Below are 55901 nucleotides of genomic sequence, written 5' to 3'. Positions count from 1 at the left end.
GTGGTTAACCTGTTGTGATTTGTAGAAAATGACTATCATTTTGGAATTGAACTGGTGGATTTGTAAAGAGATTCTTGGTGTTTTGTGGTTATTTTCTGATGCAGAGCAAGACTTCAGATGAATAAAAGCAGACTCATTTCACCTTCCTTGCTTCAGTTACTCCAGGCTGATGTGAAATGTAAAACAGGTGATTTCTGTTATGTTTTGTGTAATGAGTGAGTGTGTATTTGTGTTTAATTCTAAAACCATTTAATCATGGGTTGTCAAAATCATTGTGAGTAATGTATAGCACTCTATTGGCCATTATTTGATTATTTTGATGCAAAATTACTTTTTAAACCACTAAAATTTTGTATAAAAAATGTTTATCATTCTGAAAGACTGATTGCAAATCAAGGTTTTAATAATCCCAGTTCTGAGTAGCTACTTATGTTGCTGTATTGTTTCCCTCAAATCCCTGAAAATAGCTGGCTGCAACAGGGTTTGTAACTCTTGGAAGTCAAGACCCTTTGTGAAGGACCTTCTAAAATAATTTATTACCTTTGCCTTAAAATGTGAGCTCCTAGTAGACAGGAGACAATCACTCATTTATAAACTTAATTGGCCAGGTGTGCAAAGCATTGCATTAATTAGGTCCCTGTATAAACCTGTGCCGTGCAATGGTTCCCAGATGCTGGTCAGTGGAAAGAGTGAGTGCACCAGAATCATTAGTATATGACTGATCTCTGGGCCCCAACCTGAGAGATTTGAATTCAGTATTTTTTTAAAAACTCACCCAGATGATTCTGCTGCACAGATTATGCTTATCTTAACCCAGCCCCATACAACTTTCCACAGTCATTTGAAACTTCCTCTCTGTGGCTAACTAGTACCTCTCAAACTCATGTTCAAGGCTACTGGTGGGAGTGGTGGAGAATTCTTAATAGTTCTTCTGTCTGTTGGGTCACCTCTGTGTCTGGGATTTAGCATTGTTTCTGTCCCAGTTCTCAGATTGGGGCCTGATTCAGCTTCCTGCCAGGCCTCCCCTCTTTCTACGGCCTTTCTCTGTAGTTTTCTGGGCCACAACCAAGATCAGGACATCCAAGAGAGACAGCTGTGAACAGGCTGGGACTTGACAGGGACTGTTCAAGACCCCACATAGACTGGAGTCTTTTCTTCCTGGCCAGGGCCCCTCACTTAGCCAATGCCCTTTCTCTTTTCTTCTGGTGGCCTTGCCAGGCTTTGGCAGACACTTTCCAGGTAGCTAAGCTGTTTTCTGTATTCACATTGTAGGGGCTCAGTTAAATGTCCTCTGGAAAGAGTTTCTGCGTTTCCCAGTTACTGCCTTTCTTCCACTTCATAATATCTCTGGTAGAAACTCATTTTACTATCCCACTGAAATGCATGCACTGTTGTGTTTTCCTGTTATGAAATCAGTGCCAGAGTAAGAGCTATTGAAACACAGAAGTGTTTCCTTCTGTTTTTAATCTCAATCTCAACACACTGGCTCACAGTAGGCACTCAGTGGGATGTTGAATGAATGAAAAATGAGCTAAGAAATCTTTGCTTAAATGAATTTCTGATGGGTTTCGGGCATATGGACTACAAACACACACACACTGTGAATAGAGAGATGAACACCACTAAGCCTTACGTAAAGCTGTCCTGGGAAAAGGGAAGATTTGTGCCTTATTGGCCTTGATATTCTTAACCCCTAGCACATACAGTTCCTGGCTTCTTATAATATTTTCTTTAGTAGTGTTTTCCAAATTCTAACATGCATCAGAATCATCTGGAAGGTTTGTTAAATCACGCCTCGCTGTGCCCCATCCCAGAGTATCTGATTCAGTAGGTTTGGGGTGGGGCACAGAGAATCTGCATTTTTAACAAGTTCATGGGTCTGTTGATGACACTGGCCCAAGGACCATACTTTGAAGACCACTGAATTTTCAATAGTAGTAGCTATACTAGTAGTTGAGTACTGACCATTTTATTCCCTACCAAGGAACTATGCTAAGTTCCTTATATGAGTGATTTTATTTACCATTCAACAACTCATGAAGTATAAATTACTGTCCCAATTTTACAGAGGAGGAATCTGAGGACTAAAGCTGTTAAATACCTTGCCCAGTGTCGTAAGTGGCAGGGCTGAGATTTGAACTAATTTCTAACTGCAGGGTCCCTGTTTATAGCCATGGTGATAGTCGAAATAGTTTATGTGTCTTAAGTAAATACCTGACAATGTGCAGGCCAGTAACTTCTCAGATGGATGAACAGTCATATCTACCCCCAGACAGCCACTAAACATAAGCTCTGAGAGCAAGGGGCCTGATCATCCTTATTTCTTGTTTTATCTCTAGAGCCTAGAAACAAGCTCTCACATAGTAAGTGCACAATAAATGGATAATTGTTAAAAAAAATAGTGCATATTTAAAGTATCTAGTTTTGGCAAAAAACCCTTTTGTGAATGAAGGAGGAACATGTTCACATGTACAGACTGAGTGTTCAGATTCTTGAGTTGAGCTGGTGGGTATTCTTTCCAGCTTAAGACCTCTGAACTAGCAGAGCTCCAGTATGTAAGAGATTATACAGGTCAGTGTTTCTCAAAGTGGTTCCTGGACCAGCAGCATCAGCATCTCTTGGCAACTTGCCTAAGGGCTGTCAGACTTAAAGTACAGGATACCAAATTAAATTTGAATTTCAGATAATAATGCAATACTTGGGACATACTTAAAACTAAAAATTATTCACCATTTAACTGAAATTCACATTTAAGATATACGGGGCATCGTGTATTTTATTTGGCAACCCTAACTTCTTAGAAATTAAAATTCTCAGCCCTACTCCAGACTTACTGAAAAACTCAGGTGACGCCCAGCCATAAGTGTTTTAACATACCCTACAGGTGATTCTGACAAAGTTTGAAAACCACTGCCTTAGGCAGTGCCTGTTTACCTAAAGCAGGGCTCAGCCAAATCTGGCCAGCTGTCTGTTCTTGTGGGTTTTTTTTTTTTTTGGCTGCGTTGGGTCTTAGTTGTGGCACATGGGATCTTCACTGCAGGATCTTTCGTTGCAGCACGCGGGCTCTTTGTTGCAGTGCGCAGGCTTCTCTCTAGTTGTGGCGCACGGGCTCCAGAGCACATGGGCTCAGTAGTTGCAGTGCACGGGGTCAGTGGTTGTGGTGTGTGGGCTCTCTAGCTGCGGCACACGGGCTCAGTAGTTGTGACACATGGGCTCTCTAGTTGTGGCTCATGGGCTCTAGAGCACGTGGGCTCAGTAATTGTGGCACGTGGGCTTACTTGCCCAGCAGCATGTGGGATCTTAGTTTCCTGACCAGGGATTGAACCCATGTCCCCTGTATTAGAAGGTGGATTCTTAACCACTGGACTACCAGGGAAGTCCCCGTCTGTTCTTGTTAATAAAGTTTTTAGGACAGAGCCACAGCCATTCCTTTTACTTATTTTACTTATTCTTTTATGTATGTACTTATTAAGTTTCCTGCCCTCTTGGAATTTTTATTCTAGTTGTGGGTGGTTAATTATATCTTCAGCTATAATTAACAATGAAGCCAGCTAAAACTGGCTTAAACAATAAAGGAATATATTATCTTGCATAACCAGAAGTACAGAAGTAGGGCAGTCTCCCAGGGTGGTTGGTTCCACAATTCTTGGTGTTATAAAGGCATGTCAGCACAGAGACCTTACGACTTAGGAAGCCCCAAACATGTACTATCTGGCCTTTTACAGAAAACATTTGCTTGACCCTGACCTAAAGAGAACTTTCTCTGTTTATAGAACATGTTCTCAGCTTTCTCTAACAGGTGCTGGAAGCTGGGACAGGACAGACACAGAGGTTCTGAATGTGGAAAAGCCCCTTCTCCTGGGCTTCCCCATAGGCATTGCTGTGGTCTTTAGCTCCTTGTGGGGAAGGTGGAGGGGAAGGTGGCAGAGGAGAGACTGATGAGCTGATAAAGGAGAGTGCCTAGCGCCCAGAACACCTAGTTGTGTGCACCCCCTGCTGGAAAGTTGGCAGAATTCAGTATCATAGAACATTTATTCAACAAACGTGTAGAGAGGATCTACTGTATGCCAGGTACTTGGGAGCAAACAGAGTCCCGTTCTTGAAGGGCTCACAATCAAGAAGAGTCAGGCTCCATAATTAGATGTTTATACTATCTAGTCAAGTGTCAACCGCAGATGTATTTAATGATTATTGATATACTTTCATTCATTCAGTAAATAACTATGAAATGCTTACTAGCGGGTAGATGCTGGGCTTGGCACTGGAGATGCAGTAGCAAACAAAACAGACATGGTCCCTGCCCTCTCGGAGCTTATATTCTAGTAAGAGTTGTGTTAATTATAACATCAGCCATAAGTAACAACAAAGTCAATTAAAATTGGCTTAAGCAATAGAAAAAAATATGTTATTTTGCATGACCGTAAGTACAGAGGTAGGACATTGGCTCCAGGGCTGGTTGGTTTAACAGCATAAGACATTAATAAAGACTCAGGTTATTTTCATCTCTTTGCTCTTCCTGAGTGTGCTTTTTTTCTTAGGTTGTTCTCAGGTTGTTTCAAGATGATTGCTACAACTCTAGGTGTCACTTTCAGATATATCAATGTAGAGGGGAGAAAGTGACCATCTTTTCGTGTGACTTTCTTAAGACCAAGAAACCTTTCTCAGAAGCCCCCAGCAGACTTCCTCCCAAGTGCCACTGACCAGAATTGGGTTATGGGACTGATCCTAAACCAATCACTACCAAGGGAATGGAAATTTGTTGATTAGATTAAGCAGGGTCTTCTTCTGGGGCTCCTGAGTCTCATGGAGGAGGGGTGACTTCCTGAACAAAATTGGGGTTAACAAGGAAGAAGGGGGGAAATGGATATTAAATAGATAACTACAGGTATTTGTTACAGGGAAGGAAAATTAATAAATAAAATGTAATCACAGACAGTGAAAGAACTACACAGAAGTTAGCTTTTGCTGCATAACAAAACATCTCAAATTTATTTATCTCATGATTCTGTTTGGGCTGAGCTCAGCTGAGTGGTTCTTCTGATCTTGACTGGGTTCATTCATGTGTCTGGTAGTCAGGTAGCTCCGCTCAGGGGGTTTGACTGGTTGTTGGCTGAGGCAATGGGGCCAGGTGTCTCTCATTATCCAGCAAGCTATCCTTGGCTTGTTCCTGTGGTAGATTGGCAAAGTTCCAAGGACTAGAGAAGCCACTTGCAAATATTTTTGAGCCCTGGGCATGGAAATGGCACAACATCACTTCTGTTGCATTCTTTTGGTCAAATCAAGTAAGAAGGCCACGAGGGTGAAGAAACAGAGTCCATCTGGAAAGTCACACGGCAAGGTCATGGACACAGGGAGAGGAAGGATTTGTGCTATTTCTGCAATCTACCACAGATGATAAGATGAGTGACAGGAGAAAGCCATTCAGATCTCCCTTCAGGACAGAACTATCATTTGGAAAGTTTCAAATCACCAATATGTCTTTTTCTGAGCTGAAATTCTTGTACCGTATGATTGTTATTGATGACTTTCTGACAGCATTGGTTAGAAGAGGATTTTAGCTATCTACACTTCCTTTTTTCCCCTCTTCCTCTTTTTAAATTTATTTTATTGAAGTAGTTGAATTGTTGATTTACAATGTTGTGTTAATTTCTGCTGTACAGCAAAGTGATTAACTTATATATACATGCATACATATATATGTATATTCTTTTTCATACTCTTTTCCATTGTTCTTCCATCTTCTTAATGTAGTTAAATAATTTCTAGTTAACCCACATTTGGAGTTTTTATTAAGATAGTGTTGGGAGGCTAAATAATGCCCTCCCCAAATAGTCAGGACCTGTGACTGTTACTTCATATGGCAAAAGAGATTTTACCAATATGATTAAGCTAAGGATCTTGAGATATGGAGATTATTTTTAATTATTTCATTAGACTTTAAATGCAATTACAAATATCCTTATAAAAGGGAAGGAGGGTGATATCTGACAGAGAAGAAGGCAAAGAGAGGACTGAAGCAAGATGCTACACTGCTGACTTTGAAGATGGAATAAGCCAAGAACTCAGCTGTAGAATCTGGAAGAGGCAAGAAAACAGATTCTCCCCTAGAGCATCTGGAAGAAGTGCAGCCCTCATGGCAACTTGTTTGCAGCCAGGTGAAACTGATTTCAGACTTCTGAATGTGTGCTGTTTTAAGCCACCAAATTTGTGGCATTTTGTTACAGCAGCCATACGGAACAAATACATTCATGTAAATATTGTTCTGTACTAAGTCATTTTATTGGCACTGGCCTAAATAATGGCCCCTTTTTCGGCTTTAGTTTGAATATCTGACTTAGGCTAAGTCTTCATCCATCCACCAGCTCCATGAAACACCTCTCTGTATAACTTTGCATGTTGTCATACATGTCAAATAATCTATTCATTTTTTTTGACGATTCCTGAATTGGGTGCTCTTTGCATTATTTCCTGGGACTTCTTTTTGCCATTACCTTTGAAATTCTATCACTCTCCTTAGTGGAATCTCTTGTGTTCTGAATCTTGTCTCATGTCGCCTCTTTATTGGTTTATTCCCTTGTTTGGAAGGAGCACATCCAGTAACTTACTGAGAAAGGACATATGGAAGGTAATTTTTTTTTCTTAGACTTTGCAGGTCTGAAAATATCTTTAGTTTGCCCTTTACTTGATTGTAATTTTGGCTGGATATTGAATTCGATATAGGAAATAATTTACACTCAGAATTTTGAAGGCACCTTTCCTTTGTCTTTCAGTGTTCAGTGTTGCTACACAGAGGTCAATTCACTTTGGCCTGCAATCATTGTACATATTTTTTTCTTTTAGCTTCATGGAATCTCTATTTAGTTCCATATTCTGAAATTGCATGAGGATGAGCCTTGGTGTGGGTTTTTTATTCATATTGCTGGGTAGTCCGCGAGCCTCTTCTTTCTGGAGACTCATGTTCTACAGTTCTGGGATTTTTTTTTTTAAAGAAAATACTATTTATTTGACAATTTATTGTCCAGTGTTTTCTTTATTCTCTCAGGAATTCCCACTAGGTCAAATATTGAATCTCTTGTATTGCTCTTCTAATTTTATCCTTTTTCTCTTCATTTCCCTTTCTTTCTTTCCCTCACTTCTCTGGGAGAGTTCCTTGACCTTATCTTACAACACTTCTAAACTCTAAAAACTGTCTTTTCAGCCCTCATATTTTCAAGTTCCATGGGTTCTTTCTTGTTCTCTGATTGTCCTTTTATAGCATTCAATTTTTTTGTTTCAATGACACACTCTATTTCTCTCTCTGGATAATACCTACAGCGTTTTATTTTTTTTGCTCCTTGTACTGTTCTGTTTCTGCTGAATTCATTCCCCTGCCCCTGCTGCCCCGATTATTTATTTGCCTTGGTCTTTCTCTTTCATGATACTGACTTTCCTCAAATGTGTGTTGATCCTTAGTAGCATGTTCCATTTACAAGCAAAAAATGTGGGGAATTCCATGATGGTCCAGTGGTTAGGACTCTGCACCCCCATTGCAGGGGACGTGGGTTCAATCCCTGGGCGGGGATCTAAGATCCCATAAGCTGCACAGCACGGCCAAAAAAAAAAAGCAAAAAACTGTGAGGAGGCTGTTACTTGTGAATAGCATGTTTCACTATTATTAGGCAGCCTGTCAGTTTTGTCACTGGAGATTTCAAGATATCTGTACCTCTAGGGTGTTCACTTTTTCCTGAGAAGGATGCTTCAGTCTCCTACCTGGCAAATATGAGCCTTGATGTCATTGTTGTGGAGGAGGCGGAAGACTTTCATGTAATCCCCCTGTTCCCACTCCAGCACTACCCACTTGCTCATAGGTATTTTTGCATGAGTTGTTTTTTTTTTTTGATACTATTGTAAATGGTACTGATTTTAATTAATTAATTAATTAATTTCTTTTAAAGTGAAAGAAGGTTTATTCAGGGAGATACATACTCCACAGACAGAGTGTGGGCCATCTCAGAAGGTGAGAGGCCAAACGGTACTGATTTTAAAAATAGTTTTCTTGAAATATAATTCACATACCATACAATTCATTCAAGATGTATAATTCAATGGTTTTTAGTATATTCACAGATATGTGCAAACATCACTAGTGTCAATTTCAGATCATTTTCATCACCTCAAAAAGTCTAGGGGAGGGGGAATAGGGCAATTGTTCAACAGGCATAGAGTTTCAATTTTACAAGAGGAGAAAATCCTAGAGATCTGCTGCACAACAAGGTGATATAGTTAATACTACTGTACTGTACACTTAAAAAATAGTTAAGATGGTTAAAAAAAAACCATACTCTTTAGCTATCTATCACCCCCATCTCCACATCCTCACCTACCCCAGCCCTAAGCAATCACTAATCTACTTTCCATCTCTATAGATTTCTCTATTCTAAATATTTCATATGGGTGGAATCATATATAATAACATATGAATAATTTTCCATTGTACGATATACCACATTTTGTTTATCCATTCATCCATTGATGGACATTTGTCTCCACCTTTCGGTGTTATGAATAATGTTGCTATAATCATTCATATACAAGTTTTTGTGTGAACATCTGTTTTCATTTCTCTTGAGTATATACCTAGGAGTAGAATCACAGGGTCATATGGTGGCTTTATGTTTATTTTATTTTATTTATTTTTTTATAATCTTTATTGGAGTATAATTGCTTCACAATGCTGTGTTAGTTTCTGTTGTTCTGGATATAAGTCCCTTATCAGATCTATGGTTTGCAAATATTTTCTCCCATTCTGTGGTTGTCTCTTCGCTTTTTTGACGGTTTCCTTGGAAGCACTAGAGTTTTTAATTTTTATGAAGTTCAGATGATCTATTTTTTTCTCTTTTTTGCTTATGTTTTTGGTGTCATATCTAAGAATCCTTTGCCAAATCCAAAGTCATGAAGATTTATCCCTATGTTTTCTTCAAAGAGTTTTATAGTTTTAGTTTTTACATTTAGACCTTTGATCAATTTTGAGTTAATTTTTATATATGGCATGAGGCTTTTCTTTTGCACGTGGCTATCCAGTTGTCTCGAAATCTTTGTTGAAAAGACTCTTCTTTCCCCCATTGAATGGTCTTGGCACCCGTGTTGAAAAATCAGCGGACCGTAGATGATATAATTTATGTCTGGACTCTCAATTCTATTCCATTGATTTACATATTTATTTCTGTCTCAATACTACACTGTCTTCATTATCATTGCTTTGCAATAACTTTTGAAATTGAGAAGTGTTAATCATCTTAGTTTGTTCTTTTCTTTTTTTCCCCAAGATTGTTTTGGCTATTCTGGGTCTCCCTTCTTATACATTTTAGAATCAAGTTGTCAATTTCTACAAAAAGTCAGCTGAGATTCTGATAGTGCTTTGAATTGATAGACCAATTTAGGGAATACTGCCATCTTAACAATGTTAAGTCTGCAGACCCATGAACATGGGATGTTTTTCCATTTACTCAGATCTTTAATTTCTTATTTTTTATAGTTTCCAGAGTATGAGTTTTATGCTTTCCTTCTTAAATTTATTCCTAAGTATTTATTTTTTGGTGCTATTATTAATGGAATTGTCTTCATATTTTTATTTTTTGATTGTTCATTCTAAGTGTTTAGAAATACAACTGAATTTTGTATATTGATCTGGTATCTTACAACCTTGCTGAATTGTTTATTACTTCTAATAGTTTTTAGTGGATTCCCTAGGATTTTCTATATGCAAGCTCATGTCACAAATAGAGATAGTTTTATTTCTTAATTTCCAATCTGGATGCCTTTTCTTTTTCTTGCCTCATTGCTTTGGCTGGAACCTCCAGTACAATGTTGAATAGAAGTGCCTGGAGAAGACATCTTTGTTTTGTTACTGATCTTAGGAGGAAAGCATACAACTTTCACCATTAAGTATGATGTTAGCTGTGGGATTTTTATAGATGCTCTTTATCAGGTTGAGGAAGTTCCCTTCTATTCTTGGTTAATTGAATATTTTTTTTAATCATGAAAGGGTTTTGTATTATTACATGAGTTTTTAAAAAGTGACCCTCATCCCTTATGGATGACTTAATAAGAGATATCCCTCTCTGCATGGATGATATAGAAAAAGGCACCCCCCATCCTCCAAGTGGATGTTTTAGAAAAGCCACCCCCACTTTGGGTGGCACAGTACTACGTTAGTGTGTTTGAGTAGGTGAGCAAAATGCTCCTCTCTCACCTGGGCACTCTTATTCAGGACCTAATCTGTACATGGTGGCCTTGCCCCACGACCATTTTTTTTTCAGTATCTGGTTTCCTAGTGCCTGGGGCCTCTCTGATTCACTTTTTTTCCAGAGATTTCATACCAATGGCTGAGGTGTTGATGAGAGTCAGACACAAAATCTTACATCAGTTTTAAGCAATCTACATGTTTCAGTCTACTGCCTTACCCCTGCCTTCTGTGGCTCCTGGTGTCTCCAATTCCTGAACTTCTCTGATACTTATTATCTTTCTCTATAGGTACTTGAGTTTGACCTTCCTCTGCTCTGCTAAGTCACTTGTCTTTCTTCTATCCACTTTCCACTGATATCTTTGTGATTTGGAGTTATAGATATCACTTAGGTCAAAGAAGATAGAGTTTGTGCTCTTATTTCTTTCTTCTTTTTCTTAATTGTATTTTTAAATTTTTTAAAATTTAATTTTATACAGCAGGTTCTTGTTAGTTATCATTTTATACACATCAGTGTATACATGTCAACCCCAATTGCCCAATTCATCACACTCCCACTCCCCCCCCCCCACGGCATTCCCCCCTTGGTGTCCATATGTTTGTCCTCTACATCTGTGTCTCAATTTCCGCCCTGCAAACCGGTTCATCTGTACCATTTTTCTAGGTTCCACATATGCGTTAATATATGACATTTGTTTTTCTCTTTCTGACTTACTTCACTCTGTATGACAGTCTCTAGATCCATCCACGTCTCAACAAATGACCCAATTTCGTTCCTTTTTATGGCTGAATAATATTCCATTGTATATATGTACCACATCTTCCTTATCCATTCGTCTGTCGATGGGCATTTAGGTTGCTTCCATGACCTGGCTATGGTAAATAGTGCTGCAATGAACATTGGGGTGCATGTGTCTTTTTGAACTATGGTTTTCTCTGGGTATATGCCCAGTAGTGGGATTGCTGGATCATATGGTAATTCTATTTTTAGTTTTTAAGGAACCTCCACACTGTTCTCCATAGTGACTGTATCAATTTAAATTCCCACCAACAGTGCAAGAGGGTTCCCTTTTCTTCACACCCTCTCCAGCATTTGTTGTTTTTCTGATGATGCCCATTCTAACTGGTGTGAGGTGATACCTCATTGTAGTTTTGATTTGCATTTCTCTAATAATTAGTGATGTTGAGCAGTCTTTCATGTACTTCTTGGCCATCTGTATGTCTTTTTTTTTTTTTTTTTTGGTACGTGGGCCTCTCACTGTTGTGGCCTCTCCCGTTGTGGAGCACAGGCTCCAGATGTGCAGGCTCAGCGGCCATGGCTCATAGGCCCAGCCACTCCACAGCATGTGGGATCTTCCCGGACAGGGGCACGAACCCATGTCCCCTGCATCAGCAGGCGGACTCTCAACCACTGCACCACTGAAGCCCCTGTATGTCTTCTTTGGAGAAACGTCTATTTAGGTCTTCTGCCCATTTTTGGAATGGGTTGTTTGTTTTTTTAATATTGAGCTGCATGAGCTGTTTTTGTATTTTGGAGATTAATTCTTTGTTGATTTGTTTGCAAATATCCTCTTCCGTTCTGAGGGCTGTCTTTTCATCTTGTTTATGGTTTCCTTTGCTGTGCAAAAGCTTTTAAGTTTCATTAGGTCCCATTTGTTTATTTTTGTTTTTACTTCCATTACTCTAGGAGGTGGATCAAAAAAGATCTTGCTGTGATTTATGTCAAAGAATGTTCTTCCTATGTTTTCCTCTAAAAGTTTTGTAGTGTCTGGTCTTACATTTAGGTCCCTAATCCATTTTGAGTTTATTTTTGTGTATGATGTTAGGGAGTGTTCTAATTTCATTCTTTTACATGTAGCTGTCCATTTTTCCCAGCACCATTTATTGAAGAGACTGTCTTTTCTCCATTGTATATCCTTGCCTCCTTTGTCATAGATTAGTTGACCATAGGTGCGTGCGTTTATCTCTGGGCTTTCTATCTTGTTCCATTGATCTATGTTTCTGTTTTTGTGCCAGTACCTTATTGTCTTGATTACTGTGGCTTTGTAGTATAGTCTGAAGTCAGGGAATCTGATTCCTCCAGCTCCGTTTTTCTCCCTCAAGACTGCTTTGGCTATTTGGGGTCTTTTGTTTCTCCATACAAATTGTAAGATTTTTTTGTTCTAGTTCTGTAAAAAATGCCATTGGTAATTTGACAGGGATTGCATGGAATCTGTAGATTGCTTTGGGTAGTATAGTCATTTTCACAATATTTATTCTTCCAATCCGAGAACTTGGTATATCTCTCCATCTGTTGGTATCATCTTTAACTTCTTTCATCAGTGTCTTATAGTTTTCTGCATACAGGTCTTTTGTCTCCCTAGGTAGATTTATTCCTAGGTATTTTATTCTTTTTGTTGCAATGGTAAATGGGAGTGTTTCCTTAATTTCTCTTTCAGATTTTTCATCATTAGTGTATAGGAATGCAAGAGATTCCTGTGCATTAATTTTGTATCCTGCAACTTTACCAAATTCATTGATTAGCTCTAGTAGTTTTCTGGTGGCATCTTTAGGATTCTCTATATATAGTATCATGTCATCTGCAAACAGTGCCAGTTTTACTTCTTCTTTTCCAATTTGTATTCATTTTATTTGTTTTTCTTCTCTGATTGCCATGGCTAGGACTTCCAAAACTATGTTGAATAATAGTGGTGAGAGTGGACATCCTTGTCTTGTTCCTGATCTTAGAGGAAATGCTTTCAGTTTTTCACTATTGAGAATGATGTTTGCTGTGCGTTTGTCATACATGGCCTTTATTATGTTGAGGTAGGTTCCCTCTATGCCCACTTTCTGGAGAGTTTTTATCATAAATGGTGTTGAATTTTGTCAAAAGCTTTTTCTGCATCTATTGAGATGCTCATATGGTTTTTATTCTTCAATTTGTTAATATGGTGTATCACATTGATTGATTTGCGTATATTGGAGAATCCTTGCATCCCTGGGATAAATCCCACTTGATCATAGGGTATGATCCTTTTAATGTGTTGTTGGATTCTGTTTGCTAGTATTTTGTTGAGGATTTTTGCATGTGTATTCATGAGTGATATTGGTCTGTAATTTTCTTTTTTATAGTATCTTTGTCTGGTTTTGGTATCTTTTTAATTGTATTTGTCTCACCTTTTAAAAAATTATGTATTTATTTATTTATTTATTTATTTATTTATTTATTGGCTGTGTTGGGTCTTTGTTGCTGTACGTGGGCTTTTCTCTAGTTTCGGAGAGTGGGGGCTACTCTTTGTCGCAGTGCACAGGCTTCTCATTGCAGTGGCTTCTCTTGTTGCTGAAAATGGGCTCTGGGTGCGCGGGCTTCAGTAGTTGTGGCGCGCAGGCTCTAGACTGCAGGCTCAGTCGTTGTGGCTCACGGGCTTAGTTACTCTGAGGCATGTGGGATCTTCCTGGACCAGGGATAGGAACTGTGTCCCCTGCATTGGCAGGTGGATTCTTAACCACTGCACCACCAGGGATGTCCCTGTGCTTTTATTTCTTGTTCTCCTTGTTTTTGGAGAGGAAACTTTCCTTAGGTGAAGAGAAAAAATATTTTTGCTCTTGAAATCAGAATTCAATGCCCTCATTCTAGAAGTGTGAAAACTAATGCCTAAAAGGATAAAATAAATTACTTCATCCCTAGGCTAGTTAATGGAAGAGTTAAAACCAGTATTCAGTTCGTGATTCCCTGGCCAAAACTGAACTATGATTTGTTCTTTCTCCACAGAAGCAAATGTAGTCTGAGAGCTGGTAGGTACCTTTGAGGTCCTAGGTAAATTTTCCCAAGTTTTCCATGAATCTCCTTAACAATATAAGTGGATTTCAGCTTTGGTTAAAATATCAATGTGAATGGGAGAATTCACTATTCTATATCTACCTATTCTTATTTCAGAGAGCTCTGATTATTGGAGACATATTTTCCTCTGAAACGCTTTTCTTCACTTCCATACATTGTATCTATTTCTGCTCTCTTTAGTTACAAAGAACTTTTGTATTTAAAAATAATATAGTTTGGTGAATAGAAGTCTGGCTTTCATAGTCTGGAGAAAGGATACTAAACTCACTGCCTCCAATTCTTTGTCCAACCTGAAGAAAATATTTGAGCCAGTTGGGAGGATGTAAAAAATTTCCAGGTGAATATTACAGGCAGATAAAACAAGTTGCATAAGCACAGAAAGGCGGAAAAATACAAGTTGCTCAGAGAATACAAATACATAGAATACATAGTTACAGTATGTAAAGGAAAAATCCCTGTCTTCTTCCCATGTTTCTCCTTTACTCTCACACTACTACTGTACTCACAATACTTCTAAAACCAGATGTGTGTGGGTTTTCCCTACACTGAGCAATTCTGTGACACCAGCTTGGTGTCCTACAATTGAACTCAATCCTGACACTGTCAACCTGGAGACAGCACCTGGAAGCTATCGCATCAGATCCCACAGGTTAAGGGCTCAGTCCCACAAGACTGCCCCTACTTCAGATGCCAACTGCAAGTAGTTAAGTGCCCAGGTTACCTACAACTTCTGTCCAACACAGCTATAATTGGAGGTTCCCATGACCTCCCCCGCTTAGATTTGATTATTGGCTAGAACAACTCACAGAACTCAGGGAAACATGTTTACCAATTTATTAAAGGATATGATAAAGGATACAGATGAACAATCAGATGAACAGATACATAGGCAAGGTCTGGGAGTGCAGGAGCTTCTCTCCTGGTGGAGTTGGGGTGCATCACCCTTCTGGTACGTGGATGTGTTCATCAAGCTGGAAGCTCTCCAGACCTCATACTCTTGGGATTTTATGGATGCTTCCTCATGTAGTCGTGATCAATTAAGTCCATCTCTAGCCCCTCTCCCCTCTCTATAGAATGTGGGGAGGGGCTGAAAATCCCAAGCTTCTAATCAGGCTTCATCTTTCTGGTGACCAGCCCCCATCTAGGAGCCACCCAGAAGCCCACCAGCATCCCCTCATTAGAACAAAAGATGCTCTTAGTGCTCTTATCACTTGGGAATGTACAGGGGTTTCAGGAGCCCTGTGTCAGGTACATGAGGCAGAGACCAATATATTTATTTACTATTTCATAGTAAGGTGGGTATGAAGACATGAAAAGTTAGTCAGGAAAAGTAATAATGCTAAATGCTAACAGTTTATTAAGCTATATTCTGGCTACTACTTAGTACTTTACATGTAATAACCTTCATTACAACCTTATTATTATCCTGTTTTACAGAGGGGGAAAAGGAGGCATGGTAGTGTTAGGGTAACTGGCCTAATATTATACAGCTAATAAATGACGGAGATGGGCTCTGAATCCAGGCAGTTTGTCTGCCCCTCATGAAATGGTCTCATAATGAGTGGCCTTTTTATTCTGAAGATTCTGGGACTTCTTAGGTAGAAAGTTGGAGACATTGGTAGGAAGATCCTCTTCTATCTATTCATCTTTGGCTTTCTCAAAGGAGTATCTGAGACAAGATAGGTGGTCCAAGTTTATGGAGCCAGAGTGGAGACCAGAGGACTGTTCCAACATTCTGATCTTCCACATATAACCTGGGGTTAGGAGGACAGACTTGCTGGTGGCTGGTGGACTAAGCTCAGATATTTCAAGTTGGGCAGAGACCTTCAGGGAGGAGATATCTTACCTTCCTATCAAGAGGAAAGGGAACTGAAGCTGTGAAAGGGAGAATGAGTACTGTTGGCAGTCAGTACTTGATGCCAGTTCTTCTTTTCTGCAAATGCATAGAGGAAAAAAAGACATTTTACAATTAAACAGCCATTAGTTAAGTACTGCCAGGTTCTAAGTGGTTGTTTATAAATTCATCTGAGCCTCACAGCAACCCTAGGGGACAGGCACAATTATTATTCTTATTTTACAAATGGCGCAATTAAAGCACGAAGATATTATATAACTTGCTTAGTGTTGTTTGTTTTCGGCAAATAAATGGAGGTGTGAGGCTGGAAAGAACTACAATAAAGTTGTCATTAAGTTCAAAACAGCTGATTAAAAAATCAGTACTTTTCAGCTACTGTGTAGCAGAAAGAACCCTGGATTTGAATCAGGATTTGGATTCAAGCCCCATCCCTGAGTGCTGTGTAAAGATTTGAGGCTGGGCAATTTTCTCGCCTACAAAATGCAGATAATAATACCTACCTCCTAGAGTTTTTGTAAGGCTCTAGCGAAATGACTGTAAAAGCGCACTGTAATCTCTAAAATGTTAGACAAACGTGAGAAACTTTTCCTACCGGCTCTGGATTCGTAAATTTGGGATACGGACTACCAATCCCAACAGGCAAATCCTCCGCGTTCCCTTCCCGGAAACCGGCGCAGGCCCTTCTGGGACTTGTAGTTTTATACGGGATCTGGCCCGCCTTTCCCGTTTAGTAAGGGCGGTGCGGTGTGAGCCCCGGAAGTACTCGTCGCCTGAGAGGCGTTGTGGTTAGGAAGGCGAGGTTAGAGGTCGCGGGTGCAGAAAGCGTTCCTGCCGCTGGCCTATTCGCTATGTAGCGGAGGGGTAGGCACCCTCCGCCACGTTCTGGAAGGTTCTTGGGCTCGACTAGGGCAGTAGACCCAGGATTTCTAGTCCCCGGCTTCGGGTCCTTGCCGGCTGAGCGGAGCCGCCGCCGCCATGTTTGGCTGCTTGGTGGCGGGGAGGCTGGTGAGGATGGGGCCGGGTGGTCTCAGGGAGGGGGCAGGACGCCGAGGGCGAGGCCCCGGGAAGGGGAGGGTGCGTCGGTGCGCGGGATGCGGGGAAGCCCCCTCACGTCTAGTTGACTGCTAAGAGTGTGAGGGTGGGCAGTGGGACGCTGGGATGTTCGCTCTCCTTTCCCCACAGCTCTTTTCAGAGTAGCAGTCACACCATTAGCTGCCATTTATCGAGTGTGCATTATCCTAGGCAATGCACGCCTTTTGTCTGTTCCTAGTCATCTCAGCCATCTATGTAGCGCTTATTTGGCACTGCAAACTTAACCGTAACTCGTGAGATGGTGGTTCTCATTCTCGTTTTGCAGTTGAGGAACTAAAGCTCAGTTGGCAGTATAAATACTCGCCTGAGCTCATGAAGTGAGTTCGAGGTAAATGTGGTGTCTGAATCTAGTCTGTAGCGTCCTGTTTGTCGAAGATGAAGGTACTCGGGCAAAGTATAACTGCTGGGTCCTTTTGGAAGGGCCCTAATAAAAATATGCTTAACGTAATTGGAAATGGGCTGATAGAAGCGCCTGAAACTTAAAGCGTGAGCGATATCTGTGATGACCCCAGAAGGAGCGTGAGCAGTGAATTTCCTTATTGGTAAAAAGAGATAACCTTCCTTGATGAATTGTTAGGTAAATGAGTTAAGTACCTGGGATTGTTCCGGAAGAATCTGGAGGGTGAATCTTGCTTGCCTCCGTAGAAGCCACTCAGAAATCCATTTCAGACCTGATTCCTTTCACCTAGAATTCTTTCTCTTTATTTTTTTCTCCCTGCTTTATTAAATGTTGCAGCCTCTTTGTTGATTTTTTTCATCAATTTTTGATAATGTAGTGTGTTCACAGTTCTAAGGAACCACAGAGATAAATTGGAGATGGCTATCCTCAGAAGATTTATTGTCTGTCCCTTGAATGACTGGGAGGCCCCTTTTGGTGATGGTGGTGATTGATAATACTGGTGGGATAAGTTTGTATTGCTTCTGCTCCGGATAGGAAGAATGAAAGGACCAGCCTGGGATTGAGTGTGGGACGAATTTCGTTAACGAATAACATTTAAAATGTGTGTGTTTTTCTAAAGAATAGAAAGACCCTATGGAATCCGTGTTGTCTACTAATTTGGAAGGAATTTAGTTATAGCAGTGCCTGTGTCTATTTACCTAACACCTAACCTACATAATGGATATACAGTAGGGGTTCCTTCATGACAAGATTTTCTTTGATGGTGTTTGACTTTTTAATTCTGGAGTATTTGAACATGTTAATCAAAATGAAGGGCAAATAGACCTAGCGATGCCTCAACGTTTAACTACATTATTCTTTGACTAGAAAAATTCACCAAATCTAAAGTTATGGACTCAGTAAAAGATGTACCCTTTTTCCTAAGGTCGAGGATTAGAGTGTCATAATACAGATTAACAGAATGTCTGGTGCCTTTGACAGAGTTGACATTTAAGAAATATTTATTTTACCTGATGATTATTTCAAGACTTGTAGATACCATGATTTTATGTGCCTTTTAAGATTATGCGTGCCAAAAACTGGTAAAATTGAATTTAATACTGATAGGCATTTTGGTTTATATTTATGTTCTTTCTTCCTTTGTTTTATTCTCTGTATTTAAACTGGAGGGTTTAATAATTTGGGGGTTACAAATAGTTTTCAGTGAGTAGGCAAAATGACAAATAATGCATCTGCAAATAATGAGGATTGACTGTAATAACTTCTGAATTGCTTACCCATTTTAATTACCCGAGGTTCTTTACCTTCAAACTAGAAGATAAAGCTTTGGTGGCATGGTGTTTTGAACAACCTTTCATTTTTATAACATTCTGAAGCTGTAGTGATTTATTTATGTAAGTAAAATCCTTTCAGGGCACTTCTGAAATAATTTAGTTATGTTTTTGAAAGATTACATTCATTAAGTCATTTTAAGGCTAAATGTATATTTTTAGATTTTTCTATTAAAATAAGCACTCTTTTTGGTGTATTTGGCAATTCCATAATTAGAGTATCAGATTGATCCAATGTTATACTTGATATAATGACTATAATTGACTATATTTGGTAACAGAGCTTACAGCAATACTAAAAGGGCTATAGAAACTTATCAAACTATTTCACTAAGGCGAGTTTCTTATATTCTAGGTGCAAACAGCTGCACAGCAAGTGGCAGAGGATAAGTTTGTTTTTGACTTGCCTGATTATGAAAATATCAACCATGTTGTGGTTTTTATGCTGGGAACAGTCCCATTTCCTGAGGGAATGGGAGGATCTGTCTACTTTTCCTATCCTGATTCAAATGGAATGCCAGTTTGGCAACTCCTAGGATTTGTCACAAATGGGAAACCAAGTGCCATCTTCAAAATTTCAGGTCTTAAATCTGGTAAGAATAATATATTAAAACAGTTTCATAATTAAACTTTTTTTCTTAAATAGCATAACACAGAATGTGGCTTTTTTTACTTTTCATTATATTTTTCTGATTGCTGAAGTAATATGTAACATTATTTAAAAAAAAAAAAAATCAGGGACTTCCCTGGCAGTCCAGTAGTTAAGACTCCATGCTTCCACTGCAGAGGGCACCGGTTCCATCCCTGGTCAGGGAACTAAGATCCTGCATGCTGTGAGCATGGCACGGCCGGAAAAAAAAAAAAATCAGATGGTACTGACACATTTGAAAAATGGTAAGTGAAGAGACCTTACACTTACACTCCCATCCATCCTCTGCCTCTGGAGAGAACCACTCACTGTGGTTTTCTTTGTGTGCTATATATCTTTGTAAAGGGATTTTTCTGAATTAGTGGGTGTTTTAATAAAAATGAGAGGAATCTTCTCATGATTTGTAATATGCACATCAGTGTTTAAATAAACAGATAAACCAAGGAGACTTGTATAGGAAATACAATGAGAGTCCTTTTTTTCTACGAAGATCTTTTGAGCTCTTAGATTTGATTACCCCTTCAGTGTTCTTCTGTTGGTTGTATTGACATTGCAGGTGTTAGATCTTACAGGGACAATCCTTGCTTTGATGCTTGAAGTATTTTGTTTACAAATTGAGAATGATACTAGGTAGCATTTACTCCCATTGAATATCTGGTTCCTTTGAAAGTCTAGATAAAAACAGACATGAAAAGTCTTAGATTATAAATATGTGTTCTCCTGGAAATAGTCTGTAAAGTCCAAGGCAAAGTTATATTTAAGTAACATGTTTATATATTTAACAGACATTTTGGTATCTACTATAATGATTAAGTTCTTGCCTGAGATCACTCATATTCTTACAAAGGAAGATAGTTCTATGGACCAATATTTAGAAGGGTGAAAAGTAATTGCGGATGTTTGTACAAAGTGCTGAGAGAGAATAGGTAAGGGACAATTAACTCTTAAGTAGGTTGGGGAAAATTTCTGGGAGGAGATGATATTGGACCTTTTGAGAAGATAAGTAGGAGTTTGTCAGGCCTGTGAGAGGCCTATTGGGCATTCTTTTCTAGGTAGAGGTAATATGGGTATAATGATGAAAGTTTGAAATCGTGGTATGCTCAGAACGGCACAAGGTATGGTGTACAGGATAGGCAGGCACGGATCATGAACAGCTGAAAAGCTTATGTATCACACTGACTCATTTGAATTTAATAGGCTAGCAATTTTTAACATGCTTAGATCACAGACCTATTTGATAGTGTCATAAAAAGTATGTGTAATATAAACATAATGTAAATACTAAAAAATTTGCATGTACTTTGAAGCCCTTGCATGTGTCCCTCCCCATAAAGAACTGTCCCTGTATGTGTAGAGGAGCCAGTGAACAATTTCAAGTAAGGGAATGATATGATCAAATTTAATTTTTATCCTGAGGACTGTGAAGAATGAACTGGAGCAGTTCTGGCCAGATGATGAACTGTTAGCTGCTGTTATTTATGTAGTTGGAATTCTACAAGAAGAAATGGGAAAGAGTAATATTTAAAGCTAAAAATTGTTGAGATTGATGATAAATACTAATCTCTAGATTTAAGAACCAGGACAGATTCTTACAGTCTTTCTCAGTGGGGGTTCACTGAGATAATTATCCCTAATCCCTAAGGCAGTGGTTCTTAAAGCATGAGTCCCTGACCAGCAGCATCAGCATTAACTGGAAACTTGTTAGAAATGCAAATTTGTGGTAGGACCCCAGACCTACTGAATCAGAAAACTTGGATGGAATCCAAGTATTTAAATGGGTTCCCTAGGTGTTTTTGTTGCCTTCTGAAGTTTGAGAATCATTGTCTTAGGGCATCCACCGTATGTAATGAATTAATACTTGTACATATAGCATGGTATTAGTTCTGAATAGTCTTTGGGAGAATTAAGAAAATAGTCATTATCAAATCACTTTTTCTCTTTTCTGTAGCTGCGCCTAAATAGAAAAAATAAGTAGAAAAAAAATGTGGACAACTCAATGCACTTTAGTGAAGTTAAATATATAGAGAAAGTAATAAAGACACCAGAGAGAGAAAACAAGTCATTAATAACTGAACAGCAATGAGTCAGTTTAGCATATTTATCAACAGCATGAATAGAGGTCAAAAGTCAATAGATGAGTATCTTCAAAGTGCCAAGGAAAAATAAAATAACCCTCAAAGCTATCATTGTAAAGTGAAGGAGAAATAAATGTGTTTTCATGTGGAGATGTAGAGTTTACTACTAATAGACCATTACTGAAAGAACTACTGAAGGTAGTTGTTCTTTAATAGGAAGGAACTGAATCCCTGAATGTAGAAGGGTATGCCAGACTCAAAGTTAGCAAAGAAATTGGTAAACATATAGACAAATCAGGACAACCTGATTACATAAAACAATACAGTAAATAAATGCACAAGAATTAAATACTGTACTGGAAAACAGTGCATATGACAGGAGGGGTAGTGATCTGAGTAAGCTTTCTGAGGTCCTGTGGTTTAGAAAAAGTAATAAAATTGATTCTACTTTCAAGTAATCCTGTTAAAATTTTAAGGAAAACTTAAAAAAAAAGAAAGAAAAAGACGGAAAAATACATGGTATGTGAAAAACAAAATGAGATGGTAGAAATAATTTCACATATATCAGTTATCAAAATAAATCTAAACCTACTAAACTTACCAGAGAAAGCATGGAGACTCCAGGATGGGATTTTTTTTTTATTTAAGGCAGCAAACTAATAATTATAGTGATGTTTATCAGTAACATGTCTAACACGAGGAACCTCCCAAAAAACTATCATAGGTGTGTTTTAGAAAAATGGGACTAAGGCAAAAGCATTATCAAGGATTAAGAGGTTCATTCCCTAGGAATGAAATAATTCACTAGGAAGACTTAAATATTTCTTGGAAAAAGTGAATGTCATGAATTTGTGTGTATATAAAACATAACTTCAAATATATAAAAAAATTGACTTTACAATGATAAGTGGACAACCTTACAATCAATATTTTTTTTTTTTTGCGATACGAGGGCCTCTCACTGTTGTGGCCTCTCCCGTTGCGGAGCACAGGCTCCGGACGCGCAGGCTCAGCAGCCATGGCTCATGGGCCTAGCCGCCCGCGGCATGTGGGATCTTCCCAGACCGGGACACGAACCCGTGTCCCCTGCATTGGCAGGTGGACTCTCAACCACTGCGCCACCAGGGAAGCCCTCTATGTATTCTTGATACAAGTTATTTATAAGATATGTGATTTGACATGTTTTTCTAGTTTTTGGATTGTCTTTTCTCTTTATGGTGTCTTTTATAGAGCATATGTTTTTGTGTGTTTTTTTGTTTTGTTTTTCTGCAGACATCTTGTTTATTGATTTGTTCCCTTGCATCTTTTTAAAAATTATTTTATTGAAGTATAGTTGATTTACTTAGAGCATGTTTTTAATTTCAGTGAAGTTCAGTTTTTCAGTTTGTTCTTCTCTGGATTGTGCTTTTAGTGTTGTGTCTAAGAAGTCTTTGCCTAACCCAAGGTTACAAAAGTGTTCTCCTAGATGGTTTTAGTTTTAGATTTTACATTTGTATCTGGGATCCAATTTGAATGAATGTTTGTATTTAGTGCGAGGTATGGATTGAAGTTCGAATTTTTTTTTTTGCAAGTGGATATCAAACTGTTCCAACACCATTTGTTGAAAAGAGAAAGTAATATATAGATGTTTATATGAATATATATTGATTTAAAAATGAAAGAGAAATGGAAATAGATACTGTTATACAGTTTTTTAATCAAATTACTAGTTGGAAAGCATGCTAGAAAATTAAATGGATACTGGTAGATATTAATAGTCATAAGCGATATGGGCAAAGGAGCAACTAACTTGGGACAAGAGAGAGAGATTTTTGGTTTGGGTGTGAGGAACCTTTGGAACATGATAGCGATGCCTTAAACATAAAGTGGTGGGTTTTGTTTGTATAGCAATAGGCTAGTAGCCAGCCAACTATTAACCTTTGCATAGTGGGACAGTGCAGGCTTATTTTGTACCCAGACTCATAGGCATTGATTAAGGTTAATATTGGCCACCATCTAGTATACCAGGACCCACTGGTTGTTTTTGGAGACATACTAATTAAATTGTCAATTTAATTGTCCTTACCTTACCTTACCTTGTCTTCTCTTTGCTCTAGCTTTGCCAACATTTTGAGTAGGGAAAGGGGTGCAACATCTCTTTTTCATTTATGATCATCACTATATTCCGTGAAGGAGATGCCTTGGAAATAGTGAAAAGTGCTTTCTTCTGTCATTTTTGCACTGCCTTTGGCTGTCTTTTCCCTTTTCTCTGTGACACCCAAAACGTTGGGGGCAGTGGGCATAACATTCTGAGATCATAAAAACCCAGACCTTTTCTTATTGTGTTATCTCATCCAATCTGGAGAAAATTCAGCAATCAAAAATGAGTTAATACAGTTGCTCTAACCAAAACTTTAACAATAATAATTACTCAGTGACATACTTTCTGTGGAGTTAGCTAAAACAGTCCAAAATCCAGTCCCAGAGTAATACTTAATCCATTATGGGAAAATGGATTTATTTCCATTATGATAAAAGTAATTCTTTTATTCTCCTGCCTTTTAAAAAATAAATTATTTCTCATCATTTCCATTATAACATGGCTTTTGATAGCTTTTATTTATGAAAACAAAATGAAATTTCAAGGCAGTATTTTTAATGAGCAAAGCACAATGCTTTATTAAAGGAAAAACAGCTTAAAATATTTAGAGACTTATTGATTATCAACATTAAACAAATGATAAAATGCTGTTAAAATGTTTTGGGTGGTTCTTTCCTAGTGTGTTTGGAAAGTGCGCTTTTCGGATGTTTAAAGTATTAGAATTCTTAATTTATACAGAGAAGATTAGACTTTTTATTCATATTAGGGAATTTTGTATTATTGAAATATAAGAATAGGTGGACTTGTAATGGATTTATAGTTTTGAACCTTTGAGATGCCCTTTATAAGTTTTATTACATTGAGCAAACCTAGCTAACTAGCATATCAGGGTGGAAGAGAGACTTGCTGAAGTAACTTTAGGCAGTTGTGATTGAACTGAGAATTTATTAAGTAAGAAATCTAGAAGAATTTTATGGGAGTAGGGAGGGTAGACGGTTAGTTGAAGTGAAGCAAATTTCATGTTAAACTTTGACAGTGTTTGGTTCTCTGCTGGTTGATGAACAGATTTCTTAATTTTGCACAGAAAGGTTTTGGTCAGAGACAGAGAATTGCTCTCTTGAGAGAATTGCAGTTGGTAGGACATCTTAAAACAAGTTACTGTGAGTTTTATTTTGTTTGAGAGAAGATTCTTTGTAGCTCTTGGGTTCTGAAAAGGAGTTATACAATGAATATACTTTTCGGCTGATGATGGAACAATCTGGGGTGATGGTTGAGAATTAGGATGGGACTAAACTTGAAAATATAGAAGGGAGGGTTTGATGTTAAGAAACAAGAAGAAACTTCCCTTCTTCCTTCCTCCCTCCATGGGATCTAGAAATCCTAAAAAAAAGTAAATAAATAAAAGGCACAAGCTTAGATACAGTTGAGTGGTTAGAGACTTGGGGAAGTTTAAATGAGTCTCTTGCAATTTTTATCTTTAGATGCTGTGCTTGGTGTTTAGTGCGGAAGAGACATTTAATCAAAAACTTAGTAAAAATCATGAAATACTGGGAGTATTATATAAAGAGATTCTTTGCTTTACAGAAATTGTATGCAAACTCAAATTAGCACATAAAAGGGAATATTAACAAAATTAAAATTTGTTTGTATGGAACTTATATTTTAAAAAGTGGGTAATTATATGTCTTTTGCTATATCATGATTTTTAAGTTGTCTGTTTACGTTGTGAATGCTTGGGAAATATACTAGAAATTACTGTAGACATTTCCATTAAACAAGTTACAGAAGAAAAAAATACTTGCTTATGTAAAGACTTTGTTGTATATCAACTTCATTCTTAGCACATACATTTCAAATTGATGACTGCTTTCATTTAGGGTCTCCGTATCTGTGTATGAATATTAAGATCACTCCAAGACAGTATTCAAAGGAAGCAGGTTACTGAGCTGAGATAATTGAAAGTGGCTGTATAGAAGATTAGACTGGAGCATGCACCTGAAGTATGAATAGGTTTGGATGGGATGGAAGTGGGAGGATGGGAATTGCATTTGGAAATCATCAGTCATGAAAGTAGTAGTATACACTGCACCTTCAAGTGACAGTGAGGAGGAGACTTTTAAAGGTAGCTTGATAGACTTCTATTTGGGACGTGTGGGGCGAGGGGTAAGGTTTAAAGGTAAAGTGGAGCTGTTGTGTGCTGGTTATGCTATGGGGGGTTTACTTTTTTTTCTGGTAGGCAAGTGTTTGAGCAAGAGAATGATACTTTAAAAAAATGATGTTTTAGTAAAATCATTGTCTAGGATGGGTTGGAGAATCTTGTTGAGATTAGAGCCAGAGCAGCCAATTAGGAAGATTTTATAATGTTTGAAGGATGAAGGAAAGGGTAACATTGAATATCTGCTCATGCAATGCATTGTACTAGGCTTTCATGTGTATTATATATTTAATCTATATTATTAGCTTCTGGTTTTCAAGAGACTGGATGTCAGAGAAATTAAATATTTTGCTAGCATTTGGTGTTGTCATACAATTGATTTTTGTATATTGACTTTGTATCCTGGAGGATGAAGGAAGAGGTAACACATTGAATATCTTGCTAAACTCCCTTATTAATAGTTCTAGTTGCATCCTAGAATTTTCTATATAGATGATCGTAACATCTATGAAAAAGACTTTCATAGATTGGAAAGACTTTCTTTCCAATTTTTTGCCAAATTTTATGTCTTTTATTTCTTTTTATTGCCTTATTGCATTACCCAGCCCTTTGAGCATCATGTTGAATAGAAGTAGTAAGGGTGCAGTGAGGCAAGAAAAAGAAAAGAAACATAACAGTTGTTCTCTCTTCCTCTGTTTTATGAGTGTCTAAGATTGAAAATGAATTGCCCCTTTCATCAATATGAAATACTGAAAAGAAGCGTAACAGTTGTTCTCTCTTCCTCTGTTTTATGAGTGTCTAAGATTGAAAATGAATTGCCCCTTTCATCAATATGAAATACCATTTATTATGGTAATGCTTCTGTCTTGAAGTCTACTTTGTCTAAAATTTATGTAGCTTCTCCAGTGTTCTTTCTCTCCAGTGACATGCTGTATTTTTCCTGTATTTTTACTTTGAGATAAATCTATGTATCTCTTGTAAACAGTATATAGTTAGGTGCTGCCTTTTTTTTTGACCTCTGTCTCTGCCTTTTAAATTAGGTGGTTAGACCATTAATATTCAATGTTACTGATATGGTTAGGTTTAAGTTTTTATCTTGGGTTTTTTTTTTTCCGCCTTCTTTTGGATCGAGTATTTTTAAAATCCATATTTCTTCTATTGGGTTTTTACTTTTACCTTTGCATTTTTTTTAGTGGTTCCTCTATGGATTATTATATGAATCGTTAACTTTTTACACTGTACCATGAATTAATATTAACAAAATAAACATCTGTATTTGACAACTATGAACCTGGATTTGGTCATTTTTATTGCGTGTCATCTCCACTTTTCCTTGCTGTGTCAGCCCACTTAGTGAAATTCTGAATATAAATGAAAACTTTAGGGCAAAAATCACATTTTGGTAATTTATTTTGAATTAAAAATATTTATCTCCATTCTCATCATCTTCATACTGAAGTTAAACATTGCATCTCTTAGTAGCATGTGGGAGAATCAAATATGTGTAATAGGAAGCCAAAAGATCTCTTATAAATACTCTACATTTTTTCCCCAAAGTTCAGAATTTTCACATCCTTCAGAGTTGAATAGCAGAGGCAAAAGGATTATTTGCTCACCTTTGCTTTGTCTTAATCTCATCCAGAGAAACATTTCATGGTTGGTACTGGGAATTTTCTCAGTGGACTGCATCTTTGATTTTCTTAATGAAGTCTTTTGGGAGATAGGCTGCTTTTTTGATGTATGTCCATTTTTGATGTATGTCCATCTCATTAACACAAAAGGTATCTGTAATTAGAATTAGAAACTCATTTTCCACATAATTTTAGTATTTCTTTCTAGTTCTATGATATTAAGTATTATCAGGTCTCACAGTACTTTTTGAATTTTTTTCACAGTAATTTTGGAAAGTTTTTCTTAAAATTTCTTACCTGAGTTCTGAAGTTGATATTTAGCCTTAGTAGCATTATTGAACTGTAAGATGCACAAAAAAACTCAGCATTCATATAGTAGGTCAGCTGCATGCTGGTGTTCACTTATAACAACTTAAACATCTGTTAAAACCTGTTATATATGAATAATGAGATGCCAGGTAATGTTAACATGAGCACATTATCTTTTAAATTAAGGTTTAAATTTTTAATTCTGAACTCGGAAGGTGGAAGCAGTTTCTTTTACCAAAAATATGTGACTGAAAGAATTTATATTATTCATATTTACACATGTTTATATGCATATGTCTGTCAAAGGTAATTATTTGTAGAGTTCATATCCTATTTGAAGAGTTTGTTTAAGCCACATCCACATATTCTTTCATACACATACTTAAGTTCAACTTAAAACCTTCCTTTTCTCTGTAGGTTAACTATTTTAAAGTGTTTCAAGATACAATGAGGAAATGGCTCAGTGCCTCAGTCAGGGAGAATTCCAGTGACATCTACAGTGGAGAATTATGTGGAGAATGGGCAACGGAAGAGGCCAAGATTGGAAGAGCAGGTGGGGGAGTAGGACATTAGGTCAGATATAATAAAAACACTTATGTGGAACTTAAATACTTTTTTGTGTGTCTTTAGCACTTTAGTATGTGATTGTACTTAATAGAAGCATAAGAAATAGTTGATTAAATTACCTGTGCTATAAAGAGGGATTATATATTTATATGAGTAAAATAGAGTAATGAATGCGGTAGAGCTTTGTAGAATACTCTTGTTATGAGAAAAGGCTGATACTTTGTGTTTTAGGCACCTGAACTATGCACCTTATATTGGGGTTTTACCTTTTTTTTGTTTTTTATTTTTTTGGCCAGGGCCCTACTGTGAGGTAGTGTTAGTTTGGAATGAAATTCTAAAAGTATCACTTTTGATACTTAAAAAAAATTTTGCATTAGGGAATTAGAGCAACTTTATTTTGAAATAATTTTAAAATTAGAGAAAAATTACAAGAATAGTGTAAAGAATTTTTTATATTCTCCCATATTCATTAATTTCGTTACTCTTTATCATTCTCCGGATATTTTTTTTTTCCTGAAACTTTTGAGAGTAAGTTGTAGTTATCATACCCCCTTACTCCTAAATACATCAGCATACATTTCCTAGAACAAGGATATTCTTTTATAATCACAGTATAATGATCAAATTCAACAAATTTAACATTAATACAATACCTTGTCTGATATACATTCTACATTAAAGTTTTGCCAGTTTTCCCAATAATGCCTTTTATAGCAGTTTCCTGCTCCCTCCATCTAGGGTCCAGTCAGTATTGTACATTGCATTTAATTGTCACACTTCTTTAGTCTTTAATCTGACACATTGCTCAGCCTTTCTTTGTCTTTCATGGCAGTGACATTAAAAATATCTATGAAAAGAAGGCTTAGCACCAAAAAGGAATTTTTAAGAAATGTTAAAATTAGAGTTTGTCATAAATCATCACTTAACTTTCTTCTTTATAGTTCTGCTCTTTTCTTTTTGGGTTTGCTGCCATATTTTAATGTCATTGCTTTGGCTTCTACACATGACATATACAGTCTCTCATTTCATCTAGCTCAGCTGCCAAGAAGAAACTTTTAAACTTATTCTAGTTTTCATTTTAAGATTGGGTTGAGCTTGTCAAGGGGATTAGAAAGGACAAAACAACACCTCAAGATACTACTATTAGTCTGTTTGCATGCGGTGGAACTAGAGCCAGAATGGGAACCTTTTACTTCCTGATGTTTCTTGATTTCCTTTCTTGAATGGCTTATTGTGAAGTAAGTAATGAATAAAAAGCAGTTAAGAGTTCATACTACAGAATTTGGTGTAAACAGGTAGGATAATGGACGGGAATGAGCATCAGCCTTGGAGTTTGCTAGACCCGTTTGAATCCCAGTGATACTCATGACTAGCTGGGTAGTCTTGACCAAGTTCTTTAAGCCTTAGAAGAGAATCCAGGTAAAACGGGGATAATAATACCTACAGTGCATGTGTTTTGCGGAGCATTAGAGATAATGCAAAATGCATAATAGTGCCTGGCACGTAGTTGGTGCTCAAGGAATGGTTATTACGTTTTTATAAAATCATAGACAGCTCTAGGAGGGATCTTAAAAATCACCCGGATAATGAAATCTATTCAGAAAGGTTAAGTAATTGTTACTGACTTATTAGAGTGTAAGCTCCTTGAGAGTAGGGACTGTTTGTGTATCTTTTACCTTGTGTTCTTTAGAGTGTATAGAGCACAGTGATGGACTTTAGATACTTGGTAAATAGTGATAGTTTAAATACATTTCAGACAAACAAATTCTAGACATATTACAATGTCAGGTAAGTTATTTTTGTCTGGTTTAAAGTACTTATTATTGATAGACCTTTGGAAGTCACATAGCTTTTAGAATATGCATGAGTAAAAAATGTAATTTCAGGCTTGTCAGGCTATCAATAGAAATAAAGCAGAGGTTTTAAGGATATATATGATTTCTAAATATTTATATTCAATACTAAGAGGATTTTCAGCAGGCATAATTAAGTTGTTTTTCTGTAGCTTTTTAGCATATGTCATGTTCAAATGCCACTTCATAGTGAATTGCTTATTTTTGGCATAACAGTTTTCTTTAGTCTTCATCCCTGCTGCTATGCACACCAAAAGTATCTTAACCAGTGGACTCACTTTTAGTTTTTTGGTTTCTTTTTGGGGGCACTTATAACTCTTAGAAAGATTGATTTCATGAGTTTTATTCTTCTGTAGAGGTCTTCCAGGGAAAACATTTACTTATATATTTTTTAAACTCATTCTATCTTGCAGTTACCATATGGGTCCACTGGACCATTTTATAAATTTAATGTGCATTTGAGGATATTAGTGATCTTATTTTGTCTATATCTTGAAACATTTTGCTGTTTCATCCAAGGAATTATTTCATCATTTCTCATGAATTCTCAACTATGGAAGAAAAGAAAGGCTGAAACAATAAGAAAAAGGAAAAATGATGGAATTACTTGAAGCAGAGGTTGGCAAACATTTTTGTAAAGCTTAAGATAGTAAATATTCTAGGCTTTGTGTACTACATATGGTCTCTGTGACATATTCTTCTTTAAACAACCTTAAAAATGTGAAAACTATTGTATGACCTATCGTAGGTCATACAAAAACAGGTTATGGGCCAGATTTAGCATGTGCACCTTAGTTTGCTATTGCCTTATCCTATGGTTTTCATATTGCATTGTCCAAAGGATTATGTCATGTTTCAAGAAGTATAAAAGGAGACTGGAGACACCATCTTCATTGTCTGCTTTTTGCTTTTATTGGACAGAATTAGGAATTAATAATTTTTCATATTTTGTTCATGATGGCAAAGAGAAGAAAATTGACAGGGGAACAAGTTTCACAATTTTGTGTGAATCAGAAAATGAATACAGGGACTTCCCTGGTGGCACAGTGGTTAAGAATCTGCCTGCCAATTCAGGGGACACGGGTTGAAGCCCTGGTCTGGGAAGATCCCACATGCTGCGGAGCAACTAAGCCCGCGAGCCACAGCTACTGAGCCCGTGTGCCACAAGTACTGAAGCCTGCGTGCCTAGAGCCCATGCTCTGCAACAAGAGAAACCACTGCAGTGAGAAACCTGCACACCACAACGAAGAGTAGTACCCACTCGCCGCAACTAGAGAAAGCCCGTGCGCAGCAACGAAGACCCAACACAGCCAAAAATAAATAAATAAATTTATTAAAGAAAATGAATACAGTGAGGCAGATAGCAGCATTCTAGACTCATGATGGTGGTGAAGTTGATCATATAAGCAAAATCTCAAGATTGAATCTTCAGATGATGGTCTCTTAGGTGAATTTTCTCAAATAAAAAAATGGATGATTGAACAGTATATTTCTAAGGGCCAAAAGAAAATATGGTATTCTTATCCATTTAGTCATTCAGCAAGGAGGAATTAATCACGTAGTATTTTGTGACAAAATCTTGGACATGTGGTAAAAGGATGTGTGCTGGTATTCTTTCATTTCTTACATTTGGTCTCCAAATTTGACTGGATACAGTTTGTAAGTGGACATTGCTGAAAGTGGGTGTGTATACAAAGGTGATGAGAAGATAATGTAGAAATGAATGAAACTAATTGGGTTGATTATTCTAAATAATGTTTATAAGTCTAAAAATGACAATGTTTTGCAAATTACAGATCAAAGAGGGTGGCCATTCTTTCTTCAATAAATTATGAGCCCTTAAAATTTTCAAAATTTCAAAGTTTCGAGTATTGCACTTTGACAATGCAACTGCCAGAAGAAAGACCAGAAGTGATGATAAGCTCGAATCTATTAGAGATCCACATTTATTAGTGACATTTGAGGAACAGTTGTATTCAGAGAACGTGGCCCATTTTGGCTATTTATAACTTAAAAACCAGGCAAATGTGGGAAATCTGGAATGGATGTTTGAGTTTGCTGTACTTTAGTACTTAAGAAAATTCTAATAAAGTTTTTTAATATCTCTTCATTCTTTTGAACATTTTTTGTGAAATGAAGTGTATATAGTTTTAAAAAGAGTCACACCCAGATAGTAAATGATGATGACTGCTTTTCCTTGTATACTGACAGTAAAGCACTAGTTTCCTATAGGATTTTCTCCTCTGAGTTGTGTTAGGCTAGTGAAGAGGGATACTTTGAGAAACAACCTTAAAAGATTTGCTGCTGCTTTTACTATTGGAATGTTACTGAGAACTTTTTGTAATGTATGTTTTTTTTTAAAGACCAGGTCAGATGTTTTACTTTCCCTGCTGTTTTTGTTTTTTAATTTTTTGGTTATAAGACTCAGTGTAACTGATCATGTTTATCTTTTTACTTTGGCTGTCAAGAATTCATATCCAAAATTAAACACTCACTGTAAGTTTGTACATTAAGTTCCAATATTTCTTTCCAGTATTTTATGGTTTGCAAACAAGAACCTTCGTACTTGGAGGGTACCAATTACTGTGTCAAGCCCGTTTTGAGAATAAGATTGACTAAAGGAATGGTTTAACTGCACAGCGGATTTCTTTGAAAATATAGATTAAAGATTACTGAAGACTGAGGGTTTTTTTGTTTTTCCCATCTTAGGTTTTCTTAGTCCCAGAGAGCTTTAAAATGAAAGAGTCAGAATATTTCCTTAGCCCCAGTTTTTACAACAGATCTTAGAGAGTTTTCCTTAGGGCTTCACTTATTTGCCAAGAGCTTGTGTGTGATAAAGGATGGAGGTTAGAGATGACAGGGCTTTCTGCTTGGGCCGATCACTCTCTGGGTAGTTACAACTAAGGCAGTAGTAGGTTGTATTGAACTACTTTCCTTGATTGAGATCATTGGAGCCTGTTATACAGGCAAATAGCAGTACATTTTCTGGACTTAGCATAATTCTAGGCTTAAAACAATTAAAAGGATGGAGTAAGGAACTCCAGAAGTTCATCCCTCCATAAAAGCAACAACAGCAAAAACTGGCAAAAACTCTCAGAATCAACTTTTTCAGGACTCTGGAAACTAACCAAAGGCTTGTCGCAACCAGAGGGACATTTAATCAAGAAAAAACACTGAATCTCTGTAAGAACGGTGAGCTTTGTGGTAGTTAATCTACCCTGCTCCCAACCCTTGTTCCTCAGCTCAGTGGTAGCCTTGAAAATAACAGACCATGTTCTTGGTACTGGTACTGATACCAGAGGGAGCAGAATGGACCTTATTCACAATTAATTGTAATTAACTTGTTTTGTTCTGTGGTTCCCTGGAAGACTGATTTAAAAGGCTCACCTTTATCTCTTTTAACTTGGAACTCTTCCACTGCTAAAATGACTTTCTGCATATGTTTGTCAAAAATGTTTACAGGTAAATGTATTAGTCACTGCTGCCTGAGGCAGTGACAACAGTTGGGGCAAATAACAGACTAACCAAAAAGCTTGGAAGGAAAGGCTGGGAATAAGATACTTTGGGGAACAAGGGTTTTGAAATTCTCCTGGGGATTCCTGGGAATCTAAAAGACCACATGGGTGTCCAGGGCTGTGCACATGCTTGGGAAAGACCTAAGAAGGTTCTAAGCTCTTCCTGCTGGCTGACCTTGAAGGCATGAGTATTTTTTAAAATAAATTTATTTATTTATTTATTTATTTATTTATTTATGGCTGCATTGGGTCTTTGTTGCTGTGCAGGGGCTTTCTCTAGTTGTGGTGAGCGGGGGCTACTCCTTGTAGTGGCGTGCGGGCTTCTCATTGCAGTGGCTTCTCTTGTTGCAGAGCACAGGCTCTAGGCGTGCAGCCTTCAGTAGTTGTGGCATGTGGGCTTCAGTAGTTGTGGCACACGGGCTTAGTTGCTCTGCGGCATGCGGGATCTTCCCGGACCAGGGCTCGAACCCGTGTCCCCTGCACTGGCAGGCAGATTCTTAACCACTGTACAACAAGGGAAGCCCAAAGGCGTGAGCATTGAAGGCATGTCTCAACACATAAAGCCTACCTGCAAACACTGGGAGAATTTTTTGGTTCCAGGCTTCTAAGGAAATCTCTTTCCATTCACTAGCTAACCACTAACCTAATAGAACAGAGACTTCAGTGGTCACAAATGACAAAAAATACAGACTTTATAGTATTAGTTCAGAAAAATCATTAAACAAGGAAACAGCCACAATAAACAGTATCAATAAACCCTAAGGAGAGGTGAAATATCTGATTGCTGGAGTTGCCACATTATTCAATATCCAGTTTTCAACAAAATGCTATGAAGCATGCAAGAAACAAGGCCCTTTCACAGAAGAAATGAATAGAAACTGTTCCTAAGAAGTATAGACATTGGACTTAATAGTCAAAGACTTTAAGGAAGCTGTCTCAAATATTCTTGAAGAGCTAAAGGAAATCAGGAGAATGATGTATCATCAAATAGAAGATACCAATAGAAAAAAATTTTTAAGGAAATAAGTTATGGAGTGGAAAAGTACAGTAACTGAAATGAAAATTTGACTAGAGGGTTTCAGAAGCAGATTTGAGTAGGTGCAAAAAAGAATCAGTGAATTTGAAGATAGGTAAAATACCTAATTTGAAGAGCAGAAAGGAAAAAGAATGAAAAATGAACAAAGCATTAGAGACCTGTGAGACACCATCAGGCATGCCAACATATGCATAATGGGAGTCCCAGAAGAAGAGGAGAGAAGGGGTAGAAAGAATATTTGAAGAAATAATTGCCCTAAAACTCTAAATTTGATGAAAAACATTAATCTACACACTTAAGTAGCTCAACAAACTCAAGTAGGATAAACTTCACTCCAAGACATGATAAACTGCCAAAGACAGAGCATCTTGAAAGTGGCAGGAGAAGCAGCTCATCACATACAAGGGTCCTTACTAGATTATGGCTGATTTCTCATCAGAAACATTTAGACCAGAGGCAGTGGGATGACATATTTAAAGTACTGAAAGAAAAAAGGTCAATCAAGAATTATCTAGCCATCAGAAATGGAGAAATGAGGACATTCCCAGATAAACAGAAATTGGAATAGTGGCTAGAGGACTTACCCTATTGGAAATGCTAAAGGGAGTCCTTCAGGCTGAAATGAGAGGACCTGGGATAGTAATTCGAATTCATGTTAAGTAAAAAAGAACACAGCTAAAGGTGACTATACAGGTAATTATGAAAGCCTTAATACATACTTTGTAACTTTGCTTTTTTTCCTATCTGATATAAAAGACAATGGCATAAAACAAAAACTCTTAAGTCTGCTTATGGGCATACTAGGTATAAAGATGTAATTAGTGACGACAATATAAGGGAGAGAAGCAGTTACATAGGAGCAAAAGTTTTTGTATACTATTGAAATTAAATTGGTATTAATCCAAACTAGAGTTGTTCTATTTTAAGATGTTAATTGTAATCACCAGTGCAACCATTTAAAGACTATAATAATGTATATATACATAATAAAGGAAATGATAAGGGAATTAAAATGGTACACTGGCAAGTATCTATTTAACATGAAATTCAGCCCTTCAATTAAAAGGTAGAGATTTTCAGAATGGATTAAAAAACATGATACAGCTATTGATTCAAAGATATAAATTGGTTGAAAGTAAAGGATGAAAAAAATTATGCAAACCGAAACCAAAGGGTCAATCTATCAAAAAGATACAATTACAAACTTTTGTGTACCTAATAGAGCCTCATGAAGCAGAAATAGAGTTGAAAGGAGAAATAATCAGTTCAACAATAATAGTTGGAAACTTCAATACCTTACTTTCAGTATGGACAGAACAACTAGACAGAGGATCATCAAGGAAACAGAAGACTTGAAAAACACTATAAACCAACTAGACCTAATAGACTTATGTAGAACATTCTATGCAACAAAAGCAGAATATACATTCTTCTCAAGTGCCTATGGAACATTTCCTTGAATAGCTGTATCTTAGGCCACAAAACAAGTCTTAGTTTATTTTAAAAGATTGAAATCATGCAAAATATCTTCTCCGACCACATTGATAGAAATTAGAAGTAACAGAAGTAAACCTGGAAAATTCACAAATATGTGGAAATTAAGTAAAACAAATAATTTCAAAATACCAAAAATATCTTAAACCAGTCATGTTTAGTGAAGTGTGTGTATTTTTAAAGCACAGAAAAATACAGCTATGTTTGTATTCATATGCTTGAAAATTTAATGAGTCTTGATACTTGCAGTAAGTGTTCTAGTTATTAGGGATGTGTGTTGTCCTAGAGTTCTGTAGTATTTGTTTAGACAAAGTCATATAAAAAGAGCAGATAAATCAAAAATCTATTCATTGTATGATTTTTTTTTCTTAGACTAACTTTTCTGATTATGTCTTATGTGTCTTATTCTGATTATGTCTTATGTCTTATAAAACTGGTCTATTTTTTCATGTATAAGTTAGCTGACACTTAGAGACTCAGATATATCAAATATACATTTGATATATTTTATATATTTATGATGTATTATGTATTTTACTTGTAAATAAATATATTGTAAAGGCGAAAATTACTATTTTCCGAATAAGCTGCAAATTTCTTTATTGCCTATTTGATAACAGATCATCAGGTGTTGAGTGGGGTGATTTATGACATTTAGTAAAATATGCCATGTCGTTATCAGTATTAATGGCAATGAAATCTCTTTCTTTAGTGGAATAATCAGAAAATATTAAAACTAATTCTAAAAATTTTTTAAAATATCCTTCCCTCAGAGTTAGCATTGAGAATCTGTTATCTAGTTAATGCTCATTTATTTATTTTTCTCTTATTCTCTTAATTTCCATTTCTAGCTGCAATAATTTTGTAAGTTTTAGAAAAGTAACAGCTATTTTTCTGGTGAGGAAAATTTTGGTTTTCTTAATTATTTGTTAATACGGTAAAAGCTAGGCATCCTTTTACATTTATCTGAGAAGAGACAAACTTTCATGTAACAGAACTTTTTAGTGCGTATAGATCAGAGGTTCTTCACATATTTATATTTTATTATTATTATTTTTAATTTATTTTTTGCGGTACACGGGCCTCTCACTGTTGTGGCCTCTCCCGTTGCGGAGCACAGGCTCCGGACGTGCAGACTCAGCGGCCATGGGTCACGGGCCCAGCCGCTCCGCGGCATGTGGGATCTTCCCGGACCGGGGCACGAACCCGTGTCCCCTGCATCGGCAGGCGGACTCTCAACCACTGCGCCACCAGGGAAGCCCCACATATTTATAAAGGAATTTGTGTGTATACAAGTTAAATTTAAAATATGTGGCACATGTTAATTTTTTTCAGGAGAAGGAAGCCAGCACCCTTTTGGAGCCATGAATATTGTCCGAACTCCATCTGTTGCTCAGATTGGAATTTCAGTGGAATTATTGGACAGTCTGGCTCAGCAGACTCCTGTAGGTAATGCTGCTGTGTCTTCAGTTGACTCATTTACTCAGGTAATGGAATGTACATTTCATTATTTTCTAAAATAATTTAAAAATTACATTCTGTACTTTAGAAATTAGCTTGGTGGTAGAATTCATGTAAAAATGAAGGTAAACACATATGATACAAGTTATTGGCTTCCATGAATATTTTCAGTTTGTCTTCCTCTCTATAGGTATTTTAAAATTTATAAATGCTTTGGTGAGACTTAAGTTTTTATAGTGATAAAATAGCTCAAAGTGATTTTTTAAAATGGGTTTAAATATTAACTTTTCTTCTTTTCCTCCCACAATTAGTATGCTAGGCTGTGAGTATACAGTTGTAAACCTGATGAGCAAGATCCTTGTCCTCGTGGAGCTTAAAGTGACACAATTCCATAAGGGTTGACTTTTAACCTGTCTGGCAGAGGCCTGAAGGGGAGAATGATCTAGGCAGAGTTATAGCTATTACAGAGGCCCTGTTATGTTTGAAGAATAAAGTGAAACTTTGTGTTTGGGGTAGAGTGAACGAGGGTGAGAGATGGGAGATGAGGTTGGAGATTATGGGAGAGGTGGCTGCAGGATAAATCATATGCGACCTCATTGGCTTTTGTAAAGACTTTGGCTTATATTCTGTTTGGAAGAGAAAACATAAGAGAGTTTTGAGCAGGAGAGTAATATGATCTAACTTACATTTTTAAAGGATCACTTTTGCATCTTTGGAGAGAAACTATAGTGAGGCAGAGAGGGAAGGAGGAAGATCAGTTAGGAGGCTCTTGTGAAAATCTAGGTGAGAGATTTTAATGACTTGAACCAGGAAGTATGGGGAAGTAGAAATGGAGGTGATGAAAAGTAGTTGATTTCTGGAGATAATTTGAAGATGGGGCCAATGGTGTTTCATGGTGTGGATCACATGTGAGGTCTGAGATAGAGACATCAACTATGGCTCCAAGTGTGTTGGATCCAGGAACAAGAACACAGGAATATTGTGAAAAGAACAAGTATGGGCTGGGAGTGGAATCAGGAGTTGAATTTTGATTGCACTATGTTTGGGATGCCTGTTAGATACCCAGCTGGAGAAGACAAGCTTAGAGTTCAAGAGAAGTAAAAATTTGGGAGTCATCAGTGTAGAGGTGGTATTTAAAGTTGGGAAGGGGATGTGATCACTGAGAAGTAACTGTAAATAGAAAAATTGGCCAGTGACAGAGCTTGGGGCCATTTCAAAGTTGAGACGCTTAAGGGATAAGGAGAAATGAAAGGAGCAGCCTGAAGTAGGAGGAGACCCCAAAAGTGCTGTTTTGGAAGCCAAGCGAAGACTGGATTTTAAGAAGGAAGAAGTGATCAGTGGTATTCACTGCTGATGGGTCAAGTAAGATGAAGGCTAAGAATTAACCATTGGATTCAGCAAGGTAAAAGTTATTAAAGATTTTGACAAGAGTTCATAGAGGTGGAAAGGGTGTTTGCAGCGAGGTTGAGTGAATTGGAGAGGAGGAAATGGAAACAGTGAATATAGATGACTCTTGACGAGTGTTGTCATAAAGGACAGCAGGTGAATGGTCTGGTTGCTTGAGGGGGCTATGGGGACAAGGAATTTTTTTTTCTTTCTGTTTTTAATCGGTGATATTATATCATGTTTGACAGGAATGAAGCATTAGTGAGAGAAAAATTGATGATGCAGGCGAGTGGGGAGGCTTGTGAAAGTGGTGTCCTTGAGTAGGAAATAAGACCGTATTGGGAGGTTTTCGATAGGATAATGGACAGTGTTTATAGTAATGGATATATGGGCACAGACAGACACAGGAGGTTGGTAAATGTGCTGATGAGAAGTTGTGCAAGTTCTCTCTCGATTCCTTCTCTTTGCTCAGTGAAATAGGAAGCGAGGTCATCAGCTAAGATTGAGGGGAAAAGAAGTATTGGAAATCTAAACCAAAAGGATTATTAAACAAGTCCTCTAGGAGAGGAGGAGGGTGAATGGACTAGGGAAACCTTCTGGGCTTGCTAGGAAGCACATTTTTGAGGATTGTGGCCATGAATTTAAGCGCCGACTTGTCATATGATCTCTTGAGAATGGGCCAAATTAAAGAATGGCAGAATCTGGGTGTTAAAAATTTTGTCAGTAATTAAAAAAAATAAACTATACTGAAAAAAGCAAGTTGTAAAACAATACTTATAGTGTCCCATATAGATTGTATTTGAAAAATGTCTGGAAAATACATGACAAAGTGATGTTATCCCTGGAGAGGGGCAAGAAGACTTTTTACTCTATAATTATAAGTTATTTGAGCTTTTTAATGAAGCATATGTATTTTATTAAATGTTTTATTATGAAATATTTTAATATATAGAAAAGTTCATTCCACAAATATTTATTGTTTACCTATTGTGTGCGAGGCATTTTTTAAGAACAAACAGATAAAAATAGGTAGACAAAATAAAATAATACCCATCCTTACAGAGCTCTCTTTATAGTGGGGTATATTTGAAGACTTCCACCTAGATTTAACTGTTACATTTTGCTATATTTGCTACTAATTAAAAAATTATATAAAGTGTTACAGATACAGCCCACTGCTCTCTGCTTCTCTTCTTCCCTTTCCTCTCCAGGTAGCTACTCTTCTAACTTTATATATCTTTCCTGTCTGTATTTTAGTACTTAAAAAATTTTTCATATTTGTTCACAAAACATGTATAGTACTATTTGTATATGTGTTTTTAAACGTGTTTCTAATTTATGCGCTTAGTTATTCTTACTTCACTTTAGTTTTTATCAGTAGTACATGGTTTAGAAAATCAAATAGTTTTACATGTGAAACAGCTGTCCTCTATTATACCTTTTATATTCTGCTTTATTCTGCCTCTCAGCAGCAGTCACTTTCAACCTCCCCCTCATTTTTTCCCCTCCTTCTTCTTGTATTTATTTCCATGTGTCAGAAGAAACTTGATTAATCTTTCTTTATTAATTTATTTATTATAGGTATTTTCCATTGACTTACCGATACATAACATGATTTAGCTCTCTTAATCCGCTGTTCTCCAAAATACACAGATATCTTTTCTCCCCACCTTTCCAATATAGATTTTCATTAAGTTAGTATTCAAAGTTTTCAGTATTATGACCTGGTAAATGTTTTTCAAAACTGAGCCATGTGTAGTGCTATGATTATATTTCTTGTTCTGTATAACTTTTCATTTATCCTGGTTAATAAATTTCTCATTTTTTTCCTTTGCATGGATTTCTGTATTTCCATTTCTAATAATTTATGCCCAAACTCTGCCAATTGTAAATTCCCATTCAATATATTTAAATATAGCAATTTAAAATTTGTCTTGGAAACATTTCTCTTGGAACTCTCTTTTTTGTTCCACTGTGGACTGATTATTCTCTTGGTCTGTTGCATAGCTGTTGTTAAGGTATTGTTTTCTTTCACCGTTACTCCAGAAATTCCTTTTATTTCTCTTCTGTGTTGAATCCCTTTTTTTCTGGTTCTTCTATTTTTACTTCTTGTTATTTACCCTTTCGTATGTTTTTAAAATGGATATAAATGTTTGTATCATACTGCACAAACTTCTACAACTTACTGTTGTTCACTCAGCATTATTTTTAAAGATTTATCTGTGTTGATACATGGAATCGATTTAGTTTGTTTTAATTGTCATATGTCATATGTACGAATGAGCCGCAGTTTGTTTTTCCATTTCCAATGGTAGATGTTTTTATACGTTCTTAGTAATATTTATAAGACCTTAAATTTTTGCCAAACTTGATAGGTGAAATTAGAATATTACTATTGTTTTGGGGTTTTTTTTTGGACTGTTGGTGAAGTTGAGCATCTTTTCAGATTTTTGGCCTGCATTTGTATTTTCTTTTATAGGAATTGACTGTTTATATAATTTTCCCCAATTTTCTGTTGTATTATTTTTGGCACTTTTTAATTTTAGCTTTTTGGGAAAAGGCCTTTATGTGTTATGCATAATAATCCTTTGTTGTATATGTTGTAAATTTTTTCTCCTACCTTGTCTTTTAGTATTGTTTATGGTGTCTTTTACATACAGACATATTTTTCTGTAGACAAATTTTATCAGTTGTTTCCTTTATGATTTGTGGGTTTTTTGTATTTGAGAAATTCTTCCCTATGCTGATATGTAAAGATGTTATGTTCTCTTATAGTTCTTAAGGCTTTTAATGTTTTACTTTTTGAATTGTGTTTGTGTGTGGTATGGGAAGGGATCTAAACTCATTTTCCCCCCTATGGAAAACTAGTTGTTCTAGTCCCATTAAATGAATAGTTAGTCCACATTTTTTTTTATTCTGAATAATAGCATCTTTGTCATATATCATGTGTCACATATGCTTAGGTTTGTTCCTGGGCTCTCTCTTTTATTCCAGTTAGTTTATTTGCCTGTCCCTTTGCCAGGAAAAATCTTAATATCTGGAAGGCCAAGTCGCTCCTCCTAGTCATCAAAATAGGCTTAGGTATTTTTCATAATAATTTTAGTATCAGCTTGTCAAGTGCCATGAAAAATCTTGTTGGAATTTAGTTGAAAATTACATTGGATTTATAGGTTTAATGTGCCTTTATCACATTAAGTATTCCCATCCGTGAACATATTGTATCTTTCCACTCAACATGGTATATAAGTCCTTTCATTTGTTTTCTTTCTTATCTCTCAAGACAGTCTTAAAATATTTTCCACAAAAGTCTTACTATTAGCTTGTCTTAGCATTTCCCCTAGGTATCTTACAGACTTTGTTTCTGTCATGAATTGGATCTTCTTAAAGTTACATTTAAAAATTTTTCTTGCTTGTATGGAGGGTTGCTGTTGATTTTTTTTCTCCTGGTACTGATCTTTTAGTTAGTGATCTTATTGGTTCAACTCTGATATTGGTTCAAGTACCTTGACAGTAGAGTCTCTTGGACTAAACTACCTCGATATTATTAAATAAACAAAAACCCTAATAAGATGTTTCTTCCATGTAGAAGAGAGACAGCAAGAACCTTCATGGCTAGTTTTATGTTTTGGAGAAAGTGATGTTGGGAAGATTATTTTTGAGTGAATAAAAGGTAGTATTATCGTTAGTAGTTCATTAATTTTGGGGTTTAGTGCTTAAACCCATTTGATTCTCAAGAAATGTGAATCAGTTTACTTCTTGCTTCGACAAAGGAGTCTTGGAGGATGTTAGTGGATTTGCCCATTTGAGGGGCAGTGAGAATGAACAGACCAGGAAATAGAAATGAAATAGTGTTACCTTTCTCTTCTTTGTAATTGATGGTGAGTAACCAGTTGTTCCTTTTTTATACTTAAGTTTTTATCTTTCTGGTAAGAAAAAGACTTCTTGGATATGGTTACTATTTTATATGAGAAAATAGGTTGATTTGATGAGGGTGGTATTTGAGGAGAGGGGCATTTCCAAAGGTGGAGATAAAAGAAGATACTTTGAATGAAAAAACATTTTTTCTTTTTTTTTCCCAAAATGAATATGTTATAAACTTTAAAATATTTGATAATCATAGAAATTCTTTGAGATATAAAGAAAGTACTAAAGGCAGATTGTTATGATTTTGTGGCATAATGTCATTTTATGACTTGCCTTAATGTTCAGCATTAGATTGTCTCAGAACTCACAGTCCTTAAACCAAGTTAATATGACAACATTTTTAATTAAAAATATTAAGGTCTAAATGGAGTATTTAGTATAATCCATTAATCTATTTATTATTAACTTTTAGTTCACACAAAAGATGTTAGACAACTTCTACAATTTTGCTTCATCATTTGCTGTCTCTCAGGCCCAGATGACACCAAGTCCATCTGAAATGTTCATTCCGGCAAATGTGGTTCTGAAATGGTATGGGGCATTTTGTAGCTCTCATATTAAGGCTTCTAGTAACCTACAAAAAATGTGTGTTTTTTGCTTGTGAATGTATTTCTTCTTTGACATTTAAACATATGCTTTTATTGTGGACATTAGAATACATTAACATTTGCATGCAATTAAAAAGTATGTATTTTAGAGTTCACATTAGGAATAATTTTTACCCCAAATAATATTTTGTTATATAGTAGCCATTTTGGCTTTATAAAGACAGGAAAATAAAATTGCTTATGTTTTAGGGACCACAATTAAGGTCTGTACATTTTTTTATATTTTGAATTGTAAGTACTGTATATGAGGCTTGAAATATCAATGAACTTTTTTTTTCATAAGTAGAAAGTCTTGATCTAAAATAAACATGTATGAAACATTGGAGTGGTTTATACTGCACCCTGTACATGAATCTATTTCTTCAGCTTTTCTATGTTTCTGTTTTATAGATATTTCTTTTCACTTTGAATATCCCAGTGTTGGGGAGATACATAAGGAGAGTTTGCTGAGAAGTGGTAGCATGGTATAGCATGGATTGTACTAGAATGTATTAGGTTTGAGCTTTGTAATAATGTAGCTATGTGACCTTGAGCAAATTATTCTCATCTATGAAATGAGGGAGAAGGAGTTAGATTTCATTTTTTCTTAGGTCCCTTCTAGCTCTCAGATTTGCAAAAGATAAAAAAATTAATAAAATTTATTATGATTTGTGCTTTCTGATACAGCCAGTTAAATCACTATGCTTGCTGTCTTTTATAAATTAATACTTAAACTCCCAGATTAACTTTTAACTTTCTAAGTTTTTAATCTTAGCATTTTAGAAATGACATGTAAAGTTATTTGCTTTTTGATGAGTCATTTGTCACATTATGAAAGATTCTAATTAAATTTCTTATAAATATGTTTTTCTTTTGTAGGTATGAAAACTTTCAAAGACGACTAGCACAGAACCCTCTCTTTTGGAAAACATAATTTGAATAAAATAATTTTTAATGGATTCTGAAATTTGTCATGTTTTGAAGATAATCATTCTATTTGAAAGCATGAAGTCAAAAGGATCATGAAACCTAAGTTTAAAAACTGCTTAGTGACTATGAAGTTTAATTAAAATCTTTATAAAAAATTAAAAACATTGAAATATGAGAATATGTTCATCATTAATGACTTTTTTCCCTTAAACTGGAAATATTCAGAGGCAAAACATTTTGTTTTGGCTATGATTCATTTTTTACTTAAAAATAAAGCATAGTCACAATATTGTGCCAAATGCATTGCATTTATAATCTTTCATTTATATTTACAGTGGTTTGCTGGAATAGTTAACTTAAAATCAACTATATCAGAATTCGGGGACTTTTGGAAAAACATATCAAATATACATTTTTACATATGGAGAAATTATTTTCAGTTAGTATTTCTTTAGATTAAAAGTTTTTTCAGAGGAATTCCCTGGCAGGCCAGTGGTTAGGACTAGGCGCTTTCACTGCCGTAGCCTGGGTTCTATCCCTGGTTGGGGAACTAAGATCCCACAGGCTGCGTGGTGCAGTGAAAAAAAGAAAAAGTTTTTTCAATTAACAGATTTGTTGTCACTTTTTATATCTGCAAATTCATACGTTTTTTATTAACAAAATTGCCATAATCCTGATCAGGTTTTGTTTAATATTGGTAATGTTACACATTTGTGTATAGACTATAGGATTCATTACTTCTTTGTATGAAGGTAAAGCCTTTGTGTCTCATTCAAAGGGAGCCCTTTGACTTTTACTGGTGATGCCCATTGACCAGAAACCACCAGGATCTCACCTGTCCAATGATCTTTATAGAGATACAACAGGAAGTATTAACTAAAAACAGAGTGTCCCTTGGCTTGCCAAGAGGATATAAAGACAGTGTGATTGTTCATGACAGTCCTGGGTAGTGGGTTTTTTTTTTAATTAATTAATTAATTATGGCTGCGTTGGGTTTGTTGCCGCGCACGGACTTTCTCTAGTTGCGGTGCACGGGCTTCTCATTGTGGTGGCTTCTCTTGTTGTAGAGCACGGGCTCTAGGCGTGCAGGCTTCAGTAGTTGTGGCTTGTGGGCTCTAGAGCACAGGCTCAGTAGTCGTGGCGTGCGGGCTTAGTTGCTCCACGGCATGCAAGATCTTCCCGGACCAGGGCTCGAACCCATGTCCCCTGCATTGGCAGGCGGATTTTTAACCACTGCACCACCAGGGAAGTCCCCTGGGTAGTATATTTAAACTGGTTTGTTGGGCTTTCACAGCAGAGGATGAGGCAAAATTTGGACCACTTTTCTAATTGTATTCTTGCTGCTGGAGTAGTAGCCTTGCACAGTATGCATGAAGAGGTTCAGTTATCACTGCTGAGAGCTCTCCCGAGCAGCCAATACCTACTTCATTTTGGAAGTCTCTTGTTACCCTTCTAAAGGATACATGCTACACTGGAGAGAAAAGGGCTTTAAATATCAGAAAGCCTCTTAATTATCCTATACACCCAAGATAGGTTTGGGTGTAGGAGGTGGGCAAAAGCCTGGTATTGATGTTGTAATTCCTGGTGAGTTACAGATAGTATCAGGAATATAGATTTTTATCTATATTTTATCACAACAGGAGTAAGCCAATAATTGTTTCCTTGTGGTGGGCACATTCTCAGTGGAGCTTAGTTCCTTCATAGACGTCTGGAAAATCTTGGAGAAAATAACCAGTACAGTGAGAATAACTCCAGCATTTGTTCCTCCCTTGGTGATGTTGGTTCTGCTGACAGTGCTATAATGATTATAGCAGAAGTATTTTGACCTGGAGTAAAGTTCCAGTTTTTACAATAATGAAGACTGGGGCTAATGGTATGAGGAAAGCTCAAATATCAGAAGGAGCCTTTGGGAGGAAATTTGTCTCAGGAGTTTAAAGGAACAACTATTAGATCTTCTGCAGTGGAATCTAGCAGGTTCAGAGTCAGATTTCACCGTAAAAGATTTAATATCTATTCTTTTAAACTCCTAGGAGACCAATTTTCTCCTAAAGGTCTGTCCCTTCTGCCATGTGAGGATATATGGAGACCTCTGTGACCTGGAAGAGGGCCCTCAGCTGACCATGCTGACACCATGATCTTGGGCTTCCAGCCTCCAGAACTGTAAGAAACAAATTTCGGTTGATTATGTGAGTCTGTGGTATTTCGTTACAGCAGCTTGAAGGGACAAAGGCACATTGAAGCATTTTATTAACAAATTTTACTTGCACACAGTTTAACCTAGGAAGGCTGAACTCTGGATTTGTCAATCTCTTTTTCTTTTAAGTTTGATTTTTAAAAAGGGCTTTTAGAATAGTTTTGAATTTATTAAAATTTGGAGAATGCCAAACTTAATTTTTCCTATTATCATTTTTTCCATAAAGTGAAGGAAACTCAAGAGAGTTTAGGCAAAAAAGACATCTTAACAGTTTTATTATGCCTCAGTATGGGAAAGGCAAAATCATAGTGGTCAGAGGAGACAAGATATGAACATGAGTGAAAAATATCCAAAGGCAAGAAATAGTCTCAGCCGATATCTGTATTTAGTATACTGGGAAAAATAGTAACACCATTTACCATCTGTGCCCAATGGATCCCCTTCTAAAAATGCTTCTGAGTCACTTTTTGAATAATTTACTGAACAAAAAAAAAGGATAGTAAGGGACTTTATTAGAATGTTAAATAATGAGAAAATAGCAAGCTCAAACACGTGTTTCATATTTTCATAGTTTCGTGATATTTGTACCTGTTAAGGGCATTGTCTTCTGAATTTAACTAACTATACTTGAGTTGTCATGTATGAACCGGGAACACATCCATCTTGTAAATGCTGATTCTAGATTTCAAGTACATGTCTAATAGGTTCTACCTTATTACGTTTTGGTTCTTGTATTGTCAAAATGCAATACATGAAGAATTAATTGAAAACTGACAGCCAATAATTTTGTTGAAGAGAGGATAGCTGTTTTAGGTCAATAGTTGTAAGCCATTTTCATTTTTACATTTTAGATTTATGGATTTATTAGAATGATTAAATAATTTTTTATTTCCACATCTTCTATTTCCGTAACTTTTCTATATATACCTGCTTTCAGCATTTGCCTGCTTACAAATCTTATTAAGATATAATTCACATAACATCAAATTCACTCAAAGTGTACAATTCAGTGTTTTTTAGTATAGTCACAGGATTGTGCAACCATCATGATCTAATTTTAGAACATTTTTATCCCCTCAAAAGAAACTCCATACCCATTAGTATTTAATCCCCAGCCTCCAGAACCCCCATCAGCTCTAAGCAACTATGAATATACTTTCTGTCTCCATGGATTTGTCTTTTCTGAGTATTTTATATAAATGGAATCATATAGTATAGTGGTATAGTGGTCTACTATAAGGCCACTATAGTATAGTGATCTACTATCTAAGACCACTGTAGTATAGTGGTCTTTAGTGACTCACTTCCTTTACTTAGCATAATTTTTCAGGATTCATCCATGTTATAGCATGTATCAGAGCTTCATTCCTTCTTATTGCTGATAATATTACATTGTATGATTATACCACATTTTATCCATATATCAATTGGTGGGCATTTGGGTTATTTCCAGTTTTTGGCTATTATGAGTCATGCCCATATGAATATTCATGTATCAGTTCTTATGTGGGTATATGCTTTCATCTCTCTTGGGTAATATACCTAAAAGTGGAATTACTGGGTTACATGGTAACTATGTTTAACTTTTTGAAGAATTGCTAAACTATTTTTCAAAGCTTTTACTTTCCCATGAGTGGTGTATGAGGGTTTCGATAGCTCCACATCCTTGTCAACACTAGTTTTTTTCTTTTGATTGTAGCCATTCCAGTGGGTGTAAAGTGGTAATCTCCTAGTTTTGATTTGCAGTTGTCTAATAACGATATTGAGTATCTTTGTGTGTGCTTATTGGCCATCTGTTTATGTTCTTTGGAAAAATGTCTATTCAAATCCTTTGCCCATTGTTTGGTTATTTGTCTTTTTATTGTTGAGTTCTAACAGTTCATTATATATTCTGGATACAAGTCCCTTGTCAGATATATGATTTTGCAAATATTTTTCCCATTCTGTGAATTGTCTTCATTTTCTTGATGAGAGTAATAGTCGCAGCATAAAAGTTTTTAATTTTGGTGTAGTCTAATTTATCTTTTTTCTTTTGTCACTGATGCTTTTGGTGTCATATCTAAGAAAAGATTTTTTCTGTCTATCTGTAAAGGTTTATTCCTATGTTTTCTTTTAAGAGTTGTATAGTTTTAGCTCTTACATTTAGGTATTTGATTTATTTTGAGTTAATTTTTGTGAATGGTGTGAGGTAGGGCTCCACTTCATTCTTTTGCATGTGGATATCCAGCTGTCCCAATACCATTTGTTGAAACATAGTCTACTTTTGTTAATTTTGTTGCATAAGCATAAAAGATGAAAGAGTATGTGACTGAAATTATTAGGAACTTTAATATTTTCAAAAGTGGGGAACTTTTTTCAAAAATGATTTGAGTATATCAAAATGTTCAGAGTGGTATTCTTTAATAATGAGAGAAGACAACTCTCAGCTGAGCACAGAGATAGCTTTGCTGTTTTACCAGAAGAAAAAAAAGTCTAAATTATAGTTTTACTCTTTCTGCTTATCTTCTATGTAACAACATCTAGTAATGGTTTCATGAGCCTATCTTTGTGAATACATTCATCATACTTAACCAACTTTGTCAACAGTTTTAACATATTTATTAATCATTTCCAACCTATTATTTGTGGCTCATTATGAACCCAGACAAAGTTCACCCTTCAAACCTTCTACATTTTCTGTATACTCTTAAATTTGTCTTTACAAAAAGTACTCTTGTATTCTAGCAAAACCAGACACTTTTTGTTTTAAGACAAAAAAAAATTTTTTTTAATCTAGGTAGAAAAAGTGTTTATTACTCTGCATGGACATCCTCTTACCTACACAAATTCTTTTATATTCTTTCAAAATGTATATGCATACCAACATAATATAAGGGCATCTGAATATCTTTTTGAACCTGGTAGCTAAGAGCTACTCCAGTTATTAAATAAGAGCACATGTATAGTAAAATTATATTGTCTCTTTATCCAAGATTATGTTTCAATTAAATTGATGTTCATTAATACTCTTAAAGATAACTAAGGCTCTGGAAATTACAAATTAGGCTGACACAGGAAGTCCTTATGGCAGTCTTATGGAAGCATAAGAATTCCACAAATTTAAAACCTCTCAAAAGACACTTACGGGGCTTCCCTGGTGGCACAGTGGTTGAGAGTCCGCCTGCCGATGCAGGGGACACGGGTTCGTGCCCCAGACCGGGAGGATCCCGCATGCCGCGGAGTGGCTGGGCCTGTGAGCCATGGCCGCTGAGCCTGCGCGTCCGGAACCTGTGCTCTGCAACGGGAGAGGCCACAGCAGTGAGAGGCCTGCATACCGCAGAAAAGAAAAAAAAAAAAAACCTAAAAGCATTGTTTCTTGAAAGTATATTGTGATATCATTTTGCATTATATTGTAGCCTGTAGAGTTAGATGTTCTCAGGCATTTTTTACTTCCACTGATTTTTTAGCATATATTCCAGACTGATATTCAGTCCCCTTGTCCCATTCCTTTTCTATCACCTGGACCAGAAAAACCTGAGTTCTGAATAAGTTCAACCACATGTACTTTTTTTTGGTAAAAGGCCACTGAGTATTGCATTAAAAAAATCCTGTAACCACAATCTCTAACTTCACCTTGGTTGTCAGTGCTGCTCAGCAATCTTATGTTTTTTGATAAACTCTTCCATCTCATTCACCACAACTGTTGTTTTTCCCCTCTGGGTGCCTTTAAGATTTTCCCTTTGTCTTTTATTTTCAGCAGTTTGAAAATGATTTGCCTTAAGTGGTTTTTGTTTTTTAATCTTACTTGGTGTTTTCTGAGCTGCTTGGATCTGTGATTTGACATCATTAATTTTGGAAAATTCTTGGTGGTTATTTTCTTCCAGTTTTTTTCTGTTTCATTCTTTCTGTCTTATCTTTCTTTAATTCTAATTACATGTATGCTTGACCACTGATATTGTGCCACAGCTCTTTTATTTTATTTTTTTTCTTCTTCACATTTTTCCCTCTTTGTGTTTCAGTTTGATTATTCTCAACAGACCTATATTCAAGTTCACTAAATTTTTCTTTGGTTGCGTCAAGTCTACTGATAAGTTGGTGAAAACATTCTTCATCTCTTTTACTGAGTTTTAAAATTTCTAGTATTTTCATTTGATGTTTTTCTTATAGTTTCCATCTCTCTGCTGAAATTACCTATCTGATCTTACATGTTGTCCATCTTTTCCATTAGTGCCTTTAACATATTAATCATGGTTATTTAAAATCCTCTATCATGGGCTTCCTTGGTGGCTCAATGGTTAAGAATCTGCCTGACAATGCAGGAGACATGGGTTCGAGCCCTGGTCTGGGAAGATCCCACATGCCACGGAGCAACTAAGCCCGTGCGCCACAACAACTGAGCCTGCTCTCTAGAGCCCGCGAGCCACAACCACTGAGCCTGTATGCCACAACTACTTAAGCCCACGTGCCTAGAGTCTCTGCTCCGCAGCAAGAGAAGCCACCGCAATGAGAAGCCCACGCACCGCAACGAAGAGTAGCCCCCGCTCGCTGCAACTAGAGAAAAGCCCGTGCGCAGCAACGAAGACCCAACACAGTCAAAAACAAAAAATCCTCTATCAGTTCCAACATATATATGTCATATCTGAGTCTAGTTCTGATGATTGCTTTGTCTCTTAGGAATATGTTGTTTTTTTTCTTGCCTTTTCCCATTCTTTGTCATTTTATTATTGAAAGCCAGACATCTTCTTTAGGTCTAGAGTCTGAGGTAAATAGTTTTTGTGCTAGGCCTTTATTCCAGGGTTAGTAGTTGGCCTGGGTTTGAGGCTTTGAGATTACTGTCACTGCACCACAGGCTTAAAATTTCCCTAGCTATACCTTGTGTTTTAGGTGGGGGTAGTTTGCAGAGGTTTTCTTTTTAATGTTTCTCCACCCTCACCTTTAGATTTTCCCTTTGTGTTGCACCTTAGAGAGGGTCCCTCTTGCAAGTTGCTTATTGCTTGATGCTAGTTAACTGGCAGTAGGGATTGGGGGTTGAGGGGTGGAGACGTTCTCTGTTTTAATGAAGCCTCAGTCTTAAGCAGTCATCACGTTCCTGGGTCTTGGGGATGTGGTCTTAGTGCTCCTGCCTCTGCCAACATAGTTCTGAGCCCAACACATATTTCTGCCTCTGCCCGTGGGAACAGATTTTTATTCTCTCAGCCACAGTGAGTTTTTACCAGTTCCCTAAGAGTGACAGCTTTTGTCTGCCACAGATTAAGGCTTTTTTTCCCTAGGCAGGTAGGAGGAAGAGTCCCAGCAAAGTATTTTCTACCTCCAGCAAAGACTGTTGTTTCTGTCCCTGAGTTTTGCACAATGAGGACTTTTCCAGTACTCTCAAAATCTTTTATGTGAGCATTCAGTGGGATTCATGAGGAAAAAGCCTGCACCAGGGTGGAGACTCTCCTTTTTTCAGTAGCGGAGACTTCACCCTTTTTGCCAGTCACCCTAGCTGAACTGTTCTTTTCTTTGTACACCTATGCCTTGTCTATGTAAGCCACTGTCACACCTTGGTTGGTTGCCCTACAACCTCAACACTTGGATGGATTCAAGAAAGTTGTGAACTTGCTCTTTGCGCATTGTAAGTTTGGCAGCATCTGTTTATCCAGCTTTCTTCATCCCTAAAAAGAGACCAAACGTCCCACAACAGTTTAAAAAATCCCCTTGTTCTCTTTTTATAAAATTCCTGCACACTACATCCCTCTCATCAGCTGGCAGTTGGTCACTTTCTGAGAAAGTAGACACTATCAGACAGGAATGCTTTCCACTTCCTGCAGCCCAACGTCTATACCTATCCTCTTCTCCATTCTTCCGCCTGTCACTGTGGATGAGGTATTTGTTCCACCTATCCAAGGCTCATCTCTGTTCTAAAGGCCGTACTGAGTTAATTTCTCAGGGATCTCCCTTTATCAGTATTCCCTTTCTCTTGTATAGCTTATCCCTCTCTTGGCACCTTTCCAACAACATTTAAACAGATTCAAGTCTCTCCTCTCAAACAAAAAGCCCTCTATGACACATCTGTACCCTTTCTTGGTCCACTCATCTTCGTAGACAGATTTTTCAGTGGAGTTGCTATCTCTACTTCCTTACAGCTCAGTGACTCCTCAACCTCTTGCAATCTGACTTTAGTCCGCACACTTAAATTAATCCACAAAGTCATTATTGGCCTCTTTGGACACTTCCATCCTAATTTTACTTAGCATTACATGTTTAATCATATCCTTCTTAAAATGATTGAGCTTTGTTTTGACTGTCTACTTATGGCATCCCTTGGAAACCCATGGAATTCTATCCTAGTCCCTCTATGTTTCACACTGTATACTTCTAAAGCAGTGCTTTCCAATCTAAATATAATGTGAGCCATGTATATAATTTAAAACTTTCTAGCAGCCACATTAAAAAATAAGTGAAGTTAATTTTAATAATACATTTTTAATCCAATATATGCAAAAAATTACCATTTCAACATGTAATCAATTAAAAAATTAATGAAATAGTTCACTTTTTTTGTACTAACTTCAAAATCTGGTGTGTATTTTGTATTTACAGCTCATCTCAGTTTCGATTCCAAATTTTCAAAGGCTAAAGTGAAATGTAGTATTACCAAAACAATGAAGTTGTATTTATGGGAAAACATTTTACTCTGCTTTAACTTTTAAATTTAAATTCATTAAAACCAAAATTTAAAAATTTAGTTCCTCAGTCACACTAATCCCATTTCATGTGCTCAATGTGCTAGAGGCTACCGTATTGGAAAGTACAGTTCTAGAGTGATCTAATCTATTCCAACACATTTTGATGATTCCAGATCTATTTTCTGAACTCCTGAAGAGCCTCATGTCCTATAAGAACTTCAAAATCAATATATACAAAACAGAACTCATCTCCTTCTTCTGCCTCTTCCCATATCCCTTATCTTAAGAAATGACATTAAGGAATTCCCTGGTGGTCCAGTGGTTAGGACTCCGTGATTTCACCGCGGAGGGCCTGGGTTCAATCCCTGGTCAGGGAACTAAGATCCCACAAGCCGGGTGGTGCAGCCAAAAAAAAAAAAAAAAAAAAAAAACGGAAATGGCATTAATTTCTATCAAGCTAGTTGCCCACAGCTTAAATATCACTATTGATTTCTCCTTCCTTCCCACCTTATCCATTCAATGATTATGCTAAGTACAATCACATCTCCCTCCAAATAGTTCTTAAATTCGTTCACTAGTCTACTTCTGCATCTACTAGGCAGTTTAGGCCAGTGTTTCTCAAACTCTACTGTACCAACTAATCATTTGGGGAGCTTGTAAGTGTAGATTCTGATTCAGTAGGTCTGGGGTGGGTCTGCACTACCAGCAAGGTTCCAGGTGGTACTGCCATTGCTCCTGCTTCTCCATTAACCATACTTTGAATGGGAAAGGTTTAGGCTGTCCTTGAAAGAGTCTCTTCAAGAATCTCTTTGCTACTTTTTTTTTTTTTTTGCAGTACGTGGGCCTCTCACTGTTGTGGCCTCTCCTGTTGCAGAGCACAGTCTCCGGATGCGCAGGCTCAGTAGTTGTGGCTCACGGGCCCAGTTGCTCCACGGCATGTGGGATCCTCCCAGACCAGTGCTCGAACCCGTGTCCCCTGCATTAGCAGGCAGATTCTCAACCACTGCGCCACCAGGGAAGCCCCTATAAACATTCTTATACAAGTTTTTACAGACATTTGCACTCAATTTGTTATTTCGGGGAGGATATACTTAGGAGTGAAACTGCTGCATCATAAGGTAGATGTATGTTTAGCTTCCTTTTTTAAGAAGTTCATGTTCAAGTATTTTGCCAAATTTAAAAGCTTTCTTATTGATCTGTAGAGTTCTTTATATAAATATTATGGATATAATCCTTCATCAGATGTAGCAGATATATGTATTACAAATATATTCTCTCAGTTTGTGATTTGCCTATTCAACTTTCTGCTGATGTGTTGTGATGATAGAAGCTCTCAATTTTAATGAAGTCAAATTTATCAATTTTGTCTTTAAAGGTTTGTGCTTTTTTTGTCATGTTTAAGAAATCTTTACCTACCCCAAAATTGTCAAGTTGCTCTCCTGCATTTTCTTCTAGAGCTTTATTTTTTTAGCTTTCATGTTTAAATCTATGATCTACCTTGAATTAATTTTGGGGTTTGATGTGAGGTAGGGTTTATTGCTTTTCCTATATGAATATGAAATTGTTGAAACACCTTTTAATGAAGAAGACTATCATTTCCCTGCTGAATTGCAGTGATACTGACTCTATAGGTATAGGTGTATTTCTGAACTCTGTTTTGTTACATTGGTCTATTTGTCTATCCTTGCACTAATACCCCACTGTCTTAATTACTGCAGCTTTATAATAAGTTTTGAAACTCTGATAGTATAAATTCTCCAGTTTTATTCATCTTTAAGATTATCTTGGCTATTTTAGGTTCTTTGTATTTCCATATAAATTTAAGATTCAGCCTGTCAATATGCACCAACTATTCATGCTGGGCTTTTGATTGCATTTACATTGAATCCACACATCAAATTGGGGGAAACTGAAATCAATATTCAGCCTTTTGATTCATAAACATGATGTAGCTCTCCATTTATTTAGGTCATTTTTAATTTCTTTCTATAGTACAAACTTGCAATATTTTGTAGTTTTCAATATTAGCTTTATGGGACTTTTCTTAAACTTGTTTCTAGATATTTGATTTTTTTCATTCTACTATAAGTGTTTTTTTTTTTTTTTTTTTTTTTTTTGCGGTATGCAGGCCTCTCACTGTTGTGGCCTCTCCCATTGCGGAGCACAGGCTCCGGACACACAGGCTCTGCGGCCATGGCTCACGGGCCCAGCCACTCCGCAGCATGTGTGATCTTCCCGGACTGGGACACGAACCTGAGTCCCCTGCATTGGCAGACGGACTCTCAACCACTGCACCACCAGGAAAGCCCGAAGTGGTATTTTTAAAACTTTCATTTTCTGATAGTTTCTTGCTAGTATATAGAAATATGTTTTTTTTAATATGTTAACCTTATATCTAGAGAGCTTGTTGCTAAATTTACTATTGATTTTAACAGTTGATATATTTTCAGTTTTTCTTTTTTTACAATCATGTAATATGTAAATGAAAATTGTACTTTTTGTTTCCAGTAGTGTACCTTTTATTTCTTTCTAGTCTTATAGCACTGTCTAGGGCCTCTAGCACAATGGTGAATAAAAGCTGTGGTAGTGGACATACTCATTTTGTTGGGGAGAAAGCTTTGACCATTGCACCACTGAGAATGATTTAGCTGTAGTGTTTTATTACTAGATAACCTTTTTAAAATAAAA

General features: G+C 36.7%; 1 protein-coding gene across 2 annotated transcripts; it reads left to right on the top strand.

Moving 5' to 3' along the window:
* The first annotated feature begins 16697 nt into the window (after positions 1-16697).
* On the top strand, positions 16698-44533 carry HIKESHI (heat shock protein nuclear import factor hikeshi). 2 transcript variants are annotated; one of them, XM_082845320.1, is made up of 5 exons: positions 16698-16902; positions 19076-19313; positions 37420-37571; positions 43268-43386; positions 44322-44533. In XM_082845320.1, exons 1-5 carry the CDS (start codon positions 16873-16875, stop codon positions 44374-44376), a joined length of 594 nt encoding a protein of 197 aa, XP_082701446.1. In that variant the 5' UTR covers positions 16698-16872; the 3' UTR covers positions 44377-44533. The 2 variants fall into 2 exon arrangements, with proteins under 2 accessions (XP_082701446.1, XP_082701447.1); XM_082845321.1 differs by lacking the exon at positions 19076-19313.
* Positions 44534-55901: the final 11368 nt, after the last annotated feature.

Source organism: Leucopleurus acutus (assembly GCF_964270905.1).
Source record: "Leucopleurus acutus genome assembly, chromosome: 8".
NCBI classification, from domain to species: Eukaryota; Metazoa; Chordata; class Mammalia; order Artiodactyla; family Delphinidae; genus Leucopleurus; species Leucopleurus acutus.
Note: the sequence above shows the minus strand (reverse complement) of the source record. Positions and strands in the feature narration are given on the sequence as shown.

Excerpts from the sequence above, each read along its gene's own strand:
- HIKESHI (XM_082845320.1), top strand. The coding sequence starts at position 16,873 with ATGTTTGGCTGCTTGGTGGCGGGGAGGCTG. Across the intron at positions 16,903-19,075 it reads GCTTGGTGGCGGGGAGGCTG|GTGCAAACAGCTGCACAGCA; the intron begins GTGAGGATGGGG and ends CTTATATTCTAG. Across the intron at positions 43,387-44,321 it reads GCAAATGTGGTTCTGAAATG|GTATGAAAACTTTCAAAGAC; the intron begins GTATGGGGCATT and ends TTTCTTTTGTAG.